Genomic DNA, 72089 nt, shown 5'->3' with positions numbered 1-72089 from the left:
CATCGTTATCTATGACGCTAGGTGTCACTGCCTCGCTGCGGGACAACCGTCCTGTACTGTAATTATGGTGTCAGTGCGGGACAGTAGTTCTGCAGAGGGGCAGTGACACTTAGGGTATGTGCACACAAGGGCATTACGTCCGTAATTGACGGACGTATTTCGGCCGCAAGTGCCGGACCGAACACAGTGCAGGGAGCCGGGCTCCTAGTATCATAGTTATGTACGATGCTAGGAGTCCCTGCCTCGCTGCAGGACAACTGTCCCGTACTGAAAACATGATTACAGTACGGGGCAGTAGTTCCACGGAGAGGCAGGGACTCCTAGCGTCGTACATAACTATGATTCTAGGAGCCCGGCTCCCTGCAGAGTGTTCGGTCCGGTACTTGCGGCCGAAATACGTCCGTCAATTACGGACGTAATGCCCTCGTGTGCACATACCCTTAGCGTCATAGATGATTATGATGCTAGGAGCCCGGCTCCCTGCACTGTGTTCGGTCTGTGAAATGCGACCGCCGTACGGACAATATATCCCGGACCAAACATGCTGGTGTGAATCCGACCTGAGCCGCGTGATGCGGGAAAAAACACTGAAAAGTTGCGTGGAAAGTGTTCTGCGTTGCGGCTTTCAGTTCCCCAGCATGTTAATCTCTGCTGCGTATGCTGAGCGGAGATGCTGTGCGTTTGGTCCTCAGACTAGAACTCCACACGAAGATACGCAAGTTGAGGATTTCGCAGTTAAACCGCAGCTGCATATAAAGTTTTCTACAATCGAGGCTTCACACTAAATCCGCAGGTGAAGCCGATGGGGAAAATCTGCAATGGTTTCCGTAGCTATGACGCGTTTCTGCAGAAATATGCGCGGCAAAAAACTATTTCCTGCAAGACTGATTTATCTGTGGATTTATGAAACTTCGCTACAGGTTTTCTGTTGTGAAAAATCTGCAGCGTTTCCGGCCTGTGGGAACAGAACCTTATTGTAGAAATAGAAACCAACATTGTGGGAAGATTCTGAGTGTTGGGAAGAATAAAAAAAAAAAAAAATCAGTGGATACCGGATGTCCTGTGCTGGGTTATCAGAACACTTCTTTATACTCTGGGCACTGTTCTGGGTGGCATTGACAAGGAAGTGTGTGTGTGTGTGTGTGTGTGTGTGTGTGTGGGCAATCCTATGAGTTTCGGTTGTGCAGACTTTGTAGTAGAACATGGGAGCCATCTAGTGGCTGTATCCTAAACTACACTGAGCAATGATCAACATTTACGGTGTGTTCACACAGCGCAGATTAGCTGCGGACTGAAGATCCGAAGCGTAGTACAATAGCAGCAAAGTGGATGATTTTTAACAAATCTAATGCACACGCTGCTGAGAAAATCCACCATGAAAACGTGCAAAAATTTACCAGCATGGGTGGCGTGTCAATTTAGGCTACGTAATCGTTGCACCAATTTACAAGAAATTGATGCCACCTTTGGAGCATAATCTCACAGGTGGTAACCTAAAATAGAGTATTCTAAAAAGGACCTATTGTTGTAGAATAAGGAAAATTATTGTATATGCCGCATATGGGTTGAATGAAATGATTGTCTTTTTTCCCAACCTCAGTATCAGCCACACTCCTCCATGTACTGTTCAGATTTGCAGCAATTACACCCAGTGTCCAGCAGAGGGCACTAGAACAAAGTGTGTAGAATGGAATGATTGAGAATTTCAACCAAGGACAAGAGGAAAGATACAGATAAAAATGGGGTCTGTAGGCAGCACAAACAAATCTATTATTTAGCCCCTAAGGTACGAGAAAAGGAATCGGTTAATATGCAGAAAAAGTAAAATAATCGGTTACTCCAACTCCATAAAGCCGGGCAGAGGACAAGGAGACCGTGTATTACGATGCAGCAATAAGAAATGTATTAAATGGTGGGAAGCCGTGCTGTCTACGGACTCCAGGAAATTAACATTTCAGTAAGTAAAATTGTATTTTTGCCTGAATAGTCTACGGCTCAAAAACAAATGGGATGTGTAAGGCAATAAATTAATGGGGTGAATTGAAGATGCCATTTCAAGCACTCGTTTGCCAAAATTAGTTCCCTAAGTGCGTAGAACTTTTTTTTTTTTTATCGTTCCCTTCACCCATCTAGCCACGGTGGCTTTTCCTGCTTGGTCACCTTTATTGGGACCTTGAAGCTAGAGATAAGGAGCTTCAGACTTTCTGAAAACGTCTGTTCTTCTAATATGTCAGCACCGCTCTAATGAATGCCGTATTTCTTGATCGTCGCCTAGAGGATTTGGATAACACACAGGTGATGAGATTTCTAGAGTAATATTTAGGAGGCCACTTTGGGATGGAAACCAGGCATGGTGTGTAATATTAAACAGTCCCCTAGGTCCCTGACATAAGGTTCTTTGTCAGAGAGCGCCAGATACGTCTTGCTGACGTGATCGTGACCAGAAAAAAAAACATCTGTAAGGGTTAGAAATTTAATGGTTGGCTCTTGAATAGACTAAATGGATGTTTACATAATGCTGACAGAACGCCAGCTCTCGCTCAAACTTTTTTACGTCCTGTAAAAATTGAAATATAGAATTGAAGAATTCGGTACTAAGGCATTTTGAGCACACCATAAATTCAAAATTTTCCAGACCCTGTTATAGATTTTTACCGTTGTAGGCCCTCTGGCCACCAAAATGGTGTTCCGTTAGCGGAAAAGCCTCATTTGATCCAGTTTTCCTGCTCAGAGTCCAGGCCGTGGGGTGTAATTTTTGAGGATGGAGGACTCCTTTCTGAGATAGGTCTGTTGTCAATGGTAGTCTCCAAAATCTGCCTTTCAAGAGTGACCACATGAGCGAGAACCACGCCCGTGAGGCCAGAATGGAAGGATTGTGATCACCTCTGCTTGATCCTCCAAGATGGTGGACCCTCAGTACTAACTGGAGAGGCGGATAAACGTACATTAGTCCCTTCCTCCAACTTACTGATAGACAGTTTGTACCTATTGCTTGACCAGATTGGTCTAGGGGACTTGTGTACTTTTGTGTTCTCTGTTGCCATCGCATCTTGGACTCGAGTCCCTATTCTCTCCACTACATGAATAAAGACAGAAGAGTTGAGACTATTCCCCCGACTGGAGAATGCTGCGACTCTCCCTTGTTCAGAATGCCTGTGATGTGAATTGCAGCAATTCCTACCGTATTGTGATCTGTCAAAGGCATCGGTCCCCTTGTGCCCCTTGCTTGTTGATGTAAAATACCGTGGCCAAATTATCAGATTGGACTAAGAAGTGGGACAAGGCCAGTCTTGCTGCCCTGAGCTCCTTCATATTGGATGGCAGTATTGTGTCTCGCTCCATCTTCTCTGGACCCATAAGTTGTCTACATGAGCATCCCGTACGCATCCGTAGAAAGAACTTTGCAAGTTTGGTGATTTAGGCCGAATTCACATGACCGTGTTCGGTCCGTGATATACGGTCCGCATCTCGGCCGCAGACCAAGCACAGTGCAGGGAGCCGGGCTCCTAGCATCATAGTTATGTATAACGCTAGGTGTCCCTTCCTCCCCGCGGAACTACTGCCCCGTGCTGAAAAGATGATTACCGTACGGGACAGCTTTCCCGCAGCGAGGCAGGGACTCCTGGCATCGTATATAACTATGATGCTAGTAGCGGTCTTCCCTGCACATTGTGCACGGGTAGGGAAATACTGCCAACATGCGGACCGTATATCACGGACCGAACACGCTGGTGTCAATTGGGCCTTAGAGAATGTCCACACAGAAAATGTTGTGGATTCAGCCACCAATTGAGAACTTGCTGAGTGGACGGGAAAACCAGCAAAGTTTGTTCCATGAACTGAGAATATTGCTCTGAAGAGAACAAAAGTGAGACATGGCCCAGGGCACCGCATCTATTGAAGGTGTCATGGCGGAGCGGATTGGCTCTCTGGGGTGAGATATTAGATGCTTTACCTCTCATGAATTCTCAGGAATTTTCGGTATTTGACCAGAATTTGTATATGTAGGTAGGCATCTATGAGATCTAAAGTAGTTGGCTAGTTGGCTTTTTCCGGCAGTGTCATTACTGAGCGGATGGTTCCCATTTTGAACATCCTTTCTTCCAGAATTTTGTTGAGGAAAGTGAAATCCACAATCTCCAGATGTTTCCTGGCTTCGGGATGGGAGAAACTCGTTTTTCTGAAGATAGAGCTTCGAGGGCTGCTTTTTGTATAAATTCTTTGAGAAGTTGAAAAATTACAGCATTCTTTTTGGAATTTAAGGTAAAATGGATCTGGTGAAAACTTTTCGAACTCCAGTATATAAGCCCCTGTGTGGTGTTGATGATTCCCAAGCATCTGATGAAGTTCTGGACCAAAAATTCTACAGTCCTGAGTTACCGAAGCTCTGGTGTCCTAAAAATTATTTATTTTTTGATTAACACCTTCAAAAAGAAAATCAGAGTTTTCCTGTTTAGATCTAAATCTTCTTTGTTTATAAAAAAATCAGTTTTCTTTAAATTTCGGAGATCTCCTCCTTTGGTTACGAAAGGTCGGGGTGGTGCTTTTCTCTTGGTTTCCGGAAACTTGGCCCCTTTTTCAGAATTTTCTCTAATGGCGGCCCAAAAAGCGAGACTGGTGGAAAAGGGAGACTGCAAAAGTGATTTTACGATGGTATATCCACTGGCCACTGTTTTATCCACAGGACTGAACAAACCGCGTTGGTGAGAGCCAAAAACCTTGATGGAAATTTTACAACGTCCAAAGGTGAAATTCCACAGAGAAAGTCTGATGCTTTTTTGAGTAATTCTATGTTCTGTAGGATTTCTTCCCTAGGAAACTCCTTAGAATAAATCTTGAGTTAGTAGCCGAATATGTAGGACTCTGATTACTGGCACTGAATTTACAGTTGCTTTACAGGCTGATGAAGAGGATGTATCGTTTTTTTTGTTTGTTTTTTAAGACATTTCGCCTTTCGTTCCATGGGTTCTTTCATAATGGAGGATACCTCAGATCGTCGTGCCACGGCCAGATCCACCTTGGGTGAAGACCCCAGTCTTCCAAAATGTATTATCTAATTTATAAATGTATTGAATCTGAATCCTAAGTCACATTTTTTTCCTTTTGGTTTATCCCAGTCGTGTTTCCGCCATTCGTCAAGCACAGGATGCCCAGGAAACTTTCTTCTTTGTAGTAGAGAAAAAAAACGGCTTTAACGTATAGGTTTTGTCTGAACTTTTTTTTATCCATTTCAACAACATCTTTTACCGCTTTATATGAATTTTCTCTTTATTCATCAGGTAATAATTTTCTTGGTCAACTGTGCCAGAACTATCTGATATAATTTCTCTTTCTGAAGTAGATGAATCAGATGCAGCATATATTGGAGGAGGAAGAGGAGAATGAACTGGTGTCTTTTTAGATCTTTTAGATTTAAGGGAGGATTTTGCTTCTTCAAAGACTATATACAGTTGACTCTTAAACCGGGACAGGAAATGTCTGGTTTCCGACTGTAGAGAAGAGGCATTTTTCGTTGACTGACATTCAAAACAAAGTTAAAAAAGCAGATGATCAGGTACTGGCGACTGACATTCACTACAGAGCCTATAGCTTCATTGTCTTTGTTTTTGTCTGCTCTCCTTGTGAGGCAGACGTATGAAACACACTCAAAGAATATTCCCAATTGATCAGAAGCTACAAGAAGACAAAGAGATATCTCAGTGAGTAAACTATGGCTATAAGGCAACCCCTCTGTAAAGAAACCTTAGTTACGAAGCATAGGGGTAATGCCAGCTGGCAGAGAGTATCTTCCATTCGTACCTCGAAGTTATAGCTGCGTTCCTAACCCGCACATGTGCCGGACTCCGCTCCCCTCTCTGAACGCGCATGGGCAAGGCTGATATTGGCAAGAAGGATCCCTGTGGGTTGCGTACCGGATAGCTAGAAGCTAGGCCTCCACATTATATCCACCAAATGTCCTTTCTATGAATGAACCAGGTAATCCATGCTCTGCACCAAGATATGCTCTAGCTATAAGGAGGGAGGGCGCCATCTTGGTACACCTACGCGCCGGGGGGACAGGGAGACTTCCTGTATGCAGTTCGGGTAATCTTTGTGCCTAACGTGGTATTCTGCAGATGCCTAAACATCTGCTGGAGATAATCTTGTCTCGATCAGAATCTAGAAGAGAAAAAAAAAATACACTGTCTCCTTGTCCTCTGTCTGGTTTTATGGAGTTGGAGTGAATGATTAATTACTTTTATTGCTAATTAACCTGTCTCTTTGACCTCAGGGGCTAAATAACCAATTTGTTTATGCTGCCGTTAAACAATCAGGAAATAAAATGTTTTTGCTAATTAGCCCTAAATGCTAAGAGGCTGGAGAACAATGCCGTTCTATATTTTCCATTATAATTTCTGAATGTAACCTGAATCACAGATTGTATCTGCATTTTTATTAAATTGATCAATCATTATATGAGACAATGAATTGGAAGTGATCTCCGAACTTGGCAGTACAAGATACACACAGCACCAGGTGAAGAAGTGTGAAATAAGAACCCGTTTACACGTCTGTTGCAGATTGCGCACCCAAAATTTGTTAACAATGTGCAGTATTGAATTAGTTGGAAATTAAATCAACATGTTTGTGAAGGCACCCTAAGGCCTTGTTCCCACACTGCAGATTTTGAATGTATTTTTTAAGCCAAAATCGGGAACGAAACCTAAACAGAAGAAATATATAAAGGACAGCCTTATTAGTCTGCTCTCCTGGATCCAATTCTAGTTTTGGCTTAGGCAAAATCTGCACTCTTTTTTTTATTTTTTATATGTGACTGGGGGCACAGAATTGGCCTATTCTCAGCCCAATCGGAGAATCCTAGTAATAATAATAATCTTTATTTATATAGCGCCAACATATTACGCAGCACTTTACAATTTAGAGGGAACATGAAACAAACAATATCAGACATTACATAGTGACAAAGATCATTTACAGTTCAAACATGGAGAGTGAGGACCCTGCTCGCAAGAGCTTACAATCTATGAGGACATAAGGGAGACACAAAGTGTAACAGTGTTTGTTCTGTACAATGGTCCGGCCATTTTTATACACATGCGGTGGTGACATAAAGCTGCATGAGCCGGTCACCAGCCAGTATCCGTGTATGACGGACATGAAGAGGAGTGTGAGGGAATCTTATTCTGATGACTAATCTAAAAGGAGGGCCATGGAAAGGAGTCAGATTAGGGAATGTTATAGGCCGGTCTAAATAGATTTGTTTTCAGGGCACGTTTAAAACTGTGGATATTGAGAATTAATCGGATTGTCTGGGGTAGCGCATTCCAGAGGACGGGTGCAGCACGAGAAAAATCCTGGAGACGGCAGTGGGAGGTTCGGATTATGGAGGATTTTAATCTAAGGTCGTTGGCAGAACGTAGAGCCCGAGTAGGATGGTAGACAGAGATGAGGGAGGAGATGTAAGGAGGTGCAGCACTGTGGAGAGCTTTGTGGGTGAGAGTAATCAGTTTGAATTTTATTCGGAAGGGGATGGGCAACCAGTGCAGTGACTGGCACAGATTAGAGGCGTTGGTGTAGCGGTTGGTCATAAAGATGAGCCTGGCTGCTGCATTGAGGATAGATTGGAGAGGGGAGAGTTTGGTGAGGGGAAGACCGACTAGTAATGAGTTACAGTAGTCAAGACGAGAGTGAATCAGAGCAACAATGAGAGTTTTGGCAGTTTCCTCTGTAAGAAAAGAGCGGATTCTGGAGATGTTTTTGAGGTGAAAATGACAGGAGCGTGAAAGTGATTGTATGTGAGGAGTAAAGGAAAGATCTGAGTCAAAAATAACCCCGAGACAGCGGGCGTGCTGCTTAGGAGTGATGGTAGTGCCACACACAGAGATGGAGACATCAGGTTTAGGGAAGTTAGTAGATGGTGGGAACACAAGGAGCTCAGTTTTAGAAAGATTCAGTTTCAGATAGAGAGAGGACGTGATGTTAGAGACAGCGGACAGACAATCACTGGTGTTCTGTATTAGAGCAGGGGTGATGTCACGGGAGGAGGCATATAATTGGGTGTCATCAGCGTAGAGATGGTACTGGAAGCCAAATCTGCTGATGGTTTGTCCAATAGGAGCTGTGTAGAGAGAAAAGAGGAGCGGACCTAGGACTGATCCCTGAGGAACCCCGATATCAAGGGGAAGAGGAGAAGAAGTGGAACCAGCAAATTACACACTGAACGAGCGGTCAGAGAGATAGGAGGAAAACCAAGAGAGAGCCGCGTCCTTGAGGCCAATAGAGTGGAGCATGTTAAGTAGGAGTTTGTGGTCTACAGTGTCAAAGGCTGCAGAGAGATCCAAAAGAATCAGGAGAGGATTTACCGTCCGATTTAGCCGCCAAGAGATCATTTGAGACTTTAGTAAGGGCAGTTTCTGTGGAGTGTAGAGTATATTGTATTCCAAAAGGACATTGTAAATAACGTTCATTGAATGTGCTCACACCTTGTAACATATAGTAATACGGCCCCTGATAGATATTGTAGTGTTTGGTGGAATAAGCACGTCCAGGACAAACAAACTGTACAGTCGTATTTATAATGTCCTGGAGAAGGGCTCTCCAGAAAATGCCTTTGAACTCCGCTTGCTGGAAATCACTTGTGACCTTGACTGTGTCCTTGACAGATGGCGTTTGATATTTCATGCGAATCACCCTGTGAATGTTTGATCAGCAGTCTTTGTTTGATTTCGAATTGCTCTTAGTCTCCTAGCAGCACATCTAAAAAATGTTCTGCACCATTGGGAAGACGTGTATTGGACAGGAGTGACTGCTCTTTGTGGCCCGGCTTTGTCTATTAAGAACGTATAACATAGGACTGCAGCCAGAAAGTGACAAAAACAAGGCACAATTACAATGTAATGCACCTACTGACGCCTTCATACATCGTGAGATCATCTTACTTCTGCGATCATTATATAATGTCCAATATATAGTCGTGGACACCGTGCCCTTCAGTCCCTTCAGCAGGTACATATTCTCCATCCGGAAACTGTGGCTTGTCTAGAGGCAAAACCTGAAGGGCCCCAATGCAAAATCAGTAAGGCCCTTGTTCATTTTTTTTTTTTTTTTTTACACGGAAAATGCGCCAAAAAAAGCCTCCCATTGATTTCAATGAGAGGCGAAGGCATAGGCGTTTTTTGTTCCCCCCCCCCCCCCCAACGAGCGGTAAAACCGGCCTGTGGGGAAAAAGTGACGTGCCCTATGTTTGGGTGTTTGTCTCTGCTCTCCCATTGACATCAACGAGAGGCAGAGAAAGAGTTTTTTGCTGCGTTTATGGCTATGGGTGACAAAAGCAGCAAACTGCGTGAAGGCAGATCAAAATCCTGCCTCAAAATTCCAGACGAAATTTTCTGCCTACAAAAAAAACTGAATACACCAGGGCCACCTGTCTACCTACCGTGTGCCATTTATAATACTGGTGTCTTGTAAATGAACATGCATAGAAATGGAGCAATATTGCAGGTAGCAATCCCTAGGTCAGCCCAAGTGTGGTCTGAGTAAGGTCGGTCTTATACTAGATAGATATACTAGAGAGCTGGGGTGTTGCGTGAACCCCTGCCGCCATATGTATATTTTATGTGTTCAATGTAAAATATAGTAATGGAATATATAGTTACTTTAAACCTGTAAAGTTGGGGAAGGTTCTTGCCTCTTCAGTCTTTGCTGCATATTATACCAAACACTAAATCCTATAGATTTCCAAAAAATCTGCTGTGCAACAAAAGTTTTAGTTTGCCTCATAATATACAAGCCTCTGCATCTTAGGGGTTCTCCACTTTGGACGAACCATACCTGTTAGACGGATCCCTTGACAAACTAGCTGATCACAAAGGGTCTTCCTGCTGGAACCCCCAACGATCAGCTGTAATCTGGGGAAACCTGGCAGGAAGTGTACAAATTTCCCTGCAGCACCACCACAGGGGAAATGCAGCATTACACAGTGCCCAGTCATACCAATGTTTTTTTTCCTGTGTATTACGGGACAGGTCCTTCAGAGACGTTTTTTGGAACCGCTCTCCACTGACAGATCCTGAACAGGGGACCATCCTCTAACTCAGCATTCCCTAATACGGTGTATAAAAATGGGTTTTCTAAACTGGACAACCCCCTTTAACCTCTGAGAGGAGTCCATGCCTTCACCAATACAGGACTCCGCATTGTGCAGTTCCTTTGGCACATTCATCAAATCCTGTATCAGCCAAGGAAGTTAAATATTAACAGGTGAACAGATTTATTCAATGGGATTTTTAACCTTGGGGACATGAACATGATTTCCATGGTAACCACACAGATGTTTAGCAGAGAAATTCATTTATGGAACAGATATTTATTTGCTGTACTGCAGCCCGGAGGCCCTGGGGGTGTAGAACAGAGGAAATGTTGTGTAATTAAATGGGAGTTTTTATAAGAGGGATTTTATTAGGACTTTGTAAACTTCAATCACAATTAGTGGTTAACACATCTTAATGGCATTTGGAGCAGGATAGGAACGTCCGCCAACAGCCTCCGCCAGGTCCTGGTGACAAACATGACAAGTCTGGACAGGACTCTGCAGCTAAATTATTAACACCCTTAACCAAGCGGAAGGCGGTGTGGACTGGAGCGAGAGATGCTTTCAAGGACCGTGAGGAACCTGGACAGACCTCGCCTAAAGTCCAACCTGTAGTTCGTTAGGACTGACTGGTGGGGGGCACTTTCCATCTATACAGAACATATCCTATTAGATCTTGAGATTTGTGAATTACCCCATAGAGAATAGACCGTAGTAGCAAAGTCCACCCCCAAATGGGGGGTTCTCCTGCTGGACCTTCAGGGTCCATTATTGTGTCATGGCCTGGGCCCACCAGAGGATTAGAGCCTGGTATTAGTTAAAGGACTATTTTCCTACACAAGCTACATGCACTGTCCAACAACATTAAGCAACGAGTCCTCTTCAGATTGTAACATTTATAGGCAGCCCCGACATTCCCACTTTATAGGTTTGGATAATTTTTGAAAAAAGTCAGTTGAGGGCCACATTGCTGCATAGCTAGGCCCCCTAAAGTTACAAATTTTGTTTCTAAGGTGATGGGGGGGGGGGGATCACTATGGTTTGGCATCAGTGGTTTTGCCAATTTTTTTTCACCCCCTGCGGTTTATTCTGCTTCAGGTTTTTCTTTAAACTGTATATATTCTGCGGGTTTATAGAAAAACTAGTAAAAAGTGAGAAATACAGTAATTTACCAATTACCTTCTCAAAGGAGGGCCATGCACTTAAATTGCTTTCGTGTAGGTCTGCACTTGTAATAGATTAAATAACGTAGTGTGGATGGAGAAGAGCAGACTATTTCATTACGTTAGGCCAGCTTTTCTGAAGCCGATATTGAATTACTGAACAATTAAACCAGTAGGGAAAATAGAATTTAAAGTATTCGGGTGATAAGCCTTTAATTATATTTTCATGAGATCCACCAGGTCTAAAACTGATGTGTTCAGCCATAACTTGTTAGAATATATCCAAAGAGTAATAGAAAGAGGGTCAATAGTCGCATGCCACCTCATTACCAGATTTGCAGCACGGAATCATCCTGAAGTCCCCATTCTAGACATTTAGGCGTCTACAGGGAATTATTTTTTTCAATCCTAGACCATTTATAGGTCAATTGTGGTACAGTTGGCAGAAATTAGACAATATCAAGGCAAGACCAATGTTTATTTTCTATGTTTCAGTAACATTGCAGCCATCGAGAAAAAAAAACCAAAAACTCTAAAACAAAATCCATGAACAGATGGAAGACATTTCTACATTGTTACTAAGCAGGAGTTGGGTCCCAAGATCTCAGTGAGGCTATTGATCCAATAAATTAGAAAGCATGGCCATTTAAAAGTGCATTCATTTTTGTGCTGGGATGAGGTCATCGATGGACTGGCCTTTCTCCAGACGCTTTTCCATCTCGATCAGGAGTTTCACACCATCAACCACCGTCTGAACCAGTTCCACCTCTGAGAAACCCAGACGATCTGCATTGGAAACATCGAAGACTCCGCCGACAGCTGCAGTGTCAACTCCACCTTATGGAAAATGCAGAAAAGCAAGGGTTAACAAAGTTGTGCCAAGCTAGAGAGCCCAAAAAATTAGTATGGCCTAACATGACTAAGCTTCTACGGAAGAATAGAGTGCCTATGGCTTATTATGGACCTGTAGGGACTGCGTGCAGCAGTACAGGGTCTGATTACGGACGTTTAGAGGCAACACTACAATGGTAACTGGAGACTGGCGTTCCATGCATCAGTCTTAATAAATTTAGGACAACTTACTCCAGCAGGCTACTGTTTAAGAGGTGCATACCCTTTAATAAATTTGGTGCATCTTGGGCTGTATGTTGTCAAACCGAAATCTGTTTCAGCTATGAGCTGGTGTAGAGTTCAACTAGAATTGATGCCAATTTCTGGTGTAAATCTGTCTTGCTACCCCTCAACCAAAGCGTAAAATTATATTTTTTACTAAAGTAAGGTTCCAGTCTTAATAAATCTAGTTTTTGTGCCACTACAAAGTCACGTGACTTGAGGGCAAGATATGCTACCACCACCACCCTATTTATGGCAGCCATACCATTATAGCTATTCTTACCAAGAGTTCAAACACAGGTTAAAAAAAATATATAGATCTAGCCTGAAAACGCGCAATAGGTTAGTTTTGCTTTAGGCCTCATTCACACGGCAGGGTTTCCCAGCCGGGTGCCGGCCGTTCATAAATCGGCTGGCACCCGGCTGCATTAGGAATAATAGACCCCTAATGGGGCTATTCACACGACCGATTTTTTGACGGCCGGGAAAACCGGCCGTCAAAAAATAGGACATGCTCTATCTTCGCCCGTGTACCCGGCCATCACCGGGATGTGCCCCGAGTGATGGCCGGGTTTTCCGGCGCTTGCGCTCTATCTCCTCCTCCTCACAGCGCAGAGTGCATGTGAGGAGGAGGAGTTGATGCCATTCTGACGAATGGCATCGTTGTACACTGTGTGGCAGGGCCGGGGTGTACAGCAGGTGGAAGGGAGCGCTGCGCTGGCTCCCTTCCCCTGCTTGTTTTAAAAGCACCCTGGCCCGGTGACACCTTCGATGGCGCCGCTAGCAGCTGCTGCTATAGTGGCGTCGCTGCAGTAGAGCAGGGAGGTATCTCCCCGCTATGTGCTAGCCGCACTTTAGCTCCTTGAAGGAGCGGAATCCCCGTGTTTTCGGGGATTCCGCTCCTGGACAGAGAGCTTGATGTCTCTGTCCATATCTGGGCAGTGACATCAGGGGAAACTCCTGAAGCGGAATCCCCGAACACATGGGGATTCCCCTTCAGGAGTTGCCGCTGATATCACTGTCCGGATCTGCCCGGCCCGGCATGGATGCAAAACTTAATGCAAACCGACCGGGCAAAATGGCCGATTTTACCGGCCGACACTCGGGAACGACCCGGTCGTGTGAATCCCGCCTTACATGTGAGTTTCCCCCTTTGCACATCTTCAGGATGCAATTTATTGTGGTTTTTTTTTGTCTTTATTTAAACTGTGGAATTTTTGGAAACCCCATTAACTTGCATTGTACTTTGTTAGGAGATTTGTTGCAGGGTTCACACGAGAAAAAAAAAAAAAAAAAGTGTGAGCACCAGGATTTTAAGGCTTCGTTAACATCTGCGTCAGGGTCCTGTTCTGACGTTCCGTTGGAGCTTCCTGTCAGAACGGGACCCTGACTGAAACCATAGGTTTCCATTTGAAATACCATTGATTTCAATGGTGATGGATCCGGTGCCAATGGTTTCCGTTTCTCTTGGTTGTGCAAGGGTTCCGTAGTTGGACTCAAAATCAATGTTTTGTGTCAGTTTCAGTCAGAGTCCTGTTCTGATGGGAAGCTCCGGCAGAACGCAAGAACGGGACCCTAATGCAGATGTGAACGAACCCTTAGATTCTGGTGGCTGCTCATTTACTACGTAAACATAGTCGGCAGCATGTAGCGGACTGGTCATGGGTTTATAAATTTGCAGAGTATTGTCAGCGACTGTAGGAAGGGCTGGGAGCTGTGGGAAAGGGCCTTTTAGCCTGTTTGTTAGCCACTAGGGCACATGTGCACACACCTTTTAAATAAGTGGAATTTCCATGCGGAAGCGTCGCAGGGTACTACACACCGCAAAGTGGATGTGAACAAATCACATACACAAGCTGTGGAAAAATCGTGGAAGTGGCCCTACAAGGCGGATTCTCAATTTCTTACAAGCAGAAGCTCTGCACAGAATTCCTTACTATTTACACTGTGCGGACGTTCCCTTAGGATTTGCTTTCCAATGGTTCCAATAGATTAGTTACCTGTTCCTCTCTTCTGCAGTCTCAATCTCTTCAAGATTTCACCAAACTTTTCATTCTTGCACAGATTTGGTAGCTTAATGTGGACTCCAGCACGGAGACCAGTTCCAAGGTTGGAGGGACAGGTCAGGACGTAGCCGAGGTGCTGATTCCACATGAACTGGTAACCCTTGTTCTTAAACAAAGACTCAATCTGGAAAGAAGAACACAGAGTTTATATAGAACAGAGTTTCACCTCTTAAATACAAGTGAATAGTCCATCAAAACCACGTGAGTCGTATGATGATGGAGTGGCTAAAGGTGGACAACAAAGCTAAAAACCTTAGACATTGGCATTATAGATCACGCCCAGTGTTTTCCAGACTACCCATGCACCCGATTGGTGCCACTTACAATTAGCCAAAGCCACATTACACAGGTGGCTCCTACTTCATTTTAGTTACTGGTACATATTAAACAGACAGGGCCATGACGAGTGTAGGCTCTAAACTCATGTGAACTAAATTAGGTTTACTAAAAATCGGTCTAACCATGGAACTGGGATACAAGATCTGGTCACTTACAGTTGTCAGACCATCACAGAACCTCTTGAAGACCTCCTTCATCTTTCCACCCTTTTGCATAGAAATCACACGAAGATGGTCCTCCTCATTGACCCAGACTAGGAAAGTCTTGTTTTCATTGTGCCTTTTAATGAAGAATACAGTACATATATTGAATTAAAAAAATATATAAAATGCACACAAGTCGTTAGGTTTATTTTTAAACAGAAAAATATACAGCAACACTTTTAAGGTGCCCACATACATTAGACAAAACTCTGCCAGTGATCTAGTGGGGGCACATGTATAGCAGATGTTGAGAGCGAAGGATCGGGCAGGTTTACTCCGTTTCCACAGGAGACAAGCTGCTGCCATGTCCAGTAGGTGTAATCTTCTTGCCATTCACACGTGGTGCTTGGCAGTACTTCTAATGTAAGGTTGCTCAGCAAGGGAAATCCGATAGCAAAGCAAACACCAGTATAATAAAGTCATAATTCTACTGATCTCTATGCAGGTTGTAGGCAATCTCAGGTGTCCATCTAGTACCAGACATCTGCCAGGTTTCATATTATCTAGACTTGGGGCATAGCAGTTCATAAACTAGTTAAACCCAAATTATTCACCTGCAGTATTTTCATAAAGACCCCTGTTCAATCTAAAGGTTTAATGGGGTGATCATACACTAGCAGATCTCAGCATTGGCTAGTGAGACATCTGCCCATCGTATAGGCAACTGAGGTGTAGAGACAGGTATTCTAGACTGGACAACCCCTACCATATCAAAGAATTTTCAAGGGGGTATTACCATCTTAGGTATGTATAGTATATCTTGTGGATATACCATGGATGTCTGATAGATGTGGGTCCCAGCACCTAGATCGTGCCTCTCCTTATCCTGTTTGGTGAAAACAAGCGAGCAAACAGCTCGGCTGTTTCCATAACAGAATGGAGAGCGACCTGCGGCCCTCTCCACTAGTGCCCACCTGGATTCTACAGCCACCACACAAAAACAGGAGTCGGGTCAATATAGGTGCAGGTTCCAGAGCTGATACCTACATAGACATTTATGGCATATCCTGTGGATATGCCATAGGTGTCTAAAATGGGGAAAACCCTTTTAATAGAGGGGGGGGGGGGGTCCCCTGTTTAGGATCCTCATCTCTTGGCGCCAGAGTGGAGTGCGGTTAAAAAGAGCATCTTTGTGAAGGACTAGTCCTGCATTACAGACAACCCATAGAAGAAATGAAGCATTAGTGTCCATTCAGGTCTATGGTGGTGCTGTAGGTTAATTGAATGCTTATGGCTAGATTTCACCACAGATTGCAGCCGATACTAAAGATAAGGCATGAATGACCCCTATCCCAATATAAAGCAAGAAAAGTAACTGTATAATCCAAGAGCCTATAAGGCCTTGCTTCACTGCCTACCGGAGAGACCAACGGCCATTACTACACCTTTTTCTGCAGTTTAAGTAGGAAGTTTTAGTATGGGTCAAGGTGTGAATTATGAGCGGCAGCTCAGATTAGGCCATTATCCAGGCTTTACCCTGCTTAAGTGACAGCTAGCAACAAACCAGGCCGTAAGACATGACAGCCGATATGGTGTCCACATCTTAAACTGAAGAGACGCTGGTTATATAGTCAGACTCCACGTAGGATAGTAGAATATGTAATGAACGAGCCAAAATCCCTTACACACAGGCCCTCAATGTGGGAACACAACGGGTTGCCTATTACCTTAAACATTTCCCCACTGCTGTTCTTGATATCCCATATGGCCCCAATTGTAAACGGAGCAATAGGGATATATAAAAGGTAATTGCAGATAATGTCAACTACGACAGATACCTACCAGATACCCCTGGCATCAGGCCAATCTCGGGCCATTCCAGAGGCCAACAGAAGAGGAGAGACCGGTTTGTCGAAGAGGAAGTGATCATCAATAAGCTGCTGCTGCTCTTCATCAGACATGCTCTTGAGGGCGTAGTATTTTCCTTTCAAGTCGCCTTCCAGGCTGTCGAGAGCTTTGAAAAATAAAATTATGAAGTTCACACAGGAGTCTGTTTACTTCTCCAAACTATAAATATTAGTGTCGAAAAAAAAAAATCACCCCTTCACTGGAGAATGTTTCATAACCTCAACTCCGCTCATTCATATGCCAAGGCACCACAAGCTTATTTACCACCCCCCCCCCCCCCCCACAGGGATACAAGTGTTCATTCATGTTCCATTACCACTAGAGGGGGGGGGGGCGGGCGACGGTCTCTAAAAACAGCTTGTTGGCTGACCATTTCATACTGACATTTTCACTGTTTACACTCCTAAAAGATACAGGTGAAACCCAGAGGCGCGTGATCCTTGTCACTTTAGAGAATGGGAGTTGTTACAAAAGTTAAACTTTCCATATTAAGTTTAATAGTAATAGTTATTGAAGATCACAAAATCTTTAACAAATCTTAGGGTTATCGGCTACATAACAAATCTATAGCCTAGTACGGCAGCAAGAGCTACATGGAAGGATGGCTTGAGCACTTACAAGCTTTCCTGAACCTATTATGGCCCAAGCTCAGTGCCAAGGTCACCCTAAGATTACTTTATCTGTAACAGACTGGTTACTAGGGATATTCTGCCTGTCAGCCTAATTGTTACGGCTGTTTCAATAGGGCTGTTAAGCCCCAACAAGTCGGTCCTAAATGGTTAAGCTGTTCAGTCTAAAGTTTGGTTTGAACTGTGCGGGCAACAGAAGGGCAGATTGGCATTAGTTACCATGTCAATTCCACATAACTATAATAAAGGGTTTAAGAAAAATTAGAGCAAAAGAATCCTTTAGACAAGAGTGCAAGTTCACGGTAGAGAGAGTTAAAAAAAAAAAAAAAAGGGAAGATTGAGGCACAGTATTAAGATACCTACAGCTCAAGGCCATAATATCGAGGTAATTCAGGAGAGAACCAATTCTGTATCCTCCAATGTGTGCAAGGCTCTGCAGAGTGCTTTCAATATATGATTTAAGGGGGAATTGAGGGATATAGCGCTACTCAGGCTGTCTACATCTTACACTACATAAAACCATTTCGCACAAGTAGAAGCTCTGCAACATATGATCCAGCCATACAACGGTAGCAGTCTAGTCTACAGCGAACTCTAAAACAAAAAGACCTTGGTTTATATAGTGTCATCAAGAGGAATGTATAGTCCACAAATCTGCAGCATACACCTATGGAATGGTCTATGGACACCGCAAGGAAAAAGCTGTAACAGCTCAGAGCCATCACATTGAAGCCCATAGCAAACATTCTACCATTAGCGTTACGAAATACGAGTTTGAAGCCCATTTACTGGCACGGCCTTCGTAAACAACCCCTGGTGTCTTTCCGCTTAAACAAAACACACATCATACTAAAAGACCCTTTGTTTACTTTACCAGGAAGGGGTCGATTGCGGTGTAACGCATCAGCACATTATTTTCGGTGCAAGGGACCAGGAATAAAAGACAAGAATGAACCGAGTCAAGTAGTGTCCAGTGGTCATGTAATTATAGTGACCAATGGTCATGTTGTCACGATGTCACTCATGGTCACAGGGTTTACATAGTGCTGTGGGTTTCCAGAGCAGGGCACCATTGCATGGGCAAGTTAGATTTTTTTATTTATAGAAGACTAGGAAAAGTTGATGGGTGCACTTCAATGCGATTACTGTCCGGCTCATCTGGGTCTTTTAAGACTAGTAGTTCTATCCCTGTGGATCATTCAGCAAACTGTTCTCCAGATACTAAAGAAGGAATAAGTCCTTAAGGTGCCCAGACGCATTAGATAAAACATCACCCAGTCCTGCCAAAAGCAACAGGTTCAGCCAATGATCGTCTAACGTGAACGATGGTGACCCAATTCGGATGTCAGGGAAGAAGTATCGGACATGTTGGATTTCATGGAAGATAAGACCGTCACCTCATTGAGTACACATTGACACTTATACTTAAGATATTAGGTATGTTACCTTAAGATCCACACCACCTACTAATTAACATTAACACTGTAAAATTAGACCATGTAAGCAAGTATAGAAGTTCCAGACATCTTCAATGAACCTTTCCAGATACCTTCAAGAGCGCTTTCTGCCAAACTGGATCTGCTAAGACCTACAGCTACAGAGTTTACCATGTCTGGCTATAGCTTAGACTTATTCTATATTAGAGTCTGACGGAAAGAATGTTCTTTTTACCACGAGCCAAGATGCAATTTGCTTCGTTACCATATACAGACAGGTATTCAATAGGGTTTGCTTGGAAGGAGCCTCCTTAGAAGGTCTGCTGGAGCACGCAACACCCAGATTCTGAATCCGTGAACTCTATGAAATTGAATGACTTCTATAGAGCAAAGTTAGTCGATGATTTGCCATGAATACACATCCATGACCTGCGTAGTGTTACATTTTATCTTATTTAAAGATTCTGCTCATGGAAACAGTCATTGATCGTGTGGAACGAATACTTATTTGTAATTAAAGAAAGGTTCATTATGATTTATTCACAAGGGAAAGACTACCTTCAACGGCGAGCTGCTCAACGGCTCGTCTTTCCCCGCGGCTGCAGTGAGGTGGGAGGCAAAATCCCCGGATGCTCCTGCCAGTTCTGACACGGGAGCTGAGAACATAGTTTGGGTCCAGGTCATCACCACCCTAAAACAAATAACAATGTTATGCAATATTCACTTCCAAGTTTATTCCAAAATTTTGCATACATTTAAATTTTGTTTAAAGGGGAACTTAATTCTAACAAGTTCTCCATGTTCATGGTTAGAGAATCCCTCAGACTGCCTAATAAGCTGTGCCGGCTCATCTCACACCTGAAGAAGTTTGGATAGCTGCCTAGGTGACTGGCCTCACTGCCAGTGTATCTCCATGGTCGTGAAGACCAGCATGGACCAAGTTCTAGACGTGATGGCACCACGTGTATCTTATGCACCATCTGTCTTGCAGCAAATCCCCACCATGCATTATGTAGACAACCACTCTTGTTGGGACTAGCTGACACTGCCCCAAACCCTTGTTCACAGTATCACTGATAACATACACTTGGTTAGGGTTAATATTTGACAACTACAACCCTAGGACCTGAAACTCAAGTAAACCAAGTTATTCAGCTTTAGGGTGCCTTCAAGTATTTACAGATATTGTCCCTACTTGTTAGAAAGGTCCCTTCACAATAAGTTGATCAAAGTGTCCCCTCAGCTGTGATCTGTGGGGGAAATGCCAATAAGTGTTCAATTTCCCAGCAGCGCCACCAGAGGGGAAACGGAGCATTACAAGGGGCCATGCATATCAATGAGTTGTGTAACGCAGGACAGGTCCTCCAGAGCAAGAAACACTCTTTGTAGCAGCTCTCCACTCTGGCCAAGCGATGAGAAGCCTGAACAGGGAGGGATCCTCAGCTTTTGTGTAACCATTTAGGGAATTCATAGTGGCTTTTCTAAACTACACAACCTCTTTAAAGAAAGTCTTCTGCTGAAAGCCATACAAAAATGAAAACCTATACCAATTACCTTCAGATGGGCAGAGTTCAGGTCTGTTTTGTGCTGGTCTGTTGGTTTGTAGCCCACATGTCGGTCCTCAATGATGGGGTCGAAAAGTTCCTTGAACACGTCATAACACTCTTCATCCCCAGCAACACATCCCACTGTCATAATAAATGGGTGGCCTACACAAGTACAACAGATCTTCGTCAGATGCAGAACAGTGTTACAAGGATACCCCATCCTCCCCACAATTCGTTCTTGTTCAGGATCTCCTCACAAAAGTCTCCATGACTTGGAGATCCCAAGACCCTTTAGTTTTATGGAAAGCAGGACAATCTCCCCAACATTCATGGACAATATTTGTCCAAATATTAAAAAGAAATGCAATACAAGATTAAGTTGAAATGCTCATTACCAGAGACCTCAATATAGGATTGCAGAAAATGTATGTAAAGAGTCGTGTCTATAGGGTTGTATTGACTAAAGTTCACAATTTTTTTTCATGCCTTTCCATGGAAAAGATAACAGGAAGTAAAAATACAAAGGAATAGATTTAAGAATTGTGAATTGGTAATGCTGAACCATTAAACTGTTGTAGACACTACCCAAGCACTCAAGTCTTTCTATGGGATCCAGATTTATTCAATTAAATGTTTGGAACTTAAGATCTTCTAAGTAATAGGAAAACGGTTGGCACTACCCCAACACGTGGCATTAGCTAGAGTCCCTAGGCCGTTGGTGGTGTGTATGATAACTCAAAACACATTTTGAGAATGTCAACGACCTTAGCCCTTGTGCCTATAACCTAATCCACAGGGCAAGTCAAGCATCAGGACCCATTTGACCATCTAAGACCCTTAGGCTGTGTTCAGATGTTGCAGTTGGCGTGGTTCTTGCCATGCAAATTGTATAACATCTAAAGGATTACAATTTGGTGATACCGGAATAGCCCTTTAAGGTAGACCTGTCACTTAGACGCAATGGAAGCAGCCATATTGCGGACTGTGCCGAACGCAGCCAATAGAGTCACTAGTGACATTTGGGACGTCATACCTTGTAACCTTGACATTACTAGGTAAGCTGCAGCAAATACGAATTTCCCACAAAATGGCTGCCACCCTTGTGTGAAGGTCACGGGTGAAGTTTGAAGTCACACCAAAAAGGGCATGCGTTTCTTCACTGGGTCTACCCCAGTCTCCATTACATCATCGAGAGGGAAGCCACTGGGGGTCATTCTGCGTCTTAATTTCTTGTAAAAGTTAACACCTTGGCCATATGATGAAGTGAATACGGAGGCCAGGAAATTCATCTGACAGAAAGCCTCAGTGATTGGCCGGGCCATATACAGTTCACTAGAGTGAGAATAAACACTGTACAGGTTAACTAACGTCTATTCCCCTCGTCAATAGAAGTGCTGCAAAAATGTAAAAAAATAAATTTAAAAAAAGTGCAATTACGACAGAAGAAAGTTTCAATTCCCTTTTTGTCATGGGACCGGCCTTTTAGGTCACTGAACAATCTAGAAAGATTGGTTTGAGCACTTCCAGTAATGAGGGTGAACAGTGGATGAGAGGACAGAGGGAGAGCGAGGCAGAGGCAGAGGCGCGTTACCTGGGTTGTCAATCCCAGTTTGAATGACATCATCCAAGGTAAATCCACTTGGCGTCTGTTTGTCCCTCAGTTTTTCATACAGCTCCTTAGTCAGCACCTTGGCCATATGGTTGTTGTGGAGACTCAAGTCCGGGAACTCGTCATCGTTGCTGTACTTCAGCTTCAGCTGGTTGTGGGAGTTGCCGAAAGGCATGATTGCACTTTACTGCAAGATTATGGGGAACAAAGGGTAAAATCTTTCACAAGTCCATATATGACCTTTACAATAACCTTGGATTAAAGTAACATTACAATGGAAGCCATATTTGCCAGACTGGGACAATCTTGCGCTACCTACCGTTGTCCCCAGCAGGAACGCTTCCGATTGACCCAAAAGGTTAATGGTTAATCCAGTTGACAAGATCAACTACTTTATTTTTTTGCCGAAAATTAAAAAGAAAACAAAAATATAAATTCTTGTCTTACAAAACTTCTCTATTTTAATTAAATTGGATTCTGGGAAAGTTTCCAAGAAACAGTTAGTATGGCTTCCATAACGGTCGTCACCCAGCTTTCCTACACTCCTGAAAGGGAGGTTTGCATAGTTCTATAGCAATAGAGCCCCCTCTGTATAGGATTGCATAATATGGGAGGGGTAGCATCAGGACTCACAGAAGATACCTTTACAAGCTGTAGTTAAAGCTGCCACCAGGGGGCTTTCAAATATGTTGCATGATTCAGGGGGGTGGGTAATATAGGAAATAGTTTGTGCCCCCATACATTCTGTAGTATTATACCTGCGGTGTCCAGAGTTTAGATTATGAATTGCAGATGCACATGAGAAAGGATAGTACACTAATAGGTTGCAATAAAATGGGTCGTGTCACTTTAAGAGCACTATAGATTATATACATGTCATAAAAAATAAATTAAAAACGTAAGGGATGTACAATAAAGGTGGGATTGGAAAGGGGAGTACTTCAGCATAATCTGGATTAACAGATTTAATAGAACTTCCAAATAAAAGGTCATTAGATTTGATGCCTTTGAAAAATAAATGGCAACTGAGCCAACCCCATGCTGCAATAATCAATCACCCCAAAAGCTGCTGGACCTGAGCCCACTGGCTGCACCACTAGCACAAGTAATACCAGTAGGGGGCAGTGCAGAACTGGGACAGCAGAAAAAAAAACTCCATTAACTCTTTCATAAAAGGTTTCACGTATAGACATTTCTGTTTGCACAGAACTCCCTCCTTATGGGACATTCCTGCAGTGAGACTGCAGAAGACCTGCAGCAATGACCACCGGAGACCCTGCACGGTCTCAGCAATAGTCCTGGTCAATCTACAGAAGAAAACTAAAATATATGTATAGAAAGCAAAAGCAGCAACGCCCCAGTCTGAACAAGGAACACACACACGCCAAGCACATGCGCTATTACGCACAGCTCCCCTGTTTGTGAGCCCTAAGTAGTTCCACTACACCCGGAACACCCCCATCCAAGGAGATCATGGGGTCCCTGCTTACAATCCAAGCTGCTGCGGACTTGAATGAATCCTCAGATCTCAGCCCGAAAAGCAACGCCTTAATTAACCCCTTTAGATCTAGATCAGCAATCCTTGCCTTGATACATTGTATCCATAATAACAGCAAGGAATAATAAATAATACATTGTATCCAGTGCAAAAGATGCAGCGGGGGGGGGGGGGGGCGGGGTGCTACAATGATCAGCAGGGGACAGGATTGTTACTCACCAGGTATTTGTTACTGGAGGCAAATAATGAAAGACCCTGAATGACTTCAGGACCAACAACTCCCCAGACCTGAAGGGATGTGTGTGACAGAGGGATCCCGACCCCTTTATATAGCATTGCCAGGGCAAGCAGCCATTGGCTGATATTTATATTCCATTCATTGGATTGGTCGGCTGGTAGAGGGAAGTGTCAGCCGGTCCTTGTAGTCATCGCTCTTCCATTTTATCAGAGCTGGTGCTGACTGCATTGTGCAGTGTAATATAATATATCATATACCTGCACCTGAGGTGTGTCTCCAAATTGGACTTGTTCCCCTAGGCACATCTTTTATTCCTATAAATTGCTCTTATTGGAAATTGTTCACTTGATTTTAATACACTTTATGTGAAAAAGTCGAAAACTGCATCACAAAACTGCAGCAATTTGCTGTAAGGGTTTATTCACACATGCAGGTTTTGATCAGGTTGTTTGTTTGTTTTTTTGCAATTTTTCAAGCCAAAACCAGGAGTGGAATCAAATAAGAGAAAATGTATCTCTCCCTTTATGATCCAAACCTGGTTTTGGATTTAAAATTTGCATTAAAAAAAACCTGCGTGTAGGAATACACTCAAAAACTGCAACTACCATGGCTCGGCCGCATAGTGTGTGGGCAAATTGATTTAATAGACACATAATTACTGCATGAAAACCGCATTACGATTGATTACTTGCAGTTTTAGGCCAGGATCACACACACAGTTTTTGGTTCAGAAATGGATCCAAAAGGAAGGAAATGTATTAAGAAAAATTTCCTTTTGTGTCCCCTCCTGTGTTCGTTAAAAAAAACTGCATCAAAACTGTGTGTGTGATTCCGGCCCATATGCGCTTGCAGTTTTCCCCATTGAAGTCTATGGGAAAAACTTGCGTTATAATCTTGTGACTATCGCAGCCGGTAGAATATTCTGCGGAATAAATGCAACACAGTTCTAGGACCGCACGCATGATAACCGCACCATGTGAACTACACTTTTTAAAACCCTCTTTTTTATGATTTTTTTTTCGCTGCAGTTTTCAGAAAAATGCTAACTAACCTGCACATGTGAACATACACTAAGGGTAGGAACACACGAGGCGGATACGCTGCGTAAAAGAAGTCAGTGTATCCGTCCTGGAAACCGCAGGGAATTCCGCCCGAGAAACCACAACATATTGTGGTGCAGTTCTTCAGGCATCATGTCCGCTGCGGAAATACTGCAGGAATAAAAGAAAAAAGTTCATACTTACCACTCAGGCGTTGTCATGGCAACGCATCCCTCTCTTCTGTACGTAGCCCGGCCTCCTGAGAAGACGCTGTAGTCCATGTGACCCCTGCAGGCTTTTGATTGGCTGCATCAGTCACATGGGATGAAGCGTCATCCCTGGAGGCCGGGCTACGCTCAGAACAGAGACTCGTTTCGCTGGGTCAACGGGCGGCGGTAAGTGTTTTTGTATTTATTTTAACTAATAAAATATATATTTTTTTCGTTTTCATCTGCAATTTTTGCGGCGGATCCGCATAGTTTCCGCCGCAAAAGTCGTAACACATAGCGAATTCAATGTGGAAAACCTGCAACAGAAGAGCTGCGATTCCGCAGCATAGATTGACATGCTGCGAATTAAAAAACCGGACCGTAGGTCAATTTATGAATGGTTTTCCGGCTAATTTTTTTTCCGCAGCGCATGGTTGAGATTTGTTTCAATCTCATCCACTCTGCTGCTACTGTATTACTATGTGGATTTTCCGCAATGAAATCCGTTGCGGAAAATCTGCAGTGTTCATGACTAGGGTGTTCCTACCCTTAAGGTACATGTTGCGGTGTGGGGTTTGTTACGTTTTATTTTTAGGAATAAAACACACTTGCAAATGTATTTGTATTTTTGTTTAAGGTGATTTGGTATTCCTCCATGCGAACGCTGCGCTTATTAGCTGCTTATAAACGTAGTTGCTGTATTGCACTTTCAGGTCTGCTCTCCTGGATCCTATTCTGGTTATGGCTTACAAAATGCATGTAAAATCTGCACTGTGGGATCCCAGTCTTAGGCCTTGTTCATACAGTGCAAATTTTGCATGTACAGTATGTTTTCAGCCGAGACCAGGAACGGAACCTAAACAGAAGAGACCTATAACAGAAGGCATTATAGGTCTCCTCTCCTGGATACAATTCTGTTTTTGGCTTAAAAAAATGCATGTAAAATTTGCATCAAATCTGCACTGTGTGACCGAGGCCTTAGGCTGGAGCTCCATAGTGCTGGGATTATATCATACTTAATGTATCACATATGTACCTGCAATTTCAAGTGACCGTGATATTGCGATCGCAAAAAATCCAACAATATTCAGAGAGAATCGCATGAAAATCACATGCAAATTTTTCCACCATAGGATTCTATTAAAATTGTATTTGATGTTGTAAGGTTGCAATTTCATACAATAGAAGGATCCTGCTCCAAATTATGTAAAATCGCATGTGATTTTCTGCGATGCAATATTGCATTATGGGTTGTTCCAAATCAGAGAACCCCTATAATAAACAACAAGGGTATGACTAGATACACGTATGCCAAATGACTCAAATCACTTGTGTGAAATTCAAGTCCCTTATCTATTTATTTTTCCCCTTTTCTGGGATTGTTAAAAAAATTTCCCATCTTTTCGATAAAATTCCTACAAGACAATTGCTTGACTGTCATTAGTGGATTCCATGGACTGATAAGGCTATGTTCACACGCTTAGCAAAATACGTCTGAAAATACGGAGCTGTTTTCAAGTGAAAACAGATCCTGATTTTCAGACGTTTTTGTAACAACTCGCGTTTTTCGCAGCGTATTTTACGGCCGTTATTGGAGCTGTTTTTCAATGAAGTCAATGAAAAACGCCTCCAAAAAGTAACATGCACTTCTTTTTTGCCGGCGTCTTTTTACGCTCTGTATTTTGAGAGCGACACGTAAAATTAAGCCTCGTGGGAACAGAACACCGTAAAACCCATTGAAAGCAATGGGCAGATGTTTGTAGGCGTATTAGGGGCATTTTTTCAGGCGTAATTCGAGGCGTAAAACGCCAAAATTACGTCTGAAAACACTGCGTGTGAACATACCTTCATAGTCGCTGACACTGTCAAGTGAGCGATTCAAGTCCAGCGTGGGCAAATAGGTGCCATCAACAGATCCATACAATATTATGGCAGTGTGCGTGAGACCCTAGGACCCCCAATATGTTATGGAATCATATTAAGTAGAACACACTTGGTGAAAGTGCATTTGAAATAGCATAAGTGGAGCGCATACATTTATCATGAATGTCGTTGGCCTATTTAATCATTTATTTGCATGACCCTGGAGAGACATAGGTACGTAGCGTTTCCAGGCAGTATAAAGAGAAGACTCGTGGAATTCCCGCAAAACTACAGACACCTATTAACCTATTGGAGCCTATGAGAGTACTTCATACTTACATTTGTGTATGGAGGTTTTCTTCAGTCTACATGTATCTAACAAACATTGTGGAAACTGGGGCATTTTATTCGGGGCCCTTTTTAATCATCAAGTCAACAATTGTTACCAGGGGTGGATGGTTTGTGGGGGTTATGGACGGCCGGTGCCCTCAAGATTTGCAGCTCTGGCAGTTGTGTATCACTACAAAGCCTGACAAAGTGGTCACTCCGGGCACAGAGGAAGAATTGGTTTGCGGCTTATCTATGCCAATTCCTTCTTGGGTGGAGGGGCAGTTGAGGGTCTTTCTTGTCTATGGCCTTGTTTGGCATTGCAGCTCAACTCCATTCATATCTCTAGTTCTGAGGACCTCCAGAAATATTTTACATCCAGTTGAGTGTTCGGACACGTTAGTTGGAGCACCAGCGTTGTATTCGGCTGCAATTTGCTTCTTTTCGTTTTCCTCTGACCCCATTCGTTGACAAGTTGTTGGTGTCCACAGGATCCTCTTTCGCTGGATTTTGAGTGTGGTCACTCTCAATTGGAACGTGAGTGACCAGTTCCACAACTCCCATTTATTTAGAAGAATGACCATGTATGCAGTCCGTATTTCCTAGAGATCCCCCTACCTTCACCACCATATATACTTCTTCACCTTTGTCTCCATTCAAGTGATCTTAGAAAGTCCAGAGCCTTTGATATGCCTCTAATATGGTGCCACTCACTTTGGTGTTTATACTGGCATATCCAGATGGATTCATGCACTGCCCCCTCTGCCCTATGATATGTATAAACAATATATTTCTGTGCATGCAGGGCACTATAGGTCTATGTGAGTGATAAGGAGAGACATACAGTATAAGGCCCAATTAAAGGCCCCTGAAATCTCAAGACTGAAGGACAAGGGTAGAGAAATACACTCCAGGCAAAAGTGGAGAGTGTCTATAAAAATGCCCATTCAAAAAATATTACATCTATGTAATGTATAGATATAAAAGACGGGATGACCGGAGAACAGAAGAGGACCACAAACTGCCCCCAGAAAATGGGAATAATCTGTTTTATTTGGTATACATAGTATTTAGTAACAGGCTTCCCGCGTCTCTATAACTCCCCGGAGCTCAGTGAAGATACATAGAGAATATATTATTTACATACTGGTTTACTTCTACAAGAAAAGCAAGGAATCCAGGAATAAGTACGGCACATACTATACTAGGGGACAGCCATTGGGTATTCCCATAGACATAATTAATCACCTACCCACAGAATAAGGGATAAAAGACTCCCACCGATCACGAGTGTCCGCGAGTCCCCTATGTAAATGGAGCGGTACTGTGCATGCTATCTCCGGCAGTCCCATAGAAAGCGAATGGAGCGGTGCTCGAGCATCTGCAGTACTTCTGCATTCACATAGGGGACTCCGGCATGCTCATGGTCATGATCAGAAATCTATCGCTAATCCTATGGATAGGTGATAAATGATATTTTGGGACAACCCCCTTTAAATGGGATGTATCATCTTTTTTCATTTTGATTATATCTGATTATATATATATATGTAGAAGAAATCCCACAGCACTCCAAAGTAGAAAAGCAAGTGGTTGTGTTGACTGAATAAACCACTTGCTTTTCTACTTTGGAGTGCTGTGGGATTTCTTCTACATTTATCTATAATCCTTGGATCAGGATTACCTGCCTGCACCCGCTACCATTTTGGAATTATATACTGAGTGCTGCTTATCTCTGTATATATATATATATATATATATATATATATTCTACCTTCTTTATAAAGGTATGGGGAAGCCCACTTGCCTGAGCTGCTGCGCTTCGTGTCTGTTCGCCGTTGTATCGGAGTACAGACCCATAGACTTTCTATTGAGCCCGTACACTAAACATTTATTTCCGGCAAAAGCCGAACAAACTCGAAGCGGCTGAGCGCTCACACGAGCACTTCAGATATATAGAACAAACCTGAAGCACTCCAGGATTTGTTTTATATATCTATAGTGTGGGTGCCCAAACCCGAACCTATACAGCACCAACAAAGAGTCAAATTTGGAGTGCATCCTTACAGATTTTTTCACATACGAGCACTTCAGCTGCTTCGTTCTAGTGATTAATGGGGGTCTCAGTGCACGGACCCCACCAATCCAAACTTCTGACAGGTCACTATAACATGTCAGAAGTTTGTCAAACGTTTAGCTACACTTTAAGTACTTGAATCCCCACCAACAGGTTTTTCGGATATTGTTCTATGACATGTTAGTAGTGGAGTTGCACTTCAGCATCCATGTTTATAAATCTTTCTCATCATGGGCAGAGCTTAGTTTTCACATGACTGTGTGCACCTGCCAAATATCACCTGTCAGGAAAGGTAAGTGATATAACAGGTGGACATATTTCCTAACAGTATGTACCATGGAGATCACAGCACTGGTTGCTACAATGTAGAAACTATACTGTAAAGCCTTAGGCCCCATGCACACGAACGTGCTTTTGCAGCCGCAATTCCACGGGAGAATTCGGCCCCATTCATTCCTATGGGGCCATGCCCACGACCGTGGTTTCCACGGTCCGTGCATGGCCCAGGAAAATAATGGACGCAGCCATGTGCACGGCCCGCGATTTGCGGGCAGCTCGCGGATTACACTCCGCGGCCGGCCAACCCGAAAATCACAGCCGTGCGCATGGCTACGGTTGTGTGCATGAGGCCTTATTCAGACGAGCGTGTCCGTTTTGCATCCGCAAAAAAAACGAACCGTATTTTATGCATTTCCGTTCCATGTGGCATCAGTGTTCCTGGTTTTTTTTTCTCATCGTTTCTTTAGCAACTGCTGCGTGGAAAACCACGGACGTGTGAATAGCCCCATTGAATTGCATAGGTCCATGTGTTGTCCGGACAGCACACAGACGTATAATGCGCTCGTCTGAATAAGGCCTAGCACAGTTTATTTACAGGGAACACAAAGCCATCCCAATATGCAGGGAAGAAACATCATGTGACAGATATTTCTTTCATCACTGAGCAGCGGTTTCCTTTAATGACTCTACATTTTAATAAATGGAATAGCACATTTCAGGGGAAGATATGATTTACATTACCAGAAAGGACGCGTATATATCCAAAACATGAAGTGCCTAATTCCTTATGGGTATCTGGACCTCATGCACATAAGTTACAAACTTGCATACAATTTGCAAGCTACATTGCAACCATTGCAAAAAATCCATTGCGGCATAAGTGCGGTAAAAACCGCATTGAAAAACTTCATGCATTTTTACAGCGTTGAAGAGGTTTTCTACTGCAACCGCGTCGGAAAACGCATCAAATTGTGGTATAAGCACATACTGTTTATAGGTGCATTTTTTTATTGCAGTTTTAACCGCACCTCAACTGCAACGTCTGAATACACCCTATGGCCTTATTCACACGAACGTGTCCGTTTTGCGCGCGTAAAAAACGCAGCGTTTTTCCTGCATTGCAGCTCCGTGTGGCATCCGTGTACGGTGCGTGTCTGCGGTTTTTACGCGCGTATGTCGACCGTATGTCACGCGTTTTTTACGTCAACAAAATAAACTGAAGGAGGTGTTTTTTTTCCTAATCATTTCTTTAGCAACTGTTGCGTGAAAAAAGCATTGCACACGGATGTGCGTTCGTGTGCTATCCGTGATTTTCACGCACCCATAGACTTCAATTGGGGCGTGATGCGTAAAAAACGCACAAGTAAAAGGACATGCAGTGTTTTTCACACAGCGGACACACGCTGCGTGAAAAACACTGAATGTCCCCATTGCATAGGTCCGTGTGACATCCGTTGTTTTAACGCGGGTAACACGGACGTGAAATACGCTCGTGTAAATAAGGCCTAAGACACCGCTCTTAGGGTATGTACACACACACTAATTACGTCCGTAATTGACGGACGTATTTCGGCCGCAAGTCCCGGACCGAACACAGTGCAGGGAGCCGGGCTTCTAGCATCATACTTATGTACGATGCTAGGAGTCCCTGCCTCGCTGCAGGACAATTGTCCCGTACTGTAATAATGTTTTCAGTACGGGACAGTTGTCTTGCAGCGAGGCAGGGACTCCTAGCATCGTACATAACTATGATGCTAGGAGCCCGGCTCCCTGCACTGTGTTCGGTCCGGGACTTGCGGCCGAAATACGTCCGTCAATTACGGACGTAATTAGTGTGTGTGCACATACCCTAATATATACATTTAATTGAAATGGGGCATTGCAGGGGTGATAAGAACACTTCATATTTTTATTAAAGGGGCTTTCGGTTTCATTTAAGAAAAGCTTCAAGGGGCTGTCCAGTCCCTACTCAGGGTAGAACATGAATATTTATACACCTCACCGCTCATCTTCACTTCTCCCCTCTGCACGGTGCGTCACATACAACGTCTTGACGCTGCCTGGCATCAGTACGTTGTATGATCTGCTTCATGCTGATGGGATCCGAAGGGAAGAAGAGGAGCAATTAAGTGAGCATAATTCGTTTATTTTCTTAATTGTTCGAAGGGACGGGGGAGGTGTTGTTCGATTCGTGGGGGCAAGGCAAGGCCCCCTACCTTACTAGGCCCTACAGAGTGAAATCTACGCCAGATAGATTTCCACTATAACTTACGTCAGTTTTCTGGTGTAAATTATAATTAATTTGTCGGGCAGTTTGTGGGCACACCCATTTTGGGAAGCCACCCACCTATCCACAAAAGTGGCAAGGGTGGCATAAAAGGGCAGATAACTGGCTTAGAAAGGTCGATAAGTTCCCCGGATTGTATATCAATTTCTCACCATGTCAAGATCGTTTCCTTCTGTCAATGAATAGAAAGATTATTGTATTCATGCAGAGGCTGAAAACCATCCTGATAATACCCAACTGAAAAAGGCGCTCTGAAACACTTAGGCCTCATGCACACGACCTTAGCCGTGTGCACGGCTCATAACTATGGCACGGCCCGTAACTACAGCACGGACGGCCGCAGAGTGTCATCCGCGGGCGTCCGCAAATCACGGACACATTGATTTCAGTAAGCCCGGAGCGCAAATCCTGATGACAATCTGGAGCAGAAATACGAATTGCAGCAGTGAATTTCTGCAACAGATTATCTTCAAATTGTACGGTGGATTTGCCTGGGCTAAATCCTGACCTTGTGAATATTCCCTAAGGCCACTTTCACATGCAGTATTTAGGTCAGTATTTTAGGTCAGTATTTGTCAGCCAACGCCAGGAGCGGTTACAAACATGGAAGAGGTAGAAATCTTTCCATTATACTTTTTCGCGGTGTAGGTTCCTCTCCTGGTTTTGGCTTACAAATACTGACCTACATACTGCTGTGTGAGAGAGACATAAGGCTGTGGATCTTCCTCACAAAAAACTGCTGTGCAAAGTTCAAAACCTCATTCACACATTTAGGTAAAAAAATATGTGCAGATTTTAGGGCTCGCTGTGGATCTTTAATTCTGCGGCATACTTCACTGTGGCTGATTTTTTGTATGCGGATTTAATATGGCTTTAATATGGATTTCATTGCAGAAAATCCACCCTAATGAGCAACCTTGTGTCAGTCAGGACAGGTTTTCAATCTCAGAACAAGAATGGCCCATTCACTGACAGCAAGCAGAGATCTTGAAAATGCAGAGGCATTGAAACCCTAAGTATATCAGAAAGTTGCAGAGCTTTTCATTATATTATAAAGAAATAAAGAAGCTTTATTTACAGAAAACTGGAAAATCCTTTAACAACTGAAGAGTAAATATATATATATAGCTTGCACCAACCTGAATAATTACTATGGGCAACGGATCTAGTTTTCCTTTGCACTGGTATTTATATTATGAACCTCATGGAAAAAAAAACATTGGCATGTTAAAAAAAATATTTTGCAGATGCCAATCAGAATCAAGCTTTCATTGTTTTCTGCGCTAGTTAGAAAATGAAAGAAGCAATCTGATTGGTTGCTGGTGCCATTTTTAGTTTTCATGCTTGAGGCTATTATGTGTAGTCGGAACATGGACGACTGGTCAGATCTGGTATATAGAGCTTGTGTCTGCTTCATATCAGTGTACTTGTGGCCTGCGACGTTTAACAATTCACTTTCATGGCCATCGTTACATAAAGCCAAGTAATATGCCGTATAGTCTGTTCGTTTGTTTGCGGGACAATAAAGCTGCTTACGTCATCAACGAGCGACCCAGAAGTGGTGCCCACGTGTATGACAGGAGGAATCAGACGCGACACCTGCGCCGCTGATCATCTTCTTGGTATATACATTGCTGTATTGTGCTGCCTAAGGGGAGTTGCAGGTATATCTGAGGACTGGCGCTGTCTATAGGGCGTTGCGATGCAGGAGACTGCTTCTTTTATACAGCTACAAGCAGCATTGTGGCTCATACGTTATTCTAAAGCTGCATACACGTCCACGTTGTTTTTACGCACACACGCTTTTTGTAGTGAGTAGCTTCTTTTTTTTTTTAAATGTATTTGTTTTTGGATGGCAGTTTTTTGGGAGCAAATTTTACAAGATGGGGCAAGTTGATAAAAAAAAAAACCGTAGCAGATGGGAATAGTCCTGCAGTAGATAATGGTGTGTACGTGCGCCTAGCTTATATAGAGTTTGTCTGCCATTTCATGTTGTGGACGCGGCTTACTTTTTCATACATATATGCTATGTTATTAAAGCACGTGCGTGATTTTCTACAAAAAAATTGCTAAAACTGGGCTTTGCAATGGCATGTTGTACCATTATACATACATTGGGGGAGATTTATTAATACTAAGACCCCCCCCCCATTTAGAGCATGTTTCTCACCTACATTTATCTTGTACGTTGGGAAAGCTCCTGACATACATGATAAATGTATCCATAGGGCTCCATTAGCCCAATGGAGGTCAAAAAAGTGTCCTTTTGGTCTCCGGTGTGGTGTAAGACTGCATACTTTTATTTTTTTGAAGAAGAATGGGGTACCATAGTAGATTATGCTATTCCATTCTGAAAGATCCCGCAAAAAAGGTTTACTGCGCGGTAAACACTTTTTGTAACATGCGAGCCTATGGGTGATGTGGATGGCATCCGTCACAGGTATACGTTGGGAAGCTTCAGTGATGTAACTGTCCATATATGGACAGTTATATCACTAGAGCTTAAAGAGGCTCTGTCACCAGATTTTGCAACCCCTATCTGCTATTGCAGCAGATCGGCGCTGCAACGTAGATTACAGTAACTTTTTTATTTTTAAAAAACGAGCATTTTTTGGCCAAGTTATGACCATTTTTGTAGTTATGCAAATGAGGCTTGCAAAAGTCCAAGTGGGTGTGTTTAAAAGTAAAAGTCCAAGTGGGCGTGTATTATGTGCGTACATCGGGGCGTTTTTACTACTTTTACTAGCTGGGCGTTCTGATGAGAAGTATCATCCACTTCTCTTCACAACGCCCAGCTTCTGGCAGATCACGCTGTGACGTCACTCACAGGTCCTGCATCGTGTCAGACGAGCGAGGACACCGGCACCAGAGGCTACAGTTCATTCTGCAGCAGCACCAGCGTTTGCAGGTAAGTAGCTACATCGACTTACCTGCAAACGCCGATGCTGCTGCAGAATCAACTGAAGCCTCTGGTGCCGATGTGTCCGACACGATGCAGGACCTGTGAGTGACGTCACAGCGTGATCTGCCAGAAGCTGGGCGTTCTGAAGAGAAGTGGATGATACTTCTCGTCAGAACGCCCAGCTAGTAAAAGTATTAAAAACACCCCGATGTACGCACATAATACACACCCACTTGGACTTTTACTTTTAAACACGCCCACTTGGACTTTTGCAAGCCTCATTTGCATAACTACAAAAATGGTCATAACTTGGCCAAAAATGCTCATTTTTTAAAAATAAAAACGTTACTGTAATCTACATTGCAGCGCCGATCTGCTGCAACACGAGATAGGGGTTGCAAAATCTGGTGACAGAGCCTCTTTAATGTACAGGCAGTACCGCCGTCCTCAGCAAGGGCTCTGCCCTGGGGAAGCTATTGATGTCACTGTCCATATAGACCGAGACATCGGGAGTTTCCCCGGGCACTGTGCGAAGGGGTCGGGGCTGTTCTGACAATGTATCCCATTTATACGTTGCAGCCTTCCGGCAGAGATATATGCCAGGAATCCTCCCGAAGTATACCTCCGACGAAAAGCAATTCGATGTGAAGGGGAAACCCAAAAGCTGTGCACCAGTATCTCTCTCTGTGCAGTGTGCATCGGGTAAATCAACATGGCACACTTTTTTTGATAAATTGGGCGTAGGCAAATAATTAGTCTAGTCGGACCTGGCAGTTTTTTTTTTGTTTTTTTTAAATGCCACTCTACCTATCTATGCCTTGCGTACCAAGTGCAGAATATCCAGTTCCTAAGATAACCGTATATGTTGTATATTCTATTTTAGTTTTCTTGACAAGTAGAAGGATCTGAGGGGGGTATAAATCGTGATCTCCAAGGAGAAGGGTTCTCTGTTCAGGTTTTCTTTACTTCTGACTCGCAAAGTATTATTGGATCTCTTTTTGCCCTAGGGAAAGGTTGATTATACCAGGACACCAGACAATTCAGTGGATTACAAAGTATGTGTATGCCAGTACTTTTGCAGCCGTTTTTTTTTCAATAGCTTAATTAAATTAAACAAATAAAAGTGAAGCAACTTTGCAAATAGTCCAAATAAAAAAATCTCCCAAAGTTTTGTGTATACTGCTCCTATGCAGTCCTATGGGTCCCCATGGTAACAGACTACAAACCAACCCTGTGTGTAGTCTTATTCTGAAGTCATGTGTTACTCCACTCCTTCTTATCCCTTTTCTTGCTAACCTACAGACAGTGGGCAAGAGGGCCGATGGAAGGGAGGTTGTTCGTAGTTTGTCACCATGGAGACACATAGGTCTGCATAAGAGCTTTATACACAAAATGATAACGTTTTAATTAAGGCCAAGTTCCTTCGTTTTTTTTTATTTTGGATATATTGGAACATTAGAAAAAAAATGTTGCAAATGTATACATACCCTATAATTCTGTGATTGGTTTTCCTGCATCTCAAGTTTTGTATTTATTTCAGGGTTTGAAAACCAGAATGAGTTTTGTAGAGTACAGAGAACTGATAGAAGATGGAGACACGGCTATTGTGTTTTTGGGTCATGACTCCATGTTTCCAGTGACCATCCAACATGGAGGCCAAACACAAACTAAATATGGAGTCATCAGACACTCCACTGATTTAATAGGGAAACGGTACGGCTCCAAGGTGACCTGCAGCAAGGGAGGCTGGGTACATATTCTATATCCAACCCCGGAATTATGGACCATGAACCTTCCTCACCGCACTCAGATCCTTTATTCTACTGATATTTCTATGATTACAATGATGCTGGAGCTGAAACCGGGATCAGTGGTCTGTGAATCAGGTAACGTCATTTTTTTGGTATGGGAACATGTTGCGTGCATTTTTTATTTTATTTTTTAACATGTCCTTTTGGATTGCAATTGAAACGGTCAGGTTCTAACTCAAAGGTCCCGTTGATATCAGTAGAGTGAAACCCACATATGTATCTCGGCGTCGGGAACCATTTGTACATGATCTCAATTGAATCTGATTTTCAATTAAAGGGGTTTTCACTATGAACAGAACATTACTGCAGGAGGCTGCGATTGGTTGATACGGTCTTGTGATGTCATTAGATGACACGTCATTACCCCAGAATTTAAACCGAGGCTTTTGGCGAGAGACCGGAGCAGAATTTCTATAGTAAATGCCCAAGTAGCCAAAGTGGAAAGCTGCTGCAATGAGAGGCTCCCTACGTGACCATGTATAACATGGGCGCCCGTCCATTTGACTGGGCACCGAGTAAAACCACATTTCCCCTACAGCCGCTAGCTGTAGTAGAAATGTGCTGCGACTTGCAGTTTCCCCCCTGCGATTGCAGCTAGACACTGCGAAAAGCTGCCAGTCTCCCAGCAATCATCTGTCTGCCAGCAGATTTTCATGGGATAGGAGGCTGTGCGGGTGGGACAACACCTTTAAGGCCCGCCGCACACATAACAGAACTGCTGTGGATTTTCATTACGTGTTGGGGCACGGAAAATCCACAGTGGATTACGATACTAGCCATGTGGATGGGATTTGAACAAATCTTAACCAAATGCCGCGGGACGTATTCCGCACGGGAATCGCAGTATCCTCATAATCGCAGTATCCTCATAATCGCAGTATCCTCATAATCGCAGTATCCTCATAATCGCAGTATCCTCATAATCGCAGTATCCTCATAATCGCAGTATCCTCATAATCGCAGTATCCTCATAATCGCAGTATCCCCATTCTGTGACGGATGATCACAGCGGATTTATCCCTTCTCAATGTAGAAGGGGGAAATCCAATATATGCAGATTTTGTTGGGAAAAACTCCACAAGAAATCTGCCATGTGAGTGGGTGCTCTAAGTAGACTGTTATACCTCATAGCCATAGGGGATGTGCCGAAAAAGCTCACATGGTTATAACTTTTCACTAGTTTGTCTATTTTATTGGCGTGATTGGCGAATGCAGAAGCTCTGCATGTCCTCTCAACCAATCGGAGCATGGTCTGCTCAATTGGCATTCTGCGTGACCGTTCTTAAGACCCCCTTGAGGATTAAAAATGCAGTTTTGCGGAAGCAGATCTACCCACGACTTATGCATCTTACCGATCCCCAAAAAAGGGCAGCTAGCCTTGATTAGGGCAAGGTTGCCATTCCCAACAGCCCCATGTTGGGAGTGGAGCTTTTTCAGGAAAAAGGTGAAGAAGCACATTACTAAATGTTGCAGACCCTTTGTTGAAGGCAGTGATGGGGTTTCCAGAGTTCGTATCCCTCCAGATTTGACATTGATGACGTATGTAATTTAAATGCCAAAATTGCTTATACTATTAAGGAGTTTTCGTTATGTTACAATTGCTTATGTCCCCAGTATTATATTGTTATTTGTTTAGACATCCCTTATGTTCAGTATATGCCATGAATTTGTATCTTCACAGCCCCAGATTGTCAGTGCCATGCTGCGCCTTTTGCATATTTCATTTTCATAATGGCCTGCTACTCGCAAACCTTTCTATAAGCCGGCGTTCCGAGCTTAGTCAGGACATGTGATCTGTGCTGCGCTCGAGGTCACAGATGGTATCTCAGCTGCAGCAGAGGAACGTTTTGGAGAAACGACAGTCTGCTTTGCTCCTTCAGCTACCCAGATTAACCCCTCAGCTGCTGGGGTAGCGGGCTCACATTGATTACCCGCGATATGAAATCATATCTGTAAAGCTTGTGTAAGTTATATCCATGTCACATGTCCTTAAAATAAGAATAGTGTATTGTAAGGCTATGTAAATACATCTGGAATATCCCAGAATCCCACACTACAGTCATCCTCTCTCCAACTTGAATGCCTGATAACAGGGAGCATTAGAGAGTATGCAAGTGTACGGCAAATGGAGAGAAATCAAAAGTTTCTGTACCTATATTATTTCTGCTTTTTCTAATTCTACAATTGTTGTCTGTTACAATAGTTGATGTTCTAGTTGAAACATTTTTAAAGGTTATAAACACTATTGGCAGCCAGTAGGAGTTGTCTGGGTTCTTGCCAACATACTTTTCACAGCTGAGGGTTTGCTACAAATGTATCCAGACTATACAATCCTCTTTGAGGTAATTAGCAGTACAAATATCTGTCCTTTAAAGTTTGCTACAATGTATCGGTGTAGGTAAAATGTATCCGCGTGGAGTCCAAGCTGTCTAGATCGCAGGCGGTTGTGTAAGGCTAGTGCTACACGGCGACTTTGGTCGGGCGACAAAATGTTTGCGACTTGCTGTCACACAATGTTTTACGGTGCGAATTGGGCATTCAGACATCCAAAAAAAGGAAAAATTGCTGACCTGTCGCAAAGGAGTCGCCGTTGCCTGCAACTTACATTAAAGTCTATACAGTTATAGTTGCTTGCAAAGTGGGATCTGTGACCAAAAATCCAGGAGGTTTGGATTTTTTGCGGTCACGTTAAGTCGCGTGTCGTAATGCGACCACATTCACAATCGTTACCTTACACGCCCTGTAACCCTATACTTAATACAATTGTAGCAAACCGTCAACTGTGAGATGTTTCAAGTCTGTACAGATTTTTAGCCTCTCGATGTAAACAATAAAGGTAACCATTCACTGACAGCAAGCAAACATATTCATTATACACCGTCTGTGTAACATGATTCATAGGCCACCAGGCTGAAATTTCTATGGTTGCAGTAGACGACGCTTTCATCCACATGAACTTAGCGCCTCGTGTCACTCGCACATTGTTCTCGGAACAAGAGACAAAGAGAATGTGACGGGAGCTTGTGCGCGAATGCTGGACCTTCAGACGCTTCTTACCACACACGAAAGTTGTCTTTTAGCCTCACCCGGTGAACAGCCATATTGTTAAATTCCAGTAATCACCTCTGCTTTGATTTATTGGTCTCTGAGCCTTGCCAAAGCAAATACACTTTGTAGGCCAGTAAGTCTACGAAGGCTATAAATTATCCACCCCCGCTAGATGAATAGGCGGCTTGCTGTATATTTATCATTTATCTCCCCTGCAGAGCTGTGCCAGCCCAACTCTCTTTGCATATGCCTTAGAATCTACATATCTGTTCATCCAGAGCCTCCTGGTTTATGGATATAATGGCAGAACTACTGTGGATGGGGGAGATTTAAAGGGTGAATGCATGACTATGATGATTTATATACTGTTCAGGCTCTTTGGGAAGCTAGGGGACACCTCGATTGGCAGTAGTAAGTGGTTGTTACTTATACGCTATTAGTTTGTAGGTAATACACCGGTAAAGCAGTAAGTGATAGCAAACTTCAATTTGTAATGACGGATATAGGACAGTCTTTAAAGGCAATGTATAATTAGATAATGACATTTCTATTATAAACTTTGCTGTATAGATTGGGACAGAATGAGCAGAGTCATCACAATATCTTCAGAGGGTGGGTGATTTAATAACCAATCTATTGAACTGCTGCAGGCCTAGATAATGCAGGATAGTAACTTTATACACACAGATAAGGCTCTGTATGCAGTTCCCCTGTCGCTCCCTGGTCTATAGAAGAAGGGTTAGTCGACTCCCATTCATTGCAGCTGCCATAAGACCCTGCTCTACTCTATACAGACCATACAGGAAGGAAGTGTGTCTCTAATATGGCCGCCCTAGGGAAGGTTTCAAAAATATCCAAAAATTAGCTACAACATTTTTTTTAAAAATTAACAAACCCGTTATTTCCCTTCTACGTACTCAGATCTAGTCAATGAAGCTGAAATCAAATACATGAGATGTTCTCTTTTAAAAGGGTTTTCTCGTAACAATCATTTATCCCATATCCACAGGATAGGTGATAAATGTCTGACCAGTGGGGCTCCGACCGCTGGGACCCCCATCAATCTTGAGACTGGAGGTCCCGGAGTGTACTTTGTAAATGGAGCGGGACTGCGCATGCTTTGTTACTGCTCCATTGACTTTCTATGGAGCTGGCGAGCGCTGAACTCTACTTTCTCTGGCAGCCCCATCAAAAGTGACTGGAGCAGTGGCTGAGCATGTGCAGTGCAGTCCTGTTCCATTCACATAGGGGACTTCAGGACCCCTTTTTTTTGGGACCAGGGAGGGTCTCCGCAGTCGGACCCCTACCGATCAGACATTTGAGTAAACCCCTTTTAAATTCTTCTCAGGTCTTTTGAAGTAAACACTAAGATTGTAGCATTAAAATACATATTCAATATTCTCAAGAGAAAGGGAACCGTTGCATCTCTAGTAGCGGCGGCTTATCTTACATCAAAAGGATCGGGCAGCCTGATCCTCATCACCCCCGACATCCGCTGTCAGGGGGAGAGTCGGGACACCGCCATACACATAGCACTTCACGCAGGTCCTCCAGGGCGAGAAGTTCTTTGTAATTGCTCTCCACTCTGGCCTCTATCCTCTATTAACTCCGTATTCCCTAATTGAGTATATGAATTTTTTTTCTAAAGTGGATAATACCTTTTTAAATAGGAGTGTCTAAGATTAGGAATTTTTTAAAAAAAATTCTCTAGAAACAGTGCCTCTCGACTATAGAGCGGTGTCTGGTATTGCATCTCAGACATATTTACTTGAATGGAATACCAAACACAGGCCATGGGCAAGAGTAGTACGGTTTCCAAAAAAAGAGGTCTGCCTCATACAATCCCTCTAAGGTCCTGTTCACACAGAGTTTTTTTTACGCGGAAACCGCGTCGGACAAAGCGCCAAAAAACGTCCAAAAACACCTCCTATTGATTTCAATGAGATGTGGAGGCGTTTTTTCCCGCGAGCGGTAAAATCAGCTCGTGGGAAAAAGCGACATGCCCTATCTTCGGGCGTTTGTGTCTTTGACCTCCCATTGACGTCAATGGGATGCAGAGAAACCGTTTTTCGATGTGTTTTTGCCCACGGCACTCAATGGCCGTGGGCGAAAAACGCAGAAACGGCGTGCAGGCAGATCAAAATTCCGTAATTTTCTGCCTGAAAAAAACTGAACAGACCTAGAAAACCAGATGACACACGGAAACCACACGCAACACGGACTGTCATATGCATGACTCAAATCGGACACGCTCGGATGCAAGGCGCTAGGAATAAAAAGAAACCCACATCTACATTTTTTTTTTATTACTTTTAGTACGTTTACGGTTTGTTGCATTTTATCGCACCGCTAAATCAAGAATTTAATGTGATTTGTTGAGCCCTTTTATTTTAAAGATTAATGCCGAGGCACACGATAAATCCGGCTGCGGCCTCAGACATCGCGTCTCTCCTTTCTGAATGTGAAGACCATTTTCGCTGGAGATTCTGTGGCAATTGTATTTTGACGGAAACTGTATAATTTTTAACCTTTGGAGATCACAATCTGTGTGGCGATTTTAATAAAAAGGAAAAGTTTTTTCTTTTTGGCATTTCACGGTAATAATCTTGCTCTAGAACTTACAAAGTATCCTGCACCAGGTAGTCTGGAAATCCCACCGTGATCACGTGCCAAGCTACCTATAGACCATCAATTCCAGTCTGCAAATCCAGTAGTCCAGCATCCTGTAGTTTTATGGGCGTCAGATTATCGGAATTTTGTATGTCAGTTCACTTTAATAGCGTAAAGAAGTTTTTGTAAAATATAATTTGTGCTTACCTTTCTTATTGCTTTCAAGATCTCTGTCTTCTAACAGTGAATGGAAATAATCTTATTTAGATTCTAAAGCTGAAAGCCTCCTCATGACCTAGTCCTGCTCAGAAACAGCTGTGAGTTTGTTACATTGTATCCTCGTTGGCACTTTTATTTGAAGTAGCTGTTTAAGGCCAGAATCACACACACGGTTTTAATGCAGTTTTTGGATCAGTTTTTGTTTTTTTTTACGCCAAAGCCAGATTTGGATCCAAAAGAAGGGAAAGGTATGAAGAAAAGACTGATGCCTCGCCTTTCTTTTGTATCCGCTTGTGTGTTTGGGTCAAAAACTGCATCAAAACTGTGTGTGAGATCCTGGCCTTCATCTTTCTTCAGTCCCAGACATCAAGACTCCTAGCTTTAAGCTGCACTAATACATTTTGACAAGCTCTGACTGTAAACTATACTAGGTCAGGGAGGATTTTCAGCCTCTGGATGAAAATAACGTTTCCATTCACTGACTGTAAGTAGAGATCTTGAAAATTGTTAGGAGCTGAGATATAAAAGTTACTGGAGTCTCCATATAACCTCCCTGTTTTGTTTCTTTAGGTACAGGCAGTGGTTCGCTTTCCCATGCTATCATACGTACCGTGGCCCCCACAGGACATCTTTACACGGTGGAGTTCCACCAGCAGAGAGCGGAGAAAGCTATGGAGGAGTTCCAGCAACATAAAGTAGATCATCTGGTAACTGTAAAGAACCAGGACGTATGTAAGAATGGATTTGGGGTGTCTCGCATCGCGGATGCAGTTTTTCTAGACATACCATCTCCTTGGGAGGCTATTGGTCACGCCAAGGAAGCTTTAAAGATTGAAGGTAAGGAAACTGGAGTCTTCCTTGAAGGGTTACTAAAACTTTGACATGTCATAAGTTTGGACCGGTGGAGGTCCGAGCACTGATACCCCTACCGATCACTAAAACGAAGCGGCAGATGTTTTAGGGTGAGCGATGTGCCGCTCTGTTTCTGTTCTTTTTTCCTCGGGAAGCTGAGCGGTGTGCGGACTAATAGACTTTCTATTGAGCCCGTACACTGCTCCGAGGAAAACCGATCAGAAACGATGCAGCACAGCGCTCACCCGAACACTTCTGCCGCTTCGTTTTAGTAATCGGTGAGGGTCTCGGTGCTCGCACCCCCACCGTTCAAAACTTCTGACATATCAAAAGTTTTGTTTGAAAGTTTAGTTTACACTTAAAAGGTTCATAGAAAAAAAATCTTATTTAAATGAGCCGCGTCTAGTCACTCAGGCCGTCCCTGTAATGTATGGGTGGGCCGCGTCCGGCAGAGCAGAACCTGCTCTTACACGGTGGCTCTCCACTATGGCTCATGATCTCCATATAACCTTTAATATTGCAGTTTGAGGAGCGGCTTTTCCCCTTCTCCGCTTCCATTATGGTCACACTCCAACATAGTCCAGCACTCCTCGTTTTTAAAGGGAAAAAAATAAGTATTAGGCTCTTTTTATTTGTGTCCTGGTTATAACGAGGACCCAGTGCCAGATCATTATACGACCGACACCACCGGATTCCATTGACTAATAGTGGATTCCGTTTTGGTATCCGTCACTTTAATGGGCAGAATAACACTGCATGCAGCGATATTTTTTGCGTCACATATGATGGAGTCACATATAATGCAGGTGTGAACAGAGCCTAATACTGTTCTACTTCTCAGCATAATAAATAGCGCAGCTCAGCTTCATGTCATCGCTTTCTTTCATACTATAGATTTGAAGCAACAACGTTGATCTGGACTCCTGGGCCTTGTGGTACTAAAGTAATAGCAATACTGTCAGTGTGGTTGGTTTGGGTTGCTGAGTCTTGTAGTACTACAGGAACATTGATATCTGAAGTCTTCTTTTCTCGGTGGCGTGGTGAATTCATCTCTGCTGACCAAGTTTCCCTGACATAAAGCGAAATGCGTCTCCTTAATAGGCCTGACGGCAGAACTAAATTTCGCGGGTTCGCTCATCACCACTAAAATCATTTGCACTTGGTTCATACATGACCCCCAGCATTTAGCAAATGGAGATTAGGGTAATTTAATTCCTGGTTCTCTAATAAACCTGGTGCATTTATATTCTGATTCCTGGTAATTATACCCCGAAGATGTAGAGAAAATAGATTTTTATAAATAGTGCAATGTTCATGGAGTGGTTAGCATTGCGTGTATCCTTGGTTAAAGCGTTTTTCCGGTTTCGGCAAATAAATGTAGAAAATGTTCTAATATTCTTTCTGTATCAACTCCTGGTGGTATTCAAGATCTCTGCTTGCTGTCATAAAAAAACCCGTCATTGTGGCTAAAAATCGGTGCTGGTCATGTGATGGAGACAGCTGCACGGCTCGTTACAAGGGATCGCTCTGATAAGGGTGTATTCAGACGTTGCTCTGGTTTTGTGTGCAGTTTTTACAGGTGAAACATTTAAACATTTATTTAACGTGTTTCATTTGGAAACACCACAACCGCGTAAAAAAAAAACGTAGTCTAACTGTATTTGCTTTTTTTCTTTTTATACAGTTTCAACTGCAACATCTGAATACACACTAAGGCCTCATGCACACGACCGTAAAAAATCTCCGCAATTGCGAACCGTAATATGGTCCGCAGTTACGGACCCGTTCGGTTCTATTGGCCGCGGACACCTTTCTGTATCGCTACGGAACCGTGCCCGGAATTATGGAGCATTTCCTACTTTTCGTATTTTACGGGTCGTCCACAGCCGTGTGCATGAGGCCTAAAGCCTAGTTCACACTAGTTATTTGTTGTGCAATCCACAGTGGAATCTGTGCCAAAAAACACCCCTTATCTCCCTTCTTTAATTTAAATAGGAGGTAGAGGTGTTTTTGTTTTGTTTTCTGCTCGCAAAAGAAGTGTCATGCCCTATCTTGGAGCTGTTTCCTCTATTCAAATCGATGGAAGGCGGGAAAAAAAAAAGTGGCGTTTTATTTGGAGCGGCTTTTGATCCTAAACCCGTTTGTGTAATTAAATAAACTGCCTAAAAGAAAAACTGCATCGAAAAACGAGTTTTTTTTTTCTCTCCGTTTTTTATTTATTTCTCTGCACAAAAAGCGCCGTGTGCACATACCCCAACGAGCCGTGCACCTGTGCCCTTCACATCACCGCAATGAAGGTTCCTGTTGAATGACAGCAAGCAGAGAACTAAGGCTTCATTCAGGGGTTCCGTCGAAGCTTTCCGCCAGGGTTACGTTCGAGGGTTCCCCTGACAAACAAATGGAAACCATAGGTTTCCGATTGCCTCACCATTGATTTCAATGGTGACGGATCTGGTGCAAATGGTTTCCGTCATTTTGACGGAAGCAATACCGTAGTATACTCCGGTATTGCTTCCGTCAAAACTATGGAACCCTAGCATCGGATCCGTCACCATTGAAATCAATGGTGAGGCAATCGGAAACCTATGGTTTCCATTTGTTTGTCAGGGGAACCCTCGAACGTAACCCTGGCGGAAAGCTTAGACGGAATTCCTGAACGTAGCCCTGACGCAGGTGTGAACGAAGCCTTGACAAATTGATACGGAGTATATTGGAAAATTGTATAACTTTTTATGATACAATGAATAAACTTTATTTGCCAAAACTAAAATACCCCTTTAAGGAACCCCTTCTCTAATGATTTTAGTCTCTTTTCACTTCACCGGTCTTTAATATCTGTCCAAAAATGAATCTATGTTGAGTAATGAATTATATCCCGCTAATGGATTCAGTCTTCCGGATGTAAAAGCTGATTTTATCCGGGCTGGAAATGGTTCTTATAAAGGAAAACAAGATTATGTCGCGGGGATTTGGAATATGACTGTTGTATGTCTGTATGTCTGTATTCTCCTAACCTTGAACGGGGTCCGGGCAGTAAGACCAGCTGCGCTCTCTCACATTTAACCAAAGGGGACTGTGCAATTTTAATTATTATTATTTTATTTTCCGGTTCGTTATCTACATGTCGCGCCATTTTGGATGCTCCGACTCTCTGTGGATTTGCATTTCTCTGCTGTTTCTGTTTTACCTGCACGCACATGAAATGCTAATGGCCCCGAGCTGCAGGCGGTGTCTGGCATTTTATAAATAAGTGATATTCTTGTCTCTATTCAAGTAACACGCAGAATGTTAAAAATTTTTACCCCTAAAGGTAAAAAAAAAAAAGACCAATAAAAATATCTTCTATTCATCTCTGTACCTGGGCAAGCTGGGTTACCACCCGTAGGGTCTCCATGCCCGCTCCAACAGCAGTTTTCACTCGTCCATGCGGTTATCGCTGGATATCAGGGGCAGATTTGTCATTCGGGAATCAGGTTGTCAACAGGGTTTCCGCAGGCTTTGACTGCTTTCTCTTTCCTGCTGCATTGCCTATGTCTGTGTCAGTCTTTACTGTCCATCTGGCATTCTTTTCATAAACCAGGTCAGCTCAGGATGAGCAGTGCTCTATGGGAAGTACTGCATTAAATGAAATTGTAGAAAGTGACTTGAAAAGGGAGCGAGAATTTTTATTTCTATATATATCAATTTTTTTATTTTTTTTTTATCATCCACAATCAATGCTGCATCTATGGGGGCCTCAAGGTGTAGCTTGCATGCAGGACATATCTACTGTATCTATCACGGAGCTTTTGGCAGATAACACTGCATAAGGGGTTACTATATTCTCTTAATCATGTTCCTCTCTTGTGGTTTTTGCGCTATTTTTTTTTTTTTTTTTTATACATGATTTTGACTCATGGCTCTGTAGTTGTAGTGGCAGCCCCCACCTCTCGCCCACATGTAGGGATTGATGACGTGGAGGGAGCAGCTGGTCAGCTTTGCAAACACGGTTTTCTCTAATTCTGAATGAATCCGTGGTCTGTGCATTGGGGAGGTTGAAAAATGTGTCAAAAAACTGAATCCAAACCCTGTGCCTGTTCTGCAGAATTTTTCCTATAACACGCGCGTAGTTCTTATGGTTTCTTGCTAATATATAATATGCCTGTTGTGGAAGTTCACCTGATTATAATGCTCCGAGCCAAGCTGGGCCCCATGTCTAGGCAGACGCTGTATAATTTTCCTCTTTTTAATACTGTTATTATAATGTGACCTTTATGATTTCCATGGGATTTAAGCATTTTATTAACCAGTTTGCCAGAATTTGTTTTATTTCTGCTGCTCTAGGCAGGTTCAACTGCAATGAGAAATGACTTGCAAAGTATTTTGCATCAAGCCAGCAAGTTTTAAAGTGTCCAGTTCCCCTCCACCTGCAGGTGAAATCCTGTGCTCAAACTGATCCCGAACTACAGTCAGAGCTGCATTCACAATTCTGCTGGTTGTCATTGGAAACAGTCAACAAGCTAGTGTACACAAACGTCCCTAAGGGTATGTGCACACACACTAATTACGTCCGTAATTGACGGACATATTTCGGCCGGAAGTCTCGGACCGAACACAGTGCAGGGAGCCGGGCTCCTAGCATCATACTTATGTACGATGCTAGGAGTCCCTGCCTCGCTGCAGGACAACTGTCCCATACTGTAATCATGTTTTCAGTACGGGACAGCAGTTCCACAGAGAGGCAGGGACTCATAGCATCGTACATAACTATGATGCTAGGAGCCCGGCTCCCTGCAATTACGGACGTAATTAGTGTGTGTGCACATACCCTAACAGTTTAGCGGTTCCGTATTTCTATCATGAAATTGATTACCTGATTTAGAAAACAATGCTAGGAGATTTCAGATCTGAAGTCCGCAGAATTACGATTGTGGGCGATGGTGGTTATATACTTTGTCATAAAAAATCAATACCCGAGCCACATGTGAGGGTTATTTCAATAGAGCAGGGGGTTAAGCTCCTCTGTTGACGCTTATCTCCTGGGATCGGACAGGAAACTGACTTGGGAGCTGCCAAACCGCATTGTCTGTGGATTGTGTTTGAAGTTTTTTGGGTCTTCAAGCAAAAATCTAATGTCTGTTTGGCCCCCTGTACATGGCCGTAGCTGTGCGCACGACCCCTGATTACGTGCGGGGACCGTCACCCGCATTTTGCGGGCCGTCCTCCCATTATAAAATCTAGGAGCACAGTTTGCAAATTCAAAAAATAGGACGTGTTTATTGCGGGTCACTTCAACGGCCCGGACACTTAGCCGTAAATATACGGGAAGTCGTTCGTGGACCATAGAAATGAATGTATCCCTATTTTTATCCGCTATTACGGATCCGTAATTGCGGATAAAAAAATCACGATCGTGTGCATGGGGCCTTACCTATACAATTTTCACGAATAAACCAGTGAATTAGATTGTCCCATAAACGCTGAAGTCGTTTGTAGAATGTGTTAATGTAGGGGATTAAGCGTTTTAGTAGGATAAGTGATCTGTTCTAGGATCATTACGTCACTAGCATATGCTGCGCTGCTTTACCCTCTGATCCTTTTAACCCATTTTTGGGTAACATGGCTACAGAGCAACGTTCAGTTTATCTTCCTCATTGGATTCATGATTCTGCGTCAGTCCGGGACATTAAATTCTAAATTTAAGGGAATTTTCTAGTCTAGTGTAGAAAATTCTGTTCAATGTACCTGTTCTCGAACTGTACATCAGATTTACCCAGGTGCCCGGCTCGATTTTTCATTGGTTTCAATATCATAAACCGGGAGTTAAAAGATGAGGGGCAACATATGGGGCCTTTTGTATTAAATTGGCGCAGGATTGTGGTGATGCCCATAGCAGACACACACACACACACACGGCCAATTTCCTTGAACGACAACCTATCGGTTTGGGAGATGATTTTTAAAGGGACACTCCAGTTCACCTGTAATCATAATGTCTGACGTCTCTCTCTTTTCTGAATAATAAAATATCAGGCAGAATGTGCCCGGGTCATTGCATAGCAACACTTCAAGAATGTACTGGGTGACCTGCTACAAATCTGCATAGTCCTGTTTATTTTGCTGTTGGCACTGGATCTCTTCCAGGCTGTCTTCTGTAGTTGTTGATCGGCTATTGCTAACCAGTCATCTCGGCCCCCTCCTTGCAGTGAGCTGCAGTTTGCACATGCCTGTGACATGAGCGCTGCTGCGCAGTCTGCAGCCTCCCTCATGCCTATTCGTGTGTCCTGGTATGATGCTCTGTACCTCGTAGATATTCTATGGTCTACTTTCGTTAACCCAAGTTGTAAGTAATAACTGCACAACAATAATCAATGACGATAAACAACTCAAAAATGTGAAGCATCGTTTTAGTGTGATGAATGGTCCTTATGGTCTTATAATTAAAGGGCATCTCCAGTTATGCAGCTGATCACGTCTTCCACCAGAAACTTAAAAGGGACGATGGGAGAGCAGGCAATTGTTTTTGACGGCTAATCGGAAACCATTTTTTGGGTTGCTTGTTGGCAGCGCATCTCCCGGTGTAAACAGGTAAAGTGCTGTAGACAAGATGCAAATGTATAGGGACGAACGGCCCTATTAACGATTGTTGGTCCCCACACATATACCGATCATTGCTTAGTTTTAAATGGAGCAAATGAGCGCTGGTCGGAGGCTGTAGTGAAAATCTTCCCGTGTAAAACCACTTTCCCTTTTTTTTTTTTCCATTGAAGATGTTAATCTGCTGTACTATTTTAAGAAAAATGTCAGGCTGTATTATAAAGACCGTCCACTGTTATTTGCATTAGTTTGGAAATGCTAAATAAAGAATATCTTCAGCCGAGAGAAAAAAGACGAGAACTGGACTTTCAAGTAACAGGAATGTATCTCTTGGGAAATTATATATACAAATAAAATTACTTCCATTATGTTCTTTATAATGACGTTCTCTTTTAATGGGGTATTTATAGCAGAGGATATGCCATAACATTGTGATCAGTGGGGGTCCTACTTCTAGGAGAACAAAGGGACCCTCCGGCCTTTCTACTGCACAGTGACCCTCCCGGACCCCCGCTTTGCAGAGAAATACATAAATTGCCCCATGTTTGAGTGTCGCTGTACAGGGAAACACTATGAAGATTTAGCAGCCCCTTCACTGTAAGCATTGGTGGGGCAGTCTGATCCCCACTGATTAGCGAGTGATGGCATATGACTTTTTTAAGCCCCACCCATGAAAAGAATGTCAACATTAATGCAAAGTTTGCATAAACTCGGCACTTTTGGCAAATATGCCCTAAGGGGATTGTACAGGATTCTAAAAACATGGCAACAGTGACACACCTGTTCACAGGTCATGTGTGGTATTGCAGCACAGCTCCATTAGGTTTAATGCCAGACACAACCCATGGACAGGGGTGCGATGTTTCAGTGTCTTAATTTTGTTTTAGTTCTGGATCAGGCACAGCAATGCAATTTGGTATAAAGCCCAATAGCCGGAACAGGGGGGAGGAAAGAGTAGGGGCTATGCATTCCTATCAAGCCAGGGTGACTCTGGGACTAAGTTAGAGCTCCAATGCTGTTAAATGGACTGTTAAATGCATTCTGGAGGAAAGTACAAGAGGAAAAAAAGAGCTCAGGAGCATGAAGTTCTCTTTATGATGCACATTCTTTTTATTTGAGTTCTTCTACCGCAATTATAGTTTATTTTTCACGATCTTCAACCAGTACAGAAGAAGGCATTATGTGACTTTCAGGGATCAGCCAGCATGTGAAGCAAAACTACCCTGTAGCCCCATACTTTATAAAGGTGAGTTCAGACGTAACGGAGATTTTCCACCAATCGGTGGCAAAAGCCACGTGTTTCATCCACGTAAATTGTTTCGGATTTTCCTTGACAAATCCACAGTGTCTGAACACTGCCCTTAATCGGTAGCTAGCATGCTAATGAAGCTCTTGAATTGAACACTATTTTTCTACAGCTGATTCACGACCTGGGGCTACTGCTATAGACACAATCCTTTTTATTTTCCCCTTGTTAAATTGTAGAGCTGCAGAATGCGCCAAATTAATTCCTTGTTAATCTTGTTAATTAGCTGTGTGCAAAAAAAAAAACCTGCTCTACGCTTATGTCAGCAAGTGCTTGAGCTGTTCCTGGTGAGACTATAGATACAGCAGGATCAGGATCACTCTGCTCCTCATACACCATATGGCCCAAAGTATGTGGACACCCCTTCTAATTGTTTAGTTCAGGTATTTCAGCCGCATCCATTGCAAACGGGTGCGTAAAATCAAGCACACAGCCATGCATTCTCCATAGACTATCATTGACCGTACTATGGTTCGTACTGAAGAGCTCAATGACTTTACACGTGGGTTGCCACCAATGCCACCGGTTGGTTCGCTTCGTGAAATGTCTCATCTATCATTTCCATAAAGACACGGTTTGTGGAGTTTGGTGTGGAGGAACTCGTGTCTAGAGTCACAAAGGAGGCCCAAATAGTCTATGGCACAACCTGTTTCCATCGGTGCCCTAGACATTGAATGGAGCAGCAGCGGGCATGTGTGATCGCTGCTCCATTCAAAATCCTCATCAATGATTGTGCTGGGAGGAAAAAACGGGGGGTTGGGCCCCCCGTTCTACTGATCGGTGGGGGTACCAGTAATCCTACATTTATTACCTAAGTGGGTAAACCCCTTTAAATCTAGAACAGAGCCCTTCTATATTAAGGGGTGCAAATACATATGAGCTAGTGGTTTCATGGAGGCAGATATTTGTCTGGTCAGAGCGATACTGTCTCTCCTAAATCTGAATTGGCTGATAACATGGAGCAATAGTCATCACCAAACTGCAAAGCAGAGGTCAATGTGTACAATTCCTTTAATCCAGCATCGATGGAAAACATTACCAGATGGTCTGGATATATGACTGGTGAAAAATATAAAAAGCTTACTAGTAACAGGAGAAAATCTTCAAGAAGGAAGCCAAGGATGGATGGATTGAGTGATCGATCGATCAATAGATGGTTTGATCCATGGATAGAGATTTTTCATGGTAAAATTCCTTTAATCTGGCATCAATAGGACCGAAAAGGTCCAGAAATATCAAATATTCTGAATTGTTGGATGTTCACATTTAGGAAGAAGGACCATAATAAAATGTCTATACAATGTCTGCTACTTTAACTTTATTTTTTTATCAGAACTATATAACTGTAGACAAATAGATAAATATATTTATGTATTACTAAAGAAATTGTGTCCCCCCCCCCCCCCCACCCCACTAAATCCTTGCAGGTGCTTTCTGTGATAGATGCAGGCAGAAGGCACAGCTGAAATCCTCAAGTGTTAATCTCGTCGCTATCCTCTCTATATTTCCTGGGATGTTTTAATCTTTTTTTTCATGTTGTGAAAATGAATGTGTAATCTGACATTGTCACCACTTGCTCTGCTCCCTGAGGTACGTGCTCAGCAGACTTCTTGGAATGGGGACAGGTATAGATGCAGATTCGTTATTTCCTCTCTCTCACACGGAAAGCAGCATGTATATCACACCCGCGGCCTGACAATATGACTCGCCATGACTCAAGGTTTGCCAGCTGCTGAGACTATACTGCTCTGTGTCTATATCTGGCAGCCGGTGGTACTGCAAACTATGAAAATACATTGCAAGTGCTTATTCCCTCAGCATTGTCTCCGCATCTCCCTCCCAGATCACTTGTCATCTCGGAGTGATCGCTACTTGAGCTGTCAGCAGACTCCTATGTACTAGTTTTTTTTCATATCGTTCCGTTTTAGACTGACGCATACATTTAGACAGTTACCCTCGGGCCATACATTGTCCTGGGTGTTATTTGGCATTGGCAGCTAAAGAGTTACTGGTTTAGGAAAAGGTCAGGATTTTTCTATAAATATTCCGCAGTCATCGGTTCCCATGGAAATCCATGTGCAAATTTTATTTTATTTTGATATTGCTTCTCTTAGTGAGGATAGCCAGTATAGAGTACAACTTGAGAGATATGTATGTGTGTGTATATATATATGTACACATATATATATATATATATATATATATATATATATATATTATTACATATACATACACTACCGTTCAAAAGTTTGGGGTCACCCAGTCAATTTTGTGTTTTCCATGAAAACTCACACTTTTATATTTATCAAATGAGTTGCAAAATGACTAGAAAATATAGTCAAGACATTGACAAGGTTAGAAATAATGATTTTTATTTGAAATAATAATTTTCTCCTTCAGACTTTGCTTTCGTCAAAGAATGCTCCATTTGCAGCAATTCCAGCATTGCAGACCTTTGGCATTCTAGCTGTTATTTCTCCCGATTACCTCAGCAAATTTTCCCCCCATGCTTCCAGAAGCCCCTCCCACAAGTTGGATTGGCTTGATGAGCACTTCTTGCGTACCATACGGTCAAGCTGCTCCCACAATAGCTCTATGGGGTTGAGATCTGGTGATTGCGCTGGCCACTCCATTACAGATAGAATACCAGCTGCCGGCTTCTTCCCTAAATAGTTCTTGCATAATTTGGAGGTGTGCTTTGGGTCATTGTCCTGTTGTAGGATGAAATTGGCTCCAATCAAGCGCTGTCCACAGGGTATGGCATGGCGTTGCAAAATGGAGTGATAGCCTTCCTTATTCAAAATCCCTTTTACCTTGTACAAATCTCCCACTTTACCAGCACCAAAGCAACCCCAGACCATCACATGACCTCCACCATGCTTGACAGATGGCGTCAGGCACTCTTCCAGCATCTTTTCAGGTGTTCTGCGTCTCACAAATGTTCTTCTGTGTGATCCAAACACCTCAAACTTCGATTCGTCTGTCCATAACACTTTTTTCCAATCTTCCTCTGTCCAATGTCTGTGTGCTTTTGCCCATATTAATCTTTCCCTTTTATTAGCCAGTCTCAGATATGGCTTTTTCTTTGCCACTCTGCCCTGAAGGCCAGCATCCCGGAGTCGCCTCTTCACTGTAAACGTTGACACTGGCGTTTTGCGGGTACTATTTAATGAAGCTGCCAGTTGAGGACCTGTGAGGCGTCTATTTCTCAAACTAGAGACTCTAATGTACTTGTCTTGTTGCTCAGTTGTGCAGCGGGGCCTCCCACTTCTCTTTCTACTCTGGTTAGAGCCTGTTTGTGCTGTCCTCTGAAGGGAGTAGTACACACCGTTGTAGGAAATCTCCAGTTTCTTGGCAATTTCTCTCATGGAATAGCCTTCATTTCTAAGAACAAGAATAGACTGTCGAGTTTCACATGAACGCTCTCTTTTTCTAGCCATTTTGGAAGTTTAATCGAACCCACAAATGTAATGCTCCAGATTCTCAACTAGCTCAAAGGAAGGTCAGTTTTATAGCTCCTCTAAACAGCAAAACTGTTTACAGCGGTGCTAACATAATTGCACAAGGGTTTTCAAGTGTTTTCTAATCATCCATTAGCCATTAACACAGTTAGCAAACACAATGTACCATTAGAACACTGGAGTGATGGTTGCTGGAAATGGGCCTCCATACACCTATGTAGATATTGCATTAAAAACCAGACGTTTGCAGCTAGAATAGTCATTTAGCACATTAACAATGTATAGAGTGTATTTCTGATTAATTTAATGTTATCTTCATTGAAAAAAACTGTGCTTTTCTTTCAAAAATAAGGAAATTTGTAAGTGACCCTAAACTTTTGAACGGTAGTGTGTGTGTGTATATGTATGTGTATATATATATATGTGTGTGTATATATATATATATATATCTCCAAAAGTAGACAGCACTCCAATTCAAAGTTCATGCTTGAAAAAGGCTCATTATATAAGGCCGAAACGTTGCACATGGGCAAATAAGAAAATAACATTTAACTTTTGAATTGGAGTGCTGTCTACTTTTGTATATATTGGAAACTTTGGAACCAAGCATAGGGTCCCTAAGGCATGCACCCACTCGTTCTTTGTGTGTGTGTGTGTGTGTGTGTGTGTGTGTGTGTGTGTGTGTGTGTGTGTGTGGACAAGTGTAAGGATCTGAGTGACTTTGAAAAGAGCCAAATTATGATGGCGAGACGACTGGGTCAAAGAATCTCCAGTGGTTAGTACCTACCAAGAGTAGTCCAAGAAAGGACAACCGGTGATGGGGTCATGAGCGCCCAAGGCGCATTGATGCGCGTGGGGAGTGAAGACTAGCCCGTCTGGTCCGATCCCACAGAAGATCTACTGTAGGACAAATTGCTGATAACGTTACTGCTGGCTATGATAGAAAAGAACACGCAGAGCATCGCAGGTTGCTGCGTAGCTGCAGAATGGTCAGAGTGCCGATGCTAATCACTGTCCACCACTGAAATCGCCACAATGGGCACGTAAGCATCAGAACTGGACCCAGGAGCAATAGACGCAGGTGGCCTGGACTGATGAATTGCATCTTCTTGTACCTCAAATGAAGGGCCAGTGCGTGTGCGTCGCTAACATGGGGAAGAGAAGGCACCAGGATGCACTATGGGAAGAAGACAAGATGGCGGAGGCAGTGTGATGCTCTGGGCGATGTTCTTCTAGGAAACCTTGGGTCCTGGTTTTTATGTGGATATAATATGTACCACCTATCTAAACATTGTCAGACCAAGTACACACCTTCACGGCAGCGGTAGTCGCTAATGGCAGTGCCCACTTTCAGCAGGATAATGCGTCCTGCTTGACTACAGAAATTGCACAAATGATGGCACCAGTTATCAAATGGTTGTCAACCCTTGCCCAGAAGACCAAGCACAGGATATAACCTCTTACTGCTCACAAAATTCAAGTGTGCATATAGCTTTAAGTGCGTTTCATGATATACTATACCCCTAGACGTACTGGGTTTTGTTCTGAAATTACTGTGTGGGAGGAACGTAGGGTTTCTATAATGGAGGAGAAAATGCATTTTCAACTTGTTGCATGATTCATGATCGACAGTCCTGTTTATGTGAAAGCCTAAAAATGAAAAAAACAAACAAACATCCGAACATGTCAGAGAGCTGTTCCACCCATCTTCACCATGCCACATCATCTTCCCCACAATTTATTTTATTTTATTTCATGCGTGGCTCCTCCACTGCTAATATAGTGACATGTGCTTCAAGTGCCATTTTCCAGTGGTCACCCACTTGCTTCATGTGGTATGAGCCGGAACTAGGTGGTTCTATTTTTCTTAAATTGCGTCTGAGGCTATATTTACATTGACATTTATGGAGGGATCCCGTATAATAATGATCGATGCACATACAATATTTGAATCGCCTCAGATGGACCCTTTCTTGTTGGCTAAAATTTTCCCGCCAAAACTAGTGTAGCAACATCAGGGGATTGGGTAAACCTTTTGACCATGTGACTTGATACCTGAGGGAAGATTTTCATATCAGCCCAGTAACAGATAGGTCACATGGGTCTCATTGACCCAATCGGCTTTGCTATTGGTTAATGTGAGTATTCAGATTTGACTGCAGTTAATGCCAGTTTTCCAATCCCTCACGTCACACTCGTAGGGATTGGGGTTGTCACAATACTAGAATTTGGACTTTGATACCGATACGAAGTGTAGTATCACGATTCTCTATACCAAAACAATACTTTGCCAACATTATAGTATGATGTGAGACACATGGTGTTATCAACTTTGAACCTCCATGTGCCTCACATTAATAGTAATTAACCTCCTCATGTAATTCACACATTAAGGCTACATGCACACGTTGCATATTTTGCTGCGGAAAATATGCAGTAAAATTACAGGAAACCGCAAGAAATTTGCAGGAAAAGAACGCACCTGAAGGTGCATTTTTTGATTCGGTTTTTGGTTCGGTTTTTAAGGTTTGCTGCATAATTCCCTGCGTTGTCATGCTGTGGGTTTTGCTGCGTATTTCTGTAGAACTACAGAGACAATTTGCAAGCGGAATCGCAAGATAAAATGACATGCTGCCGTTTCGAAAATACTCACCGCGGATCATTTTACGTCCCGAAAAATACAGCCGCGTGGACATGAGATGTCTCACATTAATAAGTGACCCCAGCGTTTCCCCATAATGGCAACATTGGGGTTAATGTGAGTCACATTAACCCGAATGCTGGCTGGCTGCAAGGAAGGAGGACCGTTTCTCCCTTCCTCCTGTGATGCGGCCGGCGCCACACTGAGGGTCTGTTCACATCAGCGTTGGCTTTCCATTCTGGGGGTTCCGTCGGAGGTTTCCGTCGGGTGGACCCCGCAAAGGAAAGTCGAACTGAAACCACAGCCTCCGTTGCCATCATCATTGATATCAATGGTGCCGGAAACATTGTTAATGGTTTCCGTTTTAACGACGGAATCAATACCGCAGTCGACTGCGCTATTGATTTTGTCGGAAAAACGGAAACCTGCCGCAATGGTGACAAACGGAAACCATTAGCAATGTTTCCGTCACCATTGATATCAATGGTGATGGAAGCTGTGGTTTCAGTTTGACTTTCCTTTGCGGGGTTCACCCGACGGAAACCTCAGACTGAACCTCCGGAACGGAAAGCCAAAGCTGATATGAACTGGCCCTAATGAGCGGCGCTTCGGTACGGGCACCAAAGACCCTAGTCGGGATTATGGGATGGCATTTAGTGAGGTCCTCACAGTGCAGAACTGCAGTAAAAGAGGCTGCGATATATAGGGATCACTGATCACCCATGATTTTCTTTTCCAAACGGGACTACGCTATTCCGTACCATCGAAGAAAATAATTAGAAAATATGCGCATCTCCCTGATGTATGTGCCAAAGGGACACACTTTTTGGAATACGTCGGGTCAATGGAGCTCTAAGGATATGTTAGGCATATGCCACTGGATCATTCCTGGCGCATACTTCGACCCTATACTGCAAACAGTGTGAATAGAGCCTAATACTGCTGTTTCAGTCCATCTCCATGTCATTAGTAGCATAAGCTCTATGCTAGCAGGCTTCCTATCTGCGGCCTTATAAAGGGCGATGCCATCCACTGAAATTATCGTGCCAGCATGCTTGAATTTATTTTCAGACAAAGAGCACATTGTATTATGACATTAAAATGAATCCGACGTTTCCTACACCGCGTATGGCGGCTAACGGTTGTCAGTCTGTAGGATGTCTGCTGGTGACTGAGACCCTGTCATTCACCGGCTGCGTCTTCCGGTGCTAGACAAGCTGTGTTTTCTGGGTCTTTGTATGAATAAATCCAATACACTATAATCCATTCACAAAACAGTGGGACCCCCCCACACACCAAATTTCAGCTGAATTTCTCTGTTCTAACCCGTGATCCCTCCACCTCCCACTCTAATGTTCCTGTTTTCGTTCCTACAGTCGCTTTGCATCTGCCAAGTTTTATTCACTGATTCTTAAAGGGAACCCACATGAATGCAAACCAAATCATCATATTGGAATATTTCTGCTTGTGGGGATATTATTTTACATCGGGAACAAGGAAGCGTCTCGCTGCACAGAGTGGAAATATTTTATGGGCTGAAACAGTATTTGTGAAAATATATCTTATAAATTCAATTGCACCCAATGGAAACCCTTCATTATGAGCCACTTTGTGCCTCCAGGTGTCTTACCGGCCCCCCCACCAAGTTTCTTTTGAGGTAGATGTTCTCCCATGGTAAAAAGTTAAGGACTCATTAAGGTTCTTTTACACGGGCCTATGATCAGGTGAACGAATGTTCGTACGAATTCTCATTCCTGATCATTGCCCTGTGTAAACGGGGCAGCGATCAGCCAATGAACGATTGCTCTTTTGTCGGCTGATCGAGTCTCTATATGCGGCCATAAAAATGGCTGCTAGTCTGCAGCAAGTCTCCCTGTGTAAACAGTTGATGTTCTGCTGACAAGATACAAATGTATGGGGACGGGCGATCGTAGTAACGATCATTCGTCCCCATACTCCCGATCATTGTTCCATTTCAATGGAGCAAACTAACGCTGATTGACAAGCTGTGTTGTCAATCGCCGTTCATTAATAGGTGGTAAACACAAGCGAATGTCTGCCAGTGTAAAGCCACCTTTACGCTTACGCAGGAAGATATTCGCCTGTGTTAACCACCTTTAACGAGCGCCGTTCGACAATACAGCTTGTCGATCCGCACTACTCCTTTGTTCCATTAAAACAGCGCAACGATCGGGGGAGTATGGGGATGAATGATCTGCCGACTAGGGACCATTTTTATGGTCACATAAGAGATCCGATCATCCGACGAACTAGCTGATCGCTGGCCTGTTGACACCGGGTGATGATCACTTGATTTTTAGCCTATGTAAAAGGGCCTTAATGGATACTTTTTCGACTTTGTCTCATGTTGGCAATACGCCTTGGAGTGCTGTCGGACAAAAGCTTGTTCAGCTGACCCCCACCCACCCCCTGACATGCACACTAGGATTGGCTAGGCCTGCCATAGGGGGATTAGGAATGTCGAAATCGCAACCAGGCATGTTAGCAATTGACTTGCCTAATCCCAAGCGTCTGAGGACCAGGACCATTGGACTGTCCCTATACCAATTCGATTCCACTTAAAGGGAATTTCACCTGCTTTTTCACTAGAAATCTTTTCAAACCATGGTGGATTTTACTACATTTTATCATGTGTTGTCAAATTCACAGTGATGGGGAAACTCGGAGCAGTTCTAAATGGATTCTGGCCCTCTTAATACTGCTCCACTGCTTTTACCTGCAGACTTGTTGGCAGTCCCAATTCAAGGGTCCCCACAAATGTTATTTTCTGCCGTGACCATATGACGCGCGACTAGTTTCATTCTATGAAAAGTGGGACAATTTGTGGATTTATACACAGAACCCCTACCTTATACCTTATTGGTAGATTTTTCATTGTATCCGTACTTCTAGACTAAATAACCATAGAAAATATTCTAGATGGGGTTTGATTTTTATTATTTTGCTGATGGCTTGATCTAGGTCACAGCACATATACTAGGTTTTGTACTGAAGTATTCTTTGGCACGAGCGCAAAGCTGTGATGTTCTAAACAATAATTTCTTTGATTAACTCCGCTTGAAATCTCCGGATTAGACTTTGATCAAAAGCTCCCGCTAGCCAAAATGGAATTGTCCAATTTGTTGTGGACTCTTCATAAAACCGTACAGAAAAATATAGTCCATTCAATTCAATGGATCTGAGCTGCATTACCACACACAACCTGTAGACACGTGTGATTCTGTTTTTGGAAGAAAGCCGCCATGTTTTTCTAATCCGGGACTACCCCAGCTTTGCACTGAACGGTCAGATCTTAACCACTTTGTCTTCCAGCTATATATTGTGATGATACATGTCTTGGTTGATGGTTACCGCCCCTGGTGCTCTCTAGAAATGTTAGGTGGCTTCCAGATGGCAGCATTTTCTTATAGGGTGGGGCAAAATAAAAATTCAAAAGTTAAAGCCGTGCGTTCAAAAGTTTTATTCTTTGGAAAACTTAGTATTTGACTTTATTTTCAGTACAGCGCAGTTTTCCCTGGGTCGTAAGCCACGCCCACTTGTTATGAAAGCTGTATCTTTGTTATGGCTGTCGTTCCCGTCCATAATCTGGCCGAGAATAGAAAAACATGTGACTAGACGCGGCACTCTGCTTCTCCATTGTAAGGTCCATTGCCACATAGCGTAAACGCAACGGAACTCTGTGCGGAAATTCCGTAGCATTTACAGTAGAAGCAAAAGTGGATGAGATTTTGGAAATCTCATGCCCACATTGCGGAAAAAGACGCAGTGAAAACGTTCATAAATTGACCTGCGGTGCATAATTTAAATCCGCAGAATGTCCATTTATGCTGCGTTTTTGCTGCTTTTCAGTTGCGTGTTTTCCCCATTGAATTCAATGGGGTTGCAAAATCCGCAACAATTAGCCTGAAACTAGCACAGGTGCAATGTGTTACAATGGACAATGCAGAGTGCCGTGTCTAGTCACATGCTCCCCCATCCTCGACAATAAGGAAGATACATCTGTCATAAGGGGGCGTGGCTTATGACTCCTGGAAATAAAAACAATAGTAAGTTTAAGAAAAATATCCGCTGTGCATCCATAACTGTATTTTTAGTAAAGTGGCCAACCCCCTTTAAACATTATATATTCTATAAACTGAAGTTGATTATTTAATTACAAACCAGTGACCTACGTTTTGTGACTGTGATGTCATCGGTCCTCATGAATTGAGCAGGGATGTTATCACAGGCATTCAGAGCCAGACTGTCGGCGTTGTGCGGCACCCAATTTCAATGCAAATATTACTTTATATGCTGAATGATAGAAGTGTTGATTTATGGAAAATGAAGGCAAACCTGATTTATAAGTTACCTTTTCTCCTCAACTATGTACTACATGTCTATGGATGAAGAACAGTTATTAGATGCCTTCATATTAATGAAGACTAGCGATGCATGGAATTACAATGCTCGATAAGCTCGCTTTTCTTTTTAGATCTGCTCGGCTGCTGAATTATTCCTTACTTGCTTCGTTTTGTATAGGATTCTAATTATCCTCTAGCAATAGATGTCTGAGCTTCAGATTTATGGTGGCGCTGCCTGAGAAAAGTAATCAAGCCACGCGCACCGTTATATTTACAGGACGTGCGGTGACAAAGCCACGCTGATCGTGTTCATTTGATTATTAGATTTAAAGGAAACGTTCAGTCCAAAAGAAAAGTTGCTGATCGTGTGTGTGTGTGTGTGTGTGTGTGTGTATTATATATATATATATATATATATATATATATATATATATATAGGGATATATATATAATATACACACACAGCACACAAGAAAATGGTGACCGCACACTGCGAATACCAATGCCACCTAAGCCGCTAAATATAAATAAATATGCACTAAAGCTAAATCTACTTAGTGCACATTTTGATCAAATTGTGTGAGCCCACCTGCCACGACAAGGCGACCTCTATGAGGCGGGAACCTACGCTGCACATACACACAGAACTGGGACTATATATATATATATATATATATATGTGTATATGTATATATATATATATGTATATATATATATATATATACACACACAATTTTCCTTCACTGTACATTGAAAAAGCTTTGTTCCCCTTATATTTGCTGTTACAGTATCGTTTCTTCATTGTAGCAAGAGGTGGCTGTTATCTCTGACATTTTTCAGCAACTTCAAAATATTTCTCCTTTCCCAACGCAGCTATCCGTTGTAACCAAACTTCGCCTACGGTAGCAAAGACTTTCCAATTCCAATTTACAACGTTCAACTATCATGATTTGGGTATGTTCACACGGCTTATTTTCAGGCTGATTTTGGAGCAGAAAAGCTATGTTCACACGGAGTATTTTGCAGGAGGAATATCTGCCTCAAAATTCCGTTTGGAAGTTTGAGGCAGATTTTCCTCTCCCTGCACGCCGATTTTCGCGCCGTTTTTCGCCCGCGGCCATTGAGCGCCGCGGGCATGAAACACCGCGAAATACGCTCTCTCTGCCTCCCATTGACTTCAATGGGAGGTCAGAGGCGGAAACGCCCGCAGATGGGGCATGTCGCTTCTTTTTCCCGCGACGCCGACGCCTCCCATTGAAATCAATAGGAGGCGTTTTCGGGCTGTTTTTGCCGAGTTTTGCGACGCGGTTTCCGCGTCAAAAAACTCGGCAAAATACTCCGTGTGAACATAGCCTTACTCTCCAAAATACACTTGAGAAAAGCCTGCAAACCGTTTCCCATTGATTTCAATGTAAAATACGCTGCTGTTCACATGAGGCTTATTTTTACGCTGCTGAATTCAAAGAAGGCCGCGTAAAAAGGAGCATGTCACTTCTTGAAGCATTTTTGGAGCTGATTTTCCATTGACACAATGAAAAACGCCTCATTAAAAGGTTAAACGCCTTGAATTCAGAGGCTGTTTTCCCACAAAAACAGCTCAGTAATTTTCAGCCGCTTCTTTTTCTACGTGTGAACATACCCTGGACGTGTGTAAACGTGTCAAATACTCTAGCGTTTCCTGTGAAACACTTTTTAAAATACAGGCGCTTTTGATGCGTTTTCCACTTTTTTACGTGTTTTGTACACTCTTTTTGTGTGTATTTTTGGCACACAATTAGGACTCCCATTGAGTATGGGAACGTTTGGTGCTTTTTACACATCAAAGAATTGACCTGACGCGTTTTTTACACGTTTTTTTTCTTTTTAAATAGGTTTGCATAAAAAAACAAACGACGCATTGCATGTTCTAACTGCGCACTTTCCCATTGGTTTGAATTGGAAGCTAAATGAAGCATTTTTTTGACAAGTGTTTTGACGCATAAAACGCGCCCAAATACACTCTGTGCGAACAGGGCCTAATGTAACATAGACTTGAAACTACGTTTGTTTACACCGATACGTCCATGTACAATGTTTGAAGTCCAAAACATTCTTACTTTCCTCTGAAACTCTATTCCCTTTTTGGCAGTAAATATGTAAACCTTACACAGAATGAAAAATGCAGCTGCGTGAAGATGCCTTTAGTACAATGTATACATTGATCTTTATGTATATGGCCCTTCCAAAAAGGGGTTGTCTTGTTTAGAAAACCCATTTCGGAATTCTATAAATTGAATTTCGTCGCCCGTTCAGGACTTTCATCCATTATCCAGAGCATCTATAAAGACCCGCCACATCTGTGCATTACACGGACAGCCCATTGATTTTAATTTCTCCTGTACCCTAAACATAAGAATTCCCCTGTAAAGTTTTCTTTTTTTTCTTTCTCTCTTTTCCAGGTGGCAGAGTTTGCTCCTTTTCTCCGTGTATTGAGCAAGTGCAGAGGACGTGTCTGGCCCTGGAAGAACATGGCTTTACAGAGATCAACACTCTGGAAATTCTCCTCCGGATATATGATGTACGGACAGTCAGTTTGCAAATCCCGGATTTCGGAAAAGCCTTAGAAGAGAAAGAGAGCCCAGAGAGCTGCGAGACAGCCAAGCAAGTCTCTGCATCCCAGCAGGGCAACGCGTTGTTTAAAAGTGGCGTTTCGCCCAGGGAAACCGTGGGTCATACCGGGTACCTGACCTTTGCCACCAAGAGTTTATTTTAAGCATTCCCGTAGAAAAAAAATAATGCGTACTGTACATGTGTCCTAGAAAGCTCCGTATATAGACAGACCAACGGAAGAATGCAATTGTGTAAACAGCTCATTGACGCTGGAATGGCAGAGACTGTTGTAGCGTTTTCTGCGCTCGGTATCCTCTCTGCCAGGGACACGATAATGTCGCACACGATATTCATTTTTATGTGAATAATAAACTCCTTTTTCTTTTTTTTTAACCATCCTGTCTGAGTTTGATTTGTAATTGTGGGATAAGCCCATAGAAGATTATAATAATCCTTTTCCTCGGAGATTGCCATGTAAAACAGTTTGTGCATGTACTGTAGTAGGCTGCATTATGCTGCACTGCAGACGGTGGCGCTCTCCTATGTCCAATATTTTTTTTAGCATTCTGGTTTAGATTCTGCCATAGCGAGTGTGGTACAGACAGCAGCATACAGTATGATAGATATAGGTCCTTACTGTGCTATCCTGAGAATTACTGCACTGCATTATGGGAAACTACTACATATGTGTGTATATATATATTTTTTTTTTTAAGGATTACATATTTACAATCCTGAATCTTTGTGTGTACTGTAATATAAAACACACCTGCACAAACCGTCCAACAACCAGGGATGTGCAATCATTGCCTTACATGTCACTTGAGGTTTTACCCTCTTCTCCCAGTAGTCAAATCAAGCTCTCTTTGGTAGTAATGTCTGTATCACACTCTCCTCCCCATTAGTCATAGCATGCCTAATCTCCCCTCAACCTCCCCAGTAGTCACAGCAGTCGTCCTAGCACCCCTTCTTCACTAGTCACACAGCCCAGTAGTGCCGATAGCCACCTGGCTATCTGATTGTGTGTGTGTGTATATATATATATATATATATATATATATACATATACAAATTTTGTGAGCGTCGTGTAAAATCGCGTAAACAAAAAGGTTGATTTGGCGGTAACAATCAGATTTAGTACTGTCACGATAATGTCCTGCTATGCATGATACGTTCTGAATGCCCCTGAATATATAATACATGTAGTGTCTTGTATATAACTGTACTCCTCCTTATTCGTTGTCTTCAGTGCTCTGAAGTTTGTGGCGTTGATTCCCGATCGTAGCTGCAGGCAGATCACTTAGTGTCTCTCCTTCCTTATTTAGTGACTGAAGCAAGGCCTTGCACAATAGCCTCATATGGCTTCATTCTAGTATAGCGTTTCTCCATATAAGTATAGACCGCATCACAGTGCTGCTGGCAATTGTTGAACGCTGTGAGCACAGAAATACATAGGATTTCTCCAGCCTGGAAAATACACAACATCAATGCATTCAGGTGAAAACTTCCTTCAGTATTCTTTTTAGTCCAATTTTTGGTGCAGTTTTTAGCTCCGTTTTTTGAGCCAAAGCAAGAAATGGATCCAAAAGGAAGGAAATGTATAAAGAAAAGACTGATGCATCTCCTTTCTTTTGTGACAACTCCTAAGTTTGGCTCAAAAAACTACACCAAAACTGCATGTGTGATCCTGGCCTAAAAACTGAATGTATGTATATATAGAGATGACTAAATATTACTGGGAATTTCTCTAATCTCAGGACATCTGACCGTGTATGATCCACCGTTTTTTTAGGTGCAGGTGGACATGGTAGCGCCTGTCCATGTAGAGGGTGATTGTGACAGATCAAGTGGAGTATCAAATTTTGACCCAAACCCATAACACAAGGATCCTATTACACGGCCCAATATGGGCCGTGAAAGCGTGCGCCGATCAAGGAGATCGCTCTGTTGACCTGCGCTCGTTTGCTCCTTTCACAAGGAGCAATGAATGGTTATGTATCGGGACGAGCGATCGTTACTACGATCGTTCGTCCCAATACATTTCCATCATGTCGGCAGCACATTTTCCTGTTTTTAACAGGGGGATGTGCTGCTGACAATGATAATATTTAATTCTGCATAAAAGAGCAGATCAGCCGATGAACGAGCGTTTGCACATTCTACGGTTGATCGTTGTCCTGTTTATACGTGTCAATGATCGGGAACGAGCGTTCATGTGAACGTTCGTTTGCCTCATCATTGGCTCCCCGTGGAAAAGCGTCTTTAGTCTAGGGCTGATAAATTACATCAGACGCATCTGATGTAATTACACAGCAACAGTGCAGCAACACCCAGTAATAAGCTGGAGACAGAAAATGTGTCAGGGTTGGACTCAAGGCAATGTTAACTGAAGCCATGCCAGATCTGTCCAACCACAGTATACACCTATGATAGTGATCAGCGTTATTGTGGCTGATCTATCGTCCATGTGATCGTTAGCACAAACGATCCCGCCAGCTACAGATTAGAATAGACTGGCCGATTTAGGGAGTCCCTTTTTATAAGAAACTGGCCCACGGGGGCTTGCACACAATGGGCAAATTTGAACATGCCATACCGAAATAGTTTCGGCCGACCACGGTCAAAATTTTTCAACCTGGCCGATCACGTTTTCAGTATTAAGAAGTTTTACAAATAATGGTTGGCCAAAATCGGTCATTTCGGCCGACAGTACTCTTATGTGCATTGCCAGTTTAATGGTCGCTATCGACTGATAATGGGGTTTGTTAATGTTCCGTAGAAGTTTTCATGGTATTGACTGCAAGAATAGCGCTGCATGCGTCACTTTTTTGCCATTAAAAGTTACAGAACTCCCTAGCGGTAGTGTGAACATAGCCTAAACAGTTTGCAGATTGCCCTATGGGCCCATGCACGCGGAGTATGGCATGCAATGGAGTACTGCAAGCCTCGGTATAAAATGAAACATAGATAGATGCACATAGATACAGCATGAGCATACAGGCCATGGGCGTCGTTTTAGGTACAACAAAGATGCAGGCGCAAGAATCCGCATTTACTTGTGTCGTCTAATATTAGCGGTGACAGTGCACTGCGATCCACCGTGTCCATAAAGTGCGATTATAGCTGTAGCGCCCTGCTGTAATGTGTATGGAGGTGGCTAGATTTCAATATGTCCCATCGTTCCTCCCCCTATAAAAATAAACATTTACGGTCAGCCAATCTAGCCATGCATGTTTATGAGGGGTGAAGAATTATAGCGGTCAGCCGGATATCCTATATTATAGCTGCATCACACGCGCCTCCTGAGGTTCTTCTGAACTGGATTTGATATAGGATCCTATGGTTATCTCAATCCGGTTCCATGTCAGATTTAGGTGTTGCACACATGTGAAAGTGGTCGTAGAGGAGAGGAGAGAAGAGATGCATGCTAAAATTGCACCAAAACTAAAAACAACCTTAGGTCTAATTCACACAAGTGTGTTCGGTCCGTGATATACGAACCACATTTCGGCCGCATTTCCCGAACCGAACACAGTGCAGGGAGCCGGGCTCCTAGCATTATAGTTATTTATGACGCTAGGTGTCCCTGCCTCCCCGTGGAACTACTGTCCCGTACTGAAAACATGATTACAGTACGGGACAGTTTTCCCGCAGCGAGGCAGTGACTCACAGCATCATACATAACTATGATGCTAGTAGCGGCCCTCCCTGTACTGTGTTTGGTCTGGGAAATACTGTCGATGTCCAGACCATATATCACGAACCAAACATGGTCGTGTGAATTAGGCCTTAGGCTGGGTTTGCAAATATCATTTTAATGTTTTTACTTACGTATGTTTTCTTGTTTTGTCAGGGATCATTACCATGTATATTGTTTGCAAAAACATTACTTTACATAAACTAAAAATCTGTATATTACACAAAGATTTGTAAATGAAACAAGATGGAGAATGTATCAGGGGCACGCCTATGGAGACACCGCCACTGGAATGCAGGAGGAGTGTACAGAAGAACTTACAGCTGAGGAGCCAATGGGGCTTAAGCACGTCCCACCTTCCTACAGAGGAGACTTCTTTGTGTTCTTTGTTCAAATAAAGTTAGTTCACTTCCTACTTGACTGAGCGAAAGATGTCTACCAACTTGTCTGTGTGGTGTACTTTTTTCCATGCATGCATTCAGTTTTCAATTTACAGAGGTGGTTATTCGGTGTGAAATAACAGGGAGAAGGAAGCTACCCTGACCGTTTTTGTGCAGACAAGCATTAACTACAGCTAAATTGCATGTAAGCCTGGTCAGTAAGGAAATTATAGGGCAGCATTACGCAGCTTATATCCTCAAAATTATTCTTACAGGCTGGAAAATGTCTTCTATAATAAAATTATATATACAAAAGACATTATAACCAAGAGCAACCAGGTTGTGTTTATTAAATTATTTTATATCGGTTTGGCTAATATGAGCCATATTTATATATATATATATATATATATTCCCCTGGTACAAGTGACCTGAATGTCACCCAGTCCCTTCTAATATCTCAATCTTATCGAATTTGCCTTAGGCCTACTAATTTATGTTTTTGTACAAAAATAGAATTGTACACAATAATTTTGTAGAATCTTTGATCATAAATCAAAGGGCTGGGAAATTAGCATTGCTTTAAAATTTCATGTCCTGTTACAACTGATCATTTATCTATTACGGCTACTTTTCAGAAATTAAAATGAGGCAGTGACCGGAGTTATATAATAGTAGATGAAGAGGCCGGAGCACATGAAAGACAGAGAGGATGGAGATCTGTCTGTAAAAAGCTGGTTACGCAACGGAGAGAAGAGGCTTCACCTGACCAGGCACTGTTATATAAACCCGGATTATTATGCACTGCGGTCATCCGCGAGCTACCCTTCCCTCTCGAGAAGGGGGGGGACACATCCTACACTGTATATAAATCATGCCTTGGGGTGGATGCTGCATTTAAAGGGACTTTTTGCAAAGAGTGTTTGCTTGTAAGGAACGACATTTCTCTTGCTGGATAATTACAAAAAATATGCAAAATTAACTACTACATTGGAAGATGGCAACACAGCAGCTGTACTATGTTGGACATGTACACTGGAAAAGTGTACCAATCTATTCGTTGAACGTATGGTCCCGCACAATATCCTTTTTTTTGTCTTTTTTTTTTGCTGGATCCACCTGCATTGCTTGTAAGGGTGAATAGGATGCTTCACAAAATGTTCCATGAAAATCCATAGGGAGTCCGTTTGTCACAATGCGGGGTCTCTATACATTTATTTGCAAAAAAAAAAACAACAATGGATTAACAAAAAAATGAAAGATTTTCCTATTTCCTCTCATTGGAACGTGCTGAAAATGTTAAAATAGGGAATTCAGACCTTTGATACGGTTGTGTGGCCTTAGTAGTAAGTATATATTAATGGCCATGTACATACGTTCCCAATGTCAGAGAGACGAGACCCGTTTCTCATTTGGCTGCATACAGGATGACAGCTGTCGAGATCTGATGGGTTTGGCCTGATTTTTTGCAGTGTAGCTGTAATATCCATCCTGCCCATGTAATTCATAGATTCTTACATTATATTCTTTTTCCTGCTTATTCCCTTAAATTGCCCAGAAGTGGATATTAAACCTGGAGAATCAATTCGCCCAATGCATCCTGATGAAGAATCACAAGTCCGAGATATCCATTGTCTTGCCTTTGCAATTTTCATTACTCGCTTTTTGTGCTGAGATCCCTGAATAATTAATATATTGATATTTACCATGGGCCGGAGTACAAGGGTTGAGTTGGGTGAACTTTGTGCCTACACAGTAGACATTTGGGTGTGTTTGGTGATTACATTGTCAACCAGACCAAAATGATATTCAGAAAAGTAGAATGACGCTCGTATAGCTGTTTGTCCCCACATCCGGGAGGAGTAGAGAAGCAGGTTAGACAGGCTGAATTTTCCTTCTCGACCTCTATGGTCCCCCTTGGGATAAGTGGCATAATAAATGTCTACGGCCACTAATCACCGAAAAATTAAAAGGGTTGTCCAGGGCTAGAAAAAACATAGCTGTTTTCTTCCAGCAACAGTGCCACACCTGGCCATGGGTTGTGTCTGGTATTACAGCTCAGCTACATTGAGGTGAATACGGTTGGACTGCAATACCACACACAACCTGTGGACAGATGTGGCACTATTTTTGAAAGCAAGCAGCCATGGTTTTCTAATTCTGGACATGCTCCAGAACCAAATGAGCATGTTGAAATGGGAATTAGTTGTCCTTCAAAACATTATTAATTTAAGAAATTGAACGTGTAAAGAGCGACTTAAAGGCGCTGTCCAATGAAAATCATTTATCCCCTATCCACAGCGCTCAGTCAGATAGAGTATGAATGTAGGGGTAGTCTGCTGGTGTAACCACCGCTCCATTACAACAGGGTACACGGGCCCCTTGTTCTCATGATCGCTGGGTGTCCCAGTGATCGAACCCACAGCAATATTATATTTATCATCTATCAAGCATGGTGGCTTGGTGGTTAGCACTGGGGTCCTGGGTTCAAATCCAAGGGCAGTATCTGCATGAAGTTTTTATGGTCTTCCCGTGTTTGCGTGGGTTTCCTCCAGGTCTTCCAGTTTCCTCTCACCGTGACATAGATAGACAGGCGGTAGTTACCACATTTGGACATAGATATACATACTAACCATCAAAGTAAAAATAGCTTCATGGAAAAAAAACATACAGTTTAAAAAAAAATACTTATTTATTTTTAAAAAGTTTATAGCATAAACATGATATAACAGTAAATATACATCTGGAACAAAGGCTGGGGTCACACCAGCGTTCTGCAATACATTGTTCTGCAGAACGGGAAAAAACAGAAGTGACGGTTCCATTGCACCACGGATACCACCTGTGGCCCACCTAACCCATTGGCTTTAATAGGTTTTGTAGGGATTATGTCGGAGTGTCCGTGGTTTTGCTGGAAACAATAGCGCAGCTATTGTTTCCGGTATTCTGGGCCGGATCTGCGACAGAGGCCCCTAACGCAGATGTGAATTAGGCCTAACACTGCATTCTTTATTTCTCCCATACTATAAAGTAATGGTTAACATATATGTACTCCTAAAAAAAAATACAACTCGCCCTGCAATAAACAAGGACTCAGTGGCGTAACTATAGGGGTCGCAATTGCGACTGGGCCCTAAAGCCAGGGGGCTTGCGGCCCCCCGCACCACATCAATGAAAAGTTACTATAGTAACTGGGGCCTATGTAATAAACTACACGGGCCCCTGTAACTATAGTAACTGACAGTACTTACCCCCCTCTTTCCGGAGCGCAGCGCACGACGTCACGTATACATTGCGCGCAACATCCCGACCCTGGATGGAGTCAGGACCTCCGCTGCGGCCGAAGAGGAGGGTAAGTTTAATATTAATGTCTGCTGAAGCTGATGAGTCGGGGTCTGACTCCCAGGACCCCCGCCAATCAGCTGTTTTGAAGGGGGTGCAGTGCTCGTACGAGCACTACTTCCCCTTCATTCCGGTCACTTTCTCACACTGTGAACCGCGGAAACGGACGTGTCAGCGATTCACAGTGTGATCAAATAAGGGAAATGAAGGAGAAGCAGCACTCGTACGAGCGGCTGCAACCCCTTCAAAACAGCTGATTGACGGGGGTCCCGGAAGTCGGACCCTGACCTATCAGCTATTGATGGCCTTTCCTGAGGATAGGCCATCAATGTTTGGGGACTGGACAACCCCTTTAAGCCTACCATGTGGTAGGCTTAAATACAGGGCCCCAGCAGACAGTAATCTTATACTGTATATAAGCCTAACTTAG

General features: G+C 43.0%; 2 protein-coding genes across 7 annotated transcripts; one reads left to right on the top strand and one right to left on the bottom strand.

Annotated features, from left to right (window-relative positions):
* Positions 1 to 11712: 11712 nt before the first annotated feature.
* On the bottom strand, positions 11713 to 23864 carry CKB (creatine kinase B). Its single transcript, XM_075843922.1, has 8 exons — positions 23761 to 23864; positions 22026 to 22230; positions 20442 to 20596; positions 19446 to 19578; positions 16757 to 16928; positions 14927 to 15050; positions 14367 to 14556; positions 11713 to 12090 (listed from the first exon to the last, which is right to left on the bottom strand). Exons 2-8 carry the CDS (start codon positions 22216 to 22218, stop codon positions 11912 to 11914), a joined length of 1146 nt encoding a protein of 381 aa, XP_075700037.1. The 5' UTR covers positions 22219 to 22230; positions 23761 to 23864; the 3' UTR covers positions 11713 to 11911.
* Positions 23865 to 33220: 9356 nt separating this feature from the next.
* TRMT61A (tRNA methyltransferase 61A) lies at positions 33221 to 64633 on the top strand. 6 transcript variants are annotated; one of them, XM_075845014.1, is made up of 6 exons: positions 33221 to 33483; positions 35343 to 35465; positions 35771 to 35818; positions 36304 to 36649; positions 43022 to 43288; positions 64090 to 64633. In XM_075845014.1, the coding sequence occupies exons 4-6, from the start codon at positions 36319 to 36321 to the stop codon at positions 64401 to 64403; spliced, it is 912 nt and encodes a 303-aa protein (XP_075701129.1). In that variant the 5' UTR covers positions 33221 to 33483; positions 35343 to 35465; positions 35771 to 35818; positions 36304 to 36318; the 3' UTR covers positions 64404 to 64633. The 6 variants fall into 6 exon arrangements, with proteins under 6 accessions (XP_075701129.1, XP_075701128.1, XP_075701131.1 ...); XM_075845013.1 differs by lacking the exon at positions 35343 to 35465; XM_075845016.1 differs by lacking the exon at positions 35771 to 35818.
* The last annotated feature ends 7456 nt before the right edge of the window (positions 64634 to 72089 follow it).

This window comes from Rhinoderma darwinii, chromosome 12 (genome assembly GCF_050947455.1).
Source record: "Rhinoderma darwinii isolate aRhiDar2 chromosome 12, aRhiDar2.hap1, whole genome shotgun sequence".
Taxonomy (NCBI): Eukaryota; Metazoa; Chordata; class Amphibia; order Anura; family Rhinodermatidae; genus Rhinoderma; species Rhinoderma darwinii.
The sequence above is the reverse complement of the archived record's forward strand: the minus strand, read 5'-3'. Positions and strand labels throughout refer to the sequence as shown.

Coding starts and splice junctions, on each gene's coding strand:
- TRMT61A (XM_075845015.1), top strand. CDS start 36,319: ATGAGTTTTGTAGAGTACAGAGAACTGATAGAAGATGGAGACACGGCT. Junction 36,650..43,021: donor ATCAGTGGTCTGTGAATCAG/GTAACGTCATTT, acceptor TTGTTTCTTTAG/GTACAGGCAGTGGTTCGCTT. Junction 43,289..64,089: donor GGAAGCTTTAAAGATTGAAG/GTAAGGAAACTG, acceptor TCTCTTTTCCAG/GTGGCAGAGTTTGCTCCTTT.
- CKB (XM_075843922.1), bottom strand. CDS start 22,218: ATGCCTTTCGGCAACTCCCACAACCAGCTGAAGCTGAAGTACAGCAAC. Junction 20,597..22,025: donor AACTGGGATTGACAACCCAG/GTAACGCGCCTC, acceptor GTACTTGTGTAG/GCCACCCATTTATTATGACA. Junction 12,091..14,366: donor ACTGCAGAAGAGAGGAACAG/GTAACTAATCTA, acceptor ATTTTCCATAAG/GTGGAGTTGACACTGCAGCT.